Source organism: Thermobia domestica, chromosome 14, assembly GCF_964235325.1.
Source record: "Thermobia domestica chromosome 14, izTheDome1.hap1.1, whole genome shotgun sequence".
Taxonomy (NCBI): Eukaryota; Metazoa; Arthropoda; class Insecta; order Zygentoma; family Lepismatidae; genus Thermobia; species Thermobia domestica.
In genome coordinates, this window is record NC_137467.1 from 176765241 (window position 1) to 176837329 (window position 72089).

At 35.5% G+C, this 72089-nt stretch overlaps 1 long non-coding RNA gene across 1 annotated transcript; it reads left to right on the forward strand.

The window, feature by feature from the left end:
* The first annotated feature begins 26789 nt into the window (after nt 1–26789).
* On the forward strand, nt 26790–33728 carry LOC145670756 (uncharacterized). Its single transcript, XR_014128413.1, has 3 exons — nt 26790–27331; nt 29515–29695; nt 32703–33728. It is a non-coding gene; the product is annotated as an uncharacterized LOC145670756 (long non-coding RNA).
* Nucleotides 33729–72089: the final 38361 nt, after the last annotated feature.

Consider the following 72089-nt stretch of genomic DNA (forward strand, 5'->3'; position numbering starts at 1 on the left):
ATTGCTTTCTACTCTAAACGTTTAAAGGAGGCTGACGCTAATCGTACAATCTTTGAACTGGAACTGCTTAGTATCTTTAATGCAGTGATTAGATTTCAGCAGTTCTTGGGAAATGAATTTACTATCCTTACTGACAATATGAGATTGGTACATATGTTACGCAATCCTAAGAAAGTATCTCGTTATGGTAACATAATTCAAAGACTTTTTGAGTTCAATTTTAAAATTGAACATATTACCTCGGGACAGAATTTAATACCGGATTTTCTCACCCGTATATATGACACCAATTTGTATGATGTGTTAGATGAACCACTGGATGAAGATGTTTATGCTAAGAATTTTATATGTAGTTTGCGAGATTTGCCTCTAGCCTATGGCGATATTAGGAATTATCAAAAAACTGAATCTGATACGAAAGACTTATATCAACAAGTGGCTAATAATGGAAATAAGTTGGGTGATTATAGAATAGAAAATGGTATTCTTTATCAGCGAACTAAATCTCGTAATGTTCAGTATAAAATATTGTTACCTTTGTGTTTGAGAAATATGATCATGAGTTACTATCACGAATTTCAGCTAACGGGCAATCATATTGGTTATTTTAAAACTTTATGTAAAATTCGTAGGCTTTTCACTTGGCCTAATATGATGGCTGATATCAAGTCTTTTGTAACCACTTGCCATACTTGTCAAAGTTCGAAACCTAGACTAGCCAAACCTCAAGGGGAATTAATATCTAAATATAATAAGATTCCTAATGGGCATCTATTTGCCGATTTGGCTGGTCCTCTTCCAACTAGTTCTGGCTATTCTTATGTGTTGTTGGTACTTGATAACTGTACACGTTTTTTGCATTTAGTTCCATTGCGGAAGGCAAATAGCACTACTATTACACGCGAATTATATAACATTTTTTGTAAATTTGGGTTCGCGTTTTCTCTCACTACGGACAGGGCTTCTTATTTTACAAGTTATACCTTTAGGTCTTTCCTGCATGGTTTAGGTATTAAGCACATACGTAGTTCACCCTATTTTCCTGGTGGAAACGCCGTGGAACGATACGTGCAGGTTTTGAAAATGGCTATCAGAAGTTATTTTCATGACAAACAAGACAAGTGGTCGAGTGATTTGAAAGAATTGCAATTTGGCATTAATGCGGCAGTTCATTCAGAACTTAAATATAGCCCGTTTCGTTTGTATATGGGAAGAGAACCCATTGATCCCTTAATGGCTAGGTGGGATATTTCTGATAACGATATTGTAGCTCAAGATGCCAAGGATATTTGGTCTAAGGTATTTCACAATATGGAAAATGTATGGAATGAACGAAGACGTATTTATAATAAACGAGTAACTCCAGTAACATTTTCAGAAGGGGATAAAGTGCTGTATCGCTCTCATATTCTGTCGTCTAAGAAAGATGCGATTAATAAATCCTTGTCGCCCTTATGGGTTGGGCCCGTGGTTATTGAGTCGTTTTTCAGTAAAAATACAGCTTTGTTATTCAATGAATCTCAAAATAGGAAGTTTCCTTATCATGTATCGTTATTAAAACGCTACTTACCTCGGATGCATGTTAATGATCCTTAAGGTTTAAGAAGGTCTGGCATGACTACTAGATATATAAAATTTACATAAAAATGTGTTTCTCTGGTTTTGTTGTGTTAATTGCACTTTATAATTTGTTTTTGTGGCCACAAAAACGTCAAAATTATCTATATGTAATACTTATTTCCTTTGTGTATATTTGGTAGTTGTTTTATTTAGTATATATATATATATATATATATATATATATATATGTATGTATGTATGTATGTATGTATTTATGGTTTATATATTTTTAATGGTCTATTTTCTGAATAAGGTTGGTATCATTCTGGGCCTGAAAAAGTTCAGCCTCATCACCTGAACTTTTTCAGACGGAGGAGGGTGATATGTAATGTATTCAGAATCTAGTCATTTATAAAATGTTATTATTATTATTATTATTATTATTATTATTATTATTATTATTATTATGTTATTGTTCCCTTGCTTTGGTTATTATTTTTATTTCACGGCATTGTAGTTTTGTTTTTACGAATTTAATTTTTCACTTGTTATCTACTGGAGCATGCTGGGAGTTTTCTGGCTCGCCATGTAAAAATTCTCAGATGCTTCAGTTGACGTAATTGCCTGGTGAGTTAACTTCATTTTTTTATAGCTCATCAATTGTCTATAGTTTTGTGACAGTATAATCGAGTCTTGCCAGTAATATACGTATTGGAGATAAGTTTAAAATATATACATATATTTATGTGAATATTCCGAGTATTAGTTCATATATTTTTCATACATAATAATTATTATCTATTTGTCATTTTTTTAATCTTTTGGCTGGCGCCATTTTTGTAACAAGAAGAAGAAGGACTATTGTGTCCTCGTGGTTAAGGTAATTTTGAACAAAACTAAAAATATTACATATCCACAACTTAGAGTTGACAAACTAAATTGCGTTTAGTTTCTTGTTGAATATTTTTGATAATTAACCCTCCAGAAGTCGCGCTGAAAAAGTAACGCGAGTAGTCGCGCGCGGTCAAAAGGACCGCACGAACATAATGTGTTGCAAATATCGTTCTAAACATGTTTTCTTGTATTAGAAACGTAATTTTGTATATTTTCTGATTAAGAGGGATTAAAATATTTATTATTATAATAAGTTTTACAGTAGTAACTATTATTGGAACCTACTGTTAGACATGTACTGTTTTTTTTATTTCTTATTTAGAATAAAATGTTTTTTCGTTACATATTTCTTTAGATAGATAACTACGCACTGGTTTTATTGAAAATTTTAATTCTGATGACTATCCTTTATTTTTGTCAACTCTTTGGCTCGCCTAAAATTAGAAATGCAAGAGTAAATTACCAAAATAAATGCTATATACACATAACAATAAAACAAAGCTTCAAAGCGCATATTACATTCAATAATAGCTCACTCGTAGGTAAGCGGTTAGCATACACCCCTTTGGCGTGGAACTTCCGGGTTCGATTCTCGGTGGGAGCTCATGTGGTTCGGATCCCACGTTAAGCTGTAGGTCTACGTCTTACATAGCCTTGATGCTGAAAGGGGCGCTAAATTGAAATCAAATCAAATTTACATTGAATTATTTTACGATCCTATTATTTTGAAACCACCTATTCATTGAATTATTTTAAGTTATCTTGAAATTTACACTGTTTTACACTTCGTCGGCGCTTATTTCGTCCTCTGTTGTTCTGCCTACATTCGGGGAATCGCTGGTCATTTCTGGCTTTGAGATCTTCAGACTTGCTCGCAGACCCCTCACTTCAACTTTCGTGTCCACTCACTTCTACATTTTTTTTATGATCTTCCTCAGACAAAGCTTCCACTAGATGATCTCGGCTGATTTATCCCAATAGTACATTCCTAACATTTCCCTCCGTTCTTTTAAGCTGTTCATTTCTAATTTCCTCTTTTTCCAAACTTGAGATCAATTTTTTAAGTTTGTCGACCTCTCTTCCATCCATTAAAATAACATTTATACTTATAAAGCTCAAAACATCTCCAAAGCAAAGGTCACGTGCAGAGCGTAACACTGAGAAAAAACATTACACGGTTAGTCGCGCGCGGTGGAAAGCACCGCAGAGTCACTAAACAGTCACTAGTAGTTAAACTAAACAACGGATAAGGGAGTAATTGAGCAGGAATGTTCGGGAAGGTGAGGGGTAAGATTAGCTAGACGGTGGAGTCTGTCGGACAAACAAGGTGGACACACGATAAAGAATAATTTCCCTGCGGTCCTTTCGACGGCGGCGCGACTAATTGAGGGTTAAAGATTATATGTACAATTGTTAATTTTTGATTTTTTTAATATTTCTAAAAATCAGCAGTATAACCTCTATAGTATATAAAATTCATGTATGTATTTTGGCCAGAAACTAAATTAGATTCTCGGGAAGTTAAATAACTCATCCAGATGTGTGGCTGTTTTGTCTCTCTGGCCTTACAGCCTGCTTTCCAATACATGTTTGGATTTATTCAATTTTGTTTTGGGTTGGTTGTGAGGGTGGAGAGAGGAAATGGTTACAAAGTGTCAGATTACATCACCTTGTGCTTAATTTCAAAGCGTTGTGGCATGTATTGCCTTCCGTCTATGAGTCATAAAATTCAATAAGGTTACCTATCAGATTTTTGAAAACTCAAGGTTAATTCAACCACCACCAATGATCTTAGATTATGAGCTTAACTAAAGTTCAAGGTAATGTTTCAAATTTCTCGCCTCATACTAAAATTTTGTTTATTACAATTTCCGAACTTAAAGAATAGTCCTACGTACCTCTCTCGATATACCTAAGTCTTAGAATTAATCATATCAATATATGTTCAATAAGGTCAATAATGTCTGTCAATTGTCTATCTTAGCAGAACCAACTGTTTTCTAGAAGTGTGTACTCAAACTTAAGAAGTACCACAAAAAAGGAAATGAATCCCTGTACACTACCTCATGAAGGTCAATCACGTGGTACATCGTACTGTCTAAGTTTATATTTGGCGGGAATAATCAAAACCATTGACGTAATTTCATTTTGACAATTCTCAAATTATCCTACAAGGTTTCAATGTACCAATGTCTTGGACAATTAATCTCATCATAGGTCAATAACAGATCACGTGACCATACTCATATTTGACAATGATTTAGGAAAAAAAAGAGATACCACCCAATTCTAAGAACAATTACCAATTATTAATTTAACAATTAGATACGTACCCCTCCCAAAATTTAAGATTGGTACACAAATACACCTGTGTCCTTTGAAAAAGTAATAAATCCTGTATTCATTCAATAATAAAGCCATATCAAAAAAAGGTCAAATAGATCAATAACCTTTGAATTTGAATAGTTGGCCGTAAGAAGGACACCAACATTTACAATGGGTCTTAGAAAACGTTTACCGAATTTTTGTATTTGATAGTTCCCAAATTTAAAAGGAAACATAAACATATAAAGGTAATAAACCTCTGTACATATCCATATAACATCCTAAATCCTTATAAAAGGGGATCAATAACCTCCAAAGGATTTTTCGTAGTCCTTTACGCACGAAAGGGAACGAGGTGGACTATCCAAATTTATAGTGGTACATATTGAAGTCCTGTACTATGATACCAAATGCTTATATTAAACAATTTCTAAAACCGAGTGGATGAGCCAAAATACCCTTCCCGAACTTTTAAATGTTGTATCAATGTACCCATGTCTTATGGTAGGAAATAAACCCATATACATGACCATATAAATATATAAGGTAATAAGACCTCACGAAAGGGGATAAATTGGGCCAAAAACCGAACACGTGGTACAACATATTGCTTATGTTTGTATTTTGGAAATTTTTTATCCATGTAAGGGAACGAGATAGACCCCCAATACTATTAGAGGTACATACCATGGTCCTAGGCTGCCATACCAAATTTTTAGATTTGGCAATTTTCAAAATATAAGGGGAGTGGTCCTAGGTACCCCTGCCAAAATTTAGGGGTGGGCCAAGGTACCCATGGGAAAATCTAGAGAGGTTGGTCTTAAGTATCCCTAGGTCATCTCCCCCGGGCCAAGTTGATTGACCTTAGACCTATGACGTCACAAATGTCGGGCCAAAGTGAGATCAGGCGGGGCCAATAGTACTGATATATTAAGCTAACAACCGTAACATTTGTCATCAAATTGTATTTTTTTTAACTTTTAAAAAAATGCCTCTGTAGTCTGTTTATCAGAATATTCAACTCTGGATATTTACGTAGACCCAACAAAAGAAAAAGTGATATCGTTTAAAAGATCTATTTAATTTCTCAATAACTACTGGGATAACAATGCTCTATCCACAAGACTCATAAGAGAGAAGAGAAACGTATTTTAAAACATTCTACAGAGGTGTAAAATGTGTTGCAAAGTCACAATGTAATGAAGCAATTTCAGTTTTTATTTTAACACTTTACTTTAATTATTTAAAATCCTAATGCCCATGTCCAATAGAATCATCTCTTCCAAATATAAATTATAAATAGTCCGCGATTCCGCACCAGGATTTGAATGTACGATTTTGACTAAGTTTCACGTTTTTACCTATAGTAGAATGGCTGAATGATAAATATTCACTAAATATTAGGTGTTAAAGGTAAGTGTGGGATGCTTTATGAGATGATGTTCCTCCTTGCGTTCGACGTTTAATTAAGACATTGCTTCCGAATGTGAGTAAACATTATAATTACACTTATCTTATTCGTTCCAGTCAATAGTTCTATTTATTTACAATAGCTTTCAAATAACATTTTTTATTATTATAGGAATTAAAATAATAGTCATTCTTTTCGAACATACTTTGTTCATTCTCTTCGAACAAAATGCATATGATAAACGCATATGAATTCCAAGCATTTGAATTCTAAACTACGTAATCTATGCTATTAAAGCACGTAATTTGTCTCAGAAATTTGTGCTTGAAGCGATTCTATTATCAACATTATAACACAATCTCTTGTAAGTTGCGTCTGTGGTCAGGCGGGTTTATTACTGCTACTGACATTCTGAAACGAAGAGCGACGATTCGAACCTCCATGCGGAAAGTTACGGAAGTTACGGAAGAAGTGCTCTTTTCTCTTTTTTTTAAATATATGAGAACATTTTTATAAATATAAATTTCTACTGTGAAGTGATTGGAAATACATTATCCGACCAATTGTCACTTTTCATATCCTTGTCACATTTACTAACACGCCATGTCCATAATTCATGTAAGAAAACGCTAAAATGAGAAATGTGAACACAGTTGAATACCTAAAACCACACGTCCAAAATGAAATTTATTTCTATATATATTTCGGGGGGCTTTCCTAACATTCTACAAGATGTTTAATTTACTTTGCAATATTTTATTTGAATAAACATAAAATTTCAGGGGGATCAAGCCCGGAAGATCTCTAAAATACACCTATATATATATATATATATATATATATATATATATATATATATATATATATATATATATATATGCCTGTATTTCTTTTTGCATTACAAAAACTTACGTTACCTCAGAATCTGGATTCTTATAAAGCAATTTGAACAATTATTTGGAAAATATGTACTGCTTAAAATCGGATTATATCGCAATCCCAGTAATCTGTAATATTTTACATTTTTATTTATTTACATTGAATGTGTACTTGTTTTATACTGTATAGCATAAATGTTAGCTGTTACATAAGAAACAATTACTTATAATTGAATTTTAGAAAGAAATCGATATAGTTATTATAAGAAGAAGCTTGTGAAAATGAAGTGTATAATAATGGTTGTATCTGAAATAGATGATGCGTAATGGTGTAATTGGTTACCCCGCCAGCTTTGGAATACTGGACTCTTCGAACTGTCCATCCTTAAGGATGCGCAGAGTCGAGTCGAGACAGAATTTTCCTGACAAAATTTGAGTCGAGACACAGCTCTTCCAATAGAAAAATATACATTTTTCTAGTCCAGATATTACTTTTACAGCATATTGTGGAGACGAGAAGGCCCCAAATCTTGTCTCGTGCGCATCCCTATCCATCCTACCTAGAAAAAAAATCTATTTTGGATGCCAATATTCAATTTCTTTTAGCGACAATTGTAGTCTACGATAGAGATTGAAGTAAGATATTGGTTTGAACTGCTTTATTACCCACTTAACCTTTGTATACTGCAATTATATCTACTTTTGGCAAAATTATTTATTATTATTATAATGTAAACAATGAAGAAGATATATTAACACACAATGAGGAAGAGCTCAATGCTCGTAGTAATTAACAAATTGGTTGCAAGTTTATTTAAATTTAACTATCTTGAAATCTAAATCATCATTGGCAGAAAGAAAGCAAGTGAACCGTTTTGTTAGTTTGGACATATTATAAGAGATTGAGGAATGTGTATTTAATCGAAAATAATATATGAAACTAAATGGAATGGCATGTGGAACGTAACTTGAAAAAGGATAGGATGCGTAAATGCAAAATGAAAGAGAGCAATGGTTAACAGCAGTAGTCACTACTTAAATCAGATGAGCTAAATCTACCTCCCCCCAAAAGTTCAACAATTCTGAAAAATATGGGCGTCAGAATTTCTTCATTTCCTGACAAAATTGAAAAATGGATATTTCATATTTTTCGTCTATACCCCTTCAATATAGTTAGCTAAGAAACCAAGTACGGTCGACTGATTAGACGTCAAGTAAATGAAATTTATATACGAAATTTCGATACAGCGTTCACGGAAGTGATGCAGGCGTGGTGTTGAAGCTTCTGGTAGGTTCTATTTCGTAATGGATTTTAGATCAGTTATTTTAGATTTTAGATTTTGGATTTTAGATTTATACTTATCAGAATGTTCTTTAATTCCATACTGAAGGCGTGTCGTATGACTTATTCAAATCTTCAGGTATTCGGACAACCATGAGCCCAATTGGTTTTGCTTCACTGCTCACAAGTTTAACTTGAAATATATTCTTACTTTTCCACGGAAACACAAACTGTTTTAATGGTCATTTTATTATGGGTGAAATGTATAATTCTGCAAGTAATAAAAATGTTCATGCCCATCTCCGAGATTCGATCCCTTGTCCTTTGGCTCAGCAGTTCGACAAGTTGACAACTAGACTATTTGTCGTTGTGTAACAGCTTGTACACGTTGTATAAAAGCTTGCAGGAAAATCGGTTTGAACTTCACGAAGGAAATTGAGGGCATTGATTATAGCTGGTTTGAGGCAGCTACCATGTGCTCCCATGTATATATAATTTCGAAATGCTTTATCCTTAAGTATTACAATGATGAATTGTTTCTACAGTACAGTTAATAACGGATCTTTACATCTTATTATACTTAAAAGAGGAAAATACAGATTTACAGAATGTTTTCGATTGTGAACGTTGGATTGTGGGTTAGAACCTATCCTCTTTAGTTTACTGTTTCCCGAAGGTATTCGAAGTTGAACTTAGGAAATGATTCCTCAAACGACCAATATTACACAGTCCAAGTTCAAAAACTAGTTCTTACTGCAACTATAGTGATTTCCTAATTAAATTTAATTTAGAGTTACCCCGCGCCGTAAGCGTCGGTGGTCCATCGGTGAGTAACTAGAGACCTCTCGCCAAAAATTGATGGCCTCACTGCAACGATCTGCTGTGACCCTACTTCGGTTTTGAAAATTATTCTGCTACTGAGCCACGGGTGCCAGAGACGCGACGAAATGTCAATGAATTACCAAACTACTTCACCAAAATATGTTAAATAACCTATATGCATGATTCATTTAGAGTGAGATTAGTCTTACAATATATATTAACAAGTTCTCAAGAAATGGCGCGAAACAGCAACCTGGTGATGTAAAAGCATGGGCTACTCTTGACCGCGGAGCTCACTTTAAGAACATTCTTCAGGAAAAACAAATAAATAATAATAAACGCGATAAGTCGTTTCGGTCCCTTCGCCGATTCTCCGCGACGAATCGAAACACGGACCGAACAGACATCATCGCCGCTACGTGATGGTAACTGCAACACCCCTAACCTAGATGTCTGTTTCGACTCGACGAAACACTGCCAGGGACACACTAGCGGCATTCTTTCGATGTGACGCTCTATCGAGGATCGACATTTGCCGGCAAGTGTGACACTAAATATTGGCGACGTTAACGACATGGGATCAAGTTTCATCTCACAAATGTGATATATTCTATTTTTGTCATAAATTTTAACTCCTCTCGCCTTGTAATATAAATGGCGTGGCAACAAGCCAGTCAGCGCATGGCACCCTAATATGTTCTAGAAAGAGCTATCTTCATGGTTGCTATATATTATGTTTGGTATTTCTGTTTGTATACATTTCGTGAGTCAGAGGGCGGCCCACCCTGCCCCCTTCGGGTGCCCATGAGTCAGAGGTAGGTGAAAGTGTTAACTAATAAAAATCATTTCAAACAGTTAAGCCATTTTTTGTTCTGATAGACGACGTCTTTTTCACTTATATCCTATGTAGATAATTACAGATTAATCGCATTATTACTGTCTTATTATTTATTTCATTTTTACCATATACTTTTCTCAACGTTTAAGTAGTTTAGTGGAATGAAGACGGGTGATTCATGCAAATAAATTCTATTTCAAGTAAAATTTTACTGGACCCTTAACGGGAATTGAACCTGCGACTATCAGACGCAACAACGAACGCGCTAGGCATTAGATATTAAAAGAGAACTAATTTACCGAACGTTCCTCAGTAACTGATTCTTTTATTTTTAATTGTTTTACTCGGTCTTATAGTTTTAGCAGTATCTCTTTAACAACACGGTCACTAACACAGAATTATCACAGATAGGTAAAAACACAATCCTCTCCCAGCGGAAATAGAACCCGGTACAACTACACCAAAGGTACATGTGCTAGTCAATGGACTATCTGTGTAGAGTAAACAAAGGAACAGAAATAAATATATATTGCAGATTCAGACGATACGCAAACGTCCCAATGAAAGCAATATTAAAGGAAAAATGGAAAAACTTAGTGAGCTCTTGAAAGAGCTCGAAGATCACCTGGGTATGAAGACAAACCTTTATTCAGGTATTAATATCTGAATTTTTGCCGTTAGCTTCGATGACGCATCTTAATCTTCTTGGTTATGATTTAACCAAGCTAGCGACATATTGATGTCCCTATGCTATTCCTTCCCACGCGTCCGAAACAAGCTCCCAAAGTGCGTGAGCTCTCCTTGGTGCGGGATCAAGCCAATTTTCGTGTAGAGTTCTTGTAATGTCAATCCATAGATTTTCCATTGGGTTCAAGTCAGATCCTCTTGGAACCCAGTCGACTAGCTCAACATTGGATTCCTCTTGAAACAGGCTTGAACTAGATAGAAATTATGTATTGAACTATGATCTTGTTGAACTTCCACAATACCGTGTTCAAATAAATTTCTCGCAGCGGGGAGCAAGCCATACTGCAAAAAATGCAGATACTTCTGGCTATTCAATCGGCCTTCTATACGGTCTAATTCACCAACTGTATTCTTACACAGCCATCCCCAACAGTGAATAATAACATGCCCCATGCGTTCTGTGTATGTACTGTGGATCGTAACGTTTTCCTGTGGGTATATACGCAAGTCGCGCACCATCATTTGCTGAAGAGAATATCTTTTCGTCTGTGAAGATTACATGATCCCAGTTGCGACCAATATTTGCCTCAGAAATGCTAGTCGATCAAATTATGACTATCAGTCAATTGCTCCTTACAAGCGGCTCGATATGCGTGAAGCCCTGCATCTTTAAGGCTTCGCGGAGCTTTAAGGAAGGAGCCAGGAAAACGAGACGCTATCACTAACTGCCGGGATGACATGAAATGCTTGCGACGGCTTACATCAACTAGCCCCCGATCTCGTTGTGGGTTTGAAACCCTTTGAAGGCCAGTGTCAGGTTTTCTAGACACGTTACCTGATTCTGAGTATTTGTTCCACCAAATATATGCTGCAGAACAAGGAACACCAAGACGTTCGCTAGCTTGTCTCACACTAATCATCACATTCAACAAGAGCAGTAAGCTGCTCGCGAACATTCTGACCACGATGAGCCATGACTAATGAACCAATTGCAGCTGTTTGGCTGTACAGTAGGTGATTTCGTTACTCTTAGGGTTAAGTGGAAAAACTCGTCTGCTGCGACAAGGCATACGTCATGTTTTCGTAGTTCAGCATTTTTCACGAAAAAAGTGTTACAGAGTTGTGTGACACAGAACACACACACACACACACACACACACACTATATATATATATATATATATATATATATATATATATATCGGGAACATGGATAATTTAAATTTTTGACGCCTGTGTTAACGTTTTCATACATAAATAATGGAAATGGCTGGCTAGTAAATGTGACAGAGTTTTGAAAAGTGACAGTTCATCTGATTGTTTTTCCAAGGACTTCAAGTAGAAATTTATATTTATAACAATGTTCCAACATATTTAAAGGAAGGAAGAAATAAACACTAACTGTCCGCACGGAGTCTCGAACCGTCGCTTTTCGTTTCAGAAATGTCAATCAGCATTACTAAACCCGCTTGGGTACGGAAGCACTTAGAAGGAAAATCGTTATAATATTGATAATTCTATCGCTCCAAGCGGAGATTGACACTTGAAGTTTTAAATAGTCATTTTCGGTCTTTTTCAGTAATGTCTGCTTACGATATTGATTGTTTTTGCATATTGGAACTGTGCATGAAGTGTGCAATCAATATTAATCTCAGAAATAAGTAGTTTGATTTTGGTTTTACATTTTCACATCGCTCGGACGACAGTACGGTTTGCAGCTAGTGTCTATATAAAGAACGGAGGGAAAATGCAATTCCCTGTCTATAGATCGGCGGGAATTGTGGTGGATCTAGGCCTACTTTTTCGGACTTAGGTTCTGAACGAGTTTCCAGTTTTTTGCGAACAGATGTGTAACACATTCTTAACTTAACAGAATATCAAAAAGTATTTATCTCTCATATTTCTTAACTAAATGAAGTATGTTTCTGACTGTGTATCTATGTATTAAGGCTTAGCTATTCCTTTCATTATTTCCATTTGATTGGAATATATAAATATATACTCCAAAAGAGAGCAAAGAATGGTAAATGAACCTAGATATTTTCATGAACTTTACTCTCCTAGCGCAGGAAGTGATGAAGAATAGTACGAAGAAGGGTAAAAAGCCCTTCTAACACTTTTAATTATTAGAAATAATAATTTCCATCTTTCGTGGTTAACTGTAACTGTACTCTATCTCAATATTATATAGCTTTTGTGGTACAGACATATTTTTCGTATCTACAGTTGGATTTCACTCATCTCGAAGATTCTGTAAATATCATGCATAAGAAAGTAACATGATATCTTGTATCGATAAGTCAAAGAGCGTTTGGAAAAGATGTTTTGCTTTTATTACAAGAAACATAACATTTTTATTTTGGTTATCGTTGTGAAAAAAAACTTCTCCAACGTACGTATCCAGAACGCATGGATATGCAATTGTAAGTCAATTTAGAGGCTTCTACTTTTAGTAGAAATACTAAAGAAGTAGTATATATGTGAACTGGTTCAAAACAAGTTATGAGGAAGGAAGAAAAACAAGGCGTTAATAATGAAAATATATTTCTTAAAGATTTGTAAATTAATTTCTATAAAGTTTTCTTGTTCTGGTGATACATTGTTGTATTTATTAACATATTTGTTATGTTTGGTCTTTATGATTACAAGCTAAGCTTGCCGTATAATATGGTTTCAAGAGTATTTTATTTATTAATAGAGCGATACTATTTATTTTCTTTTTCAGGTACCTTGTTTAGGTCATCTGTGGAGTGTAGCAGTAGATATGCAACTATTTTTTCTATCAACAGCTGCATCGCACATATTCATAAAAAAATCAAAAATTGGATGGCTATTAGTTGTGACGGGAATTTGTATTAGCCTTATTATTCCCTATCATGTGATTTCTTTTGAGAATTTTCCCTTCGAAATAAGTGGACTACATAGGTGAGAACAATATAAAATATAACAATAAGCACGTTTCGGCCAGAGGAAAAATATATGAAGTATATCTCAAGAACAACACCCCACTGTCTGTTAGATGTGTTGATATTAAGTAACCGTTCGGAATGAGAGAAAGAGTCTACTGAGAAAATACTTAGTAACCATCATTTGGTATTTTTATATTTTACCTAGAATATATATATTTAACTACTAATATGTCCGTATACTTGATAGTTCCAGGTATCTAAATACTTATCCATATTTTTCTTTCGGTTAATTCGTCTCTTCTGAGTATCGAGGCAAACTCAAAGTGAAATTTTTCACATACAACCTGGAAAATACAATCTTAATTTCCGTTTGTGGCTATTACCATGCCCATAAATTTATATCTGTCCTTTCCATGGTACGTTGACAAATATTGTTGTATTCCTAGACTTCTTGTTGATGGGTGAATGTCTCTTCATAGAAGTAATAATAGATCGATTTCTTACTTTTATCACTTTCCTCTGATCTAGTGAAGCTGTAATGTCTTAGGTACATTGGATACTGAGTTCTAGATTTACAGGGAACTTACAAATGTGCACACATTATACTTAATTCTACCTTAGCCTTCAGCTACATACTTCATATTGACCTGAGTTCGCGCTACATCCAAATCTCTTCTTTTCCTGCTCATTTCTTAGTTTCATTCTAAAAAGTACTAATAGTTAGTGTTAATAGTCAGTTAGTACTAAGAGTCAGTACTAATAGTTACTGACATATTTAATTCTAAAACTTATAATTACTCAAAGGGAAAAGATTAAAAGTTGTATATAACACAACATTTAAAAACCTTCCCTTGCATCTTTTTCTTTTCATTTAAATAAATCTAGTGACGAAGATATTGCGCGATTTGCTCACTGTTACGGCCAATATAGAATACGTTAATAAAGCAGAATGAAAAGAGAAAAGATGAACTGAACAGAAAATACGCCAGTGTCAACCTTCAGTCCCAACAGACGAATGCCGGGATACTAAATATATCAACTGCCCTGCTCTTGCCGTCAACAAGTGGTTATGCATAATTTATTTAGCTTAATGAAATTATATTAAGAAAGGAACAAAATTAATACAAAAAAATAATCATGGGCGTTGTCAGATGTTTTCCAGGGAAAAGGTCGAAATGAAGTTGCTGTATTTCTTTACAGTATAAGAAGCTGTAGGCACGCAAATATTAAATGTTTAAAATGTTAACGACTGTGGACGGCCATAGCAAAAATAACCCTTTGATTAAACATGAAACTGTTCATTAACACCACGATGTTAACGCAAAGGAAAAAGGAAATATTTGAACTTGTTCTACTCACCACTAGAAAGCAGAAAACTGTATTGGGCAGAAACATCCTCATAACAACTGCGTTCAAGACTCTAAATGTAATCGACAAATGTTTCACTAACACTGCACTGTTATGGTGTGAACACAAAATGAACATGAGCGTTTCACTTCTGTTGTCTACCACACATGAGACAAAATGTCTTTCACTGTCTACACACATGCCATGATCGTGATTTTACTTCCAAATTGTTCTCAACAAAATTAGAAAATATCATTGTTAACGTTAATATACTGTATAGTGAGTTATATACTGTTTTTGACATAATGAAACTGTTGTTAACAGATACATTAAAAAATATAACAGTGGACATAGTACCAGGAACTGTTTCAAAAAAATAAAAAAATACTAAAAAGACACACGTTCAGTCTGAAGCGGATGAGACTGCTCTTTCAAAAATTTATTTGAATTCCTCTTTATAGAAATAAAGTGGCTGCACGGGCAGTTGATGATTTAGTATCCCTGCATTCTCCTGGTGGTGCTCAGGGTGGAAATTGGAGCATTTTCTGTTAAGCTCATCTTTTCTGCTTTCATTCTACTTTATTTTATTTCTTCTGCTTTGACCGCAACGGCTACTAAAGGCTCCGTTCCATCAATAAGAGATTGACATTCCATACTTCTCTTGAACAGTAGGGCACATTATTTCTGATACCGAACGTCTGCGAAACGAATGCTTCCACACGCTATTTTCTATTTCCATTATTTACTAAAATACTACACCAAATTAGGTGCAATTATCTTTGAGTGACATCGAGCCCTTCCTTCGTGAGAATCCTAATTCAGGGAGGCAATATACTGTGTCTAATGAGTGAATATCGCTTTAATATCCTATTAAGTCATTGATGGATGTCGTTTTGTATTATAGAATATCATGCCAATTTTTTTGATTTAGTCTTTTTTAACTTTGTTTTCAGTGCGGAAAGTTTGGCGAGGATATCGCAATATGCTTACACACCTACTCACATGAGGGCAACACCGTATTTATTTGGAATAGCCCTTGCATTCGTTTTGTACGAGAATCATCTCAAATCTGTACGCATACTAAAGGTAGAATTTTCACCTTCATAATTGAAGAAATGATTAATATACATATATATTTTTTATTATTCGTAGTAGTTGTGGTAAGAAATGAAATAATTAAAAGTAATAATATTAATATACTTAATATTAATAAATTCTACTATTATTAGTAACAGCATATGCACGGCGTTGTCAATAATTATATATATGATATTTGAAAATCTTTGAGTTTTACGTCCCACGGTTATGCCGGTTAGGCTAAAGGAGACGGTGATAATGAGAGATGAGTGAAATGGTGGAATGAAGAAAGTGGGAGGAAACGGGAGTACCCCGAGAAAACCCACGAGCACGGTGTTTGTCCACCAGAAAGTTCACTTGGCGGGGGCTGGGATCGAACCCGGGACCCCAAGCACCAGAGGTGAACGCTCTTACCACTGAGCCACCGCGCCCCCCTATATGATATTTGACTTACTGTAATATTTGTAATTCTTAAAAAATGTTCCGGTATGGCAACACTGTGTACTGTGTAGCCTGATAACGGAGGTAATGGTCACTGTGCTCGGATCATTAGTGTACGCCCGACAGGATGGCGGAACGATTGTATCTGGAACACTCTGTGCCTTGTGTAAGTTTGAATTATGTAATATAAAATTATGCGAAGGCTCGATCTCCCGATTTGACACTACCTGTCTTTTTTCTTATTGGGTGTGTGAAAGTGCAAAACGTACCAATATCAGATACGCAATTTGGCAGAACTACGGGAAGCTATTACAGAAGGGTTCCACATATTAACAGTACGGTAAGAGAGTAATATGATTTCGTTCAACTTTATGTTCAAGTCATGTTTCAATTTTCTTTACCGCAATATTTGTAAGATTATATATATATATATATATATATATATATATATATATATATATATATACAATGTATAGGTGTATGTGTAAGTGTATATATAGGGTGGATAATTTAAGTAACAACGACGCTTATAACTGATGAAGTAATAGATACAAAACGCTCAAACATATTTTACCATGCAAATGTCATACTGGTAGACATAGACCAATAAAAATAGATTTAAAGGGGGAAATTTTGAATAAGGAAGCTGAAAATTTCAGCATTAAATCTACTATATCTATATATGCACATACTAAATGTCTCAAGGAATCCCACTTGAGGAAACGTAGATATGACATCATCAACATGGCTTCCAATCGAACTCGTTTTCCAAATTTCAAACTATTAAAGTAATATACAATATTAAGATAAGAACTTAGGTTTTGCGCCATCTATGGGAGAACACATTGGAAATTGTTTCCTAGGATAAAATGGTTTTATTTGTTGCCGAAATTTTGAAATATGGAAGTGAAAAAAATGGAATATTATCAATTGTCTTTTTGATGCTTAAGGTCAAACGTCTTTATATCGTAACCATTACGAATATGACAAAAAAGAATAAGTATTGGGTACTTCAAGAGCTTTCTAATGAAATAAAATCTTTGAGTTTTACGTTCCATGGTTATGCCGGTTAGGCTAAAGGAGACGGTGATGATGAGTAATGAATGAAATGGTGGAATGAAGAAAGTGGGAGGAAACGGGAGAACCCCGAGAAAACACACGCACACGGTGTTTGTCCACCACAATGTTGCTTTCTAATGAAGTATGTATCATTGATATATCTTTAAAACTTACACAGCTAACAAATTTTATATAATGGAGGATGTAATCCTTAATTTTCATTACAATAGAGTCAGATTTAATAATTTACTAATTTCCAGGAATGTGCAGCAATATTATTAATAGATTCTATAATAGTTATGACAAGATTTTATACTTACAACTCTGTTACAGTAAAAATGACAGTTTAATTATAGTTGTAATGCAGTAGTGGAATCCTATATCTTCAGTAAGCATTGTATTTTAAACATTTACACATCAATAAGAAGTTATGCTTAGTTAACGGTACAGTTTATTCTTAAATTACAAATATCGATAGGTAGTCACTTCCCCAATAATTAGTAAACCTTTTTGAAATAGAAATTCTAAATTCTTTCATTGTGAAAAAAGGGACCAACTTTATCGAAGCTCTGGAGTTTTTAGGAAAGAGGTGTGTGCATCATTCAATTTTGCGACGGCGATAAGATGGTTCAGCAGTCTCATTTTCATTTGGTCTTTAACATTGGAAGACGAAACATTAGTTAGGTCTTCCTTTTCAACAACATCACGATTACTGCATCCATAGGCAGTACAATGACCATAGAAGTTGCTGTATATAAGCTGATGTCTCAGGCATGTGCATCTGCAGTTGTAATCTTCTTTACAAATACATGATGTCAATTCAAGAGAACATCAGGCGCTAGTATTTAGCTGAAAAGGAACAGATTGAAGATAATTTCCTTCTTTCTTTCAACTCGATTCAGTTGGATATAATTTCACATCCCTCCAGTCTTTCATCCGCTAATAAGCCCTGAACGAATGTTTCCTTGTGATAGCTGATGTTGGAGAGAGCTAAACAAGATTGAAATCGGCAAGATTGAAATCGTCCTATAAGTCTTATACAAATTAAATATCCCTTTTTATTTAATGTGTCATTATAATTTGCTGGGTACATTGAAGATAAAAATTCCCCTCCTGAGAAGCAATTAATTCATGACAGGCAACCGGACTCTTGAAAATCTCCATTGTTCTTTGTAATGAAAATATTTCTGTCAATTTCTTGAAAGGTTTTCTTCTCCCCAACTTGTAAGACGCAGAAATCGTATCACAACCAGCGATCCCATGATGGAAAAAGAATATACTGGTGAACTGTCCTTAATTCTTTTTGCGGGAGTTTGGAACTAAAGATCTTTTTTCAGATTAAATTTGATCCAAGTACTATACAGGAAAACTATTTAGATATGAGACCAATAAGAAGTATCAGGAGATGTGTATCTTGGCCAACGACTACCGACCAGCCTCCGCTTTTGCTGTTTTCATAATTAATATGTCTGTGTCACCATTACCGTGATAAATAGCTACTTCACGTTCTTGTAAGCATGTGCGAGCAGATTTACAAGACCTGTCTTGTTACAGGTATTTGTAAGATACATTCTAGGTGTTACAACACATTTATTTCCTTTTCAACTACAATATCTGGACCTGCTCCTTTGCCTGAACGACGAATGTGTTCCACGTAGTTTGTTGAGGAATCTATATACCTATCAAACCCCACTGCTGAATTAGTTTTTACAAATCTCATCAACTGTATCTGTTCCTGCCCAAGGTAATTATGAAGCTGGTATACATCTTCGATTATGTAGATTGGATTTGAAAGCAACTCAGTGTCTGGCTGGGAAATTTCTAGTAAGATAATTTGAAAATTCTTAATTGTTTCTGACAACGCAAATCATGGCATGGAATAGTTCGTTTGAGTTAACTGTTTCTATCGAGTTTACAATAAATAAACCATTCTTTGCACTAGTAAGTGACACAATTTCGTTTTTCCATGATAAAAGTACATCACTGCAAGGTTTTCCCTCCACTAAAGCGACATATCTTTTGCCTTATTCTAAGGCATTATCATGATCTACGTTTTCATTTGCTATGACGCCACTAATTAGAAATACAAGGAGTACGACATTCCTTTGGAAAGGGTTGTATAGCCAAGACGAATCAACAAATGGTTAAGTATATTTGATATATTTAATTTGGACTTCCTTAATTCAAGTAGTCCTGACCAAAACAAAGAAACATCTGCAAACTTCTCCACTGCATGTGCAACATCGGCAGTCGATGTGGTGAACTGCACCCATTATCCTAGAGTCGAATTTGCCATCCTTTTGCTTATCCTTTCCCATGGACAAGTCCATCATTTATCTTGATATCTCATACGAGACTTTGTTCAATGCACATGTTACTCCAAAAGTTATTGCTACGCCCTATACTGATATAGCCTTGTTGGAGAAATTTTTCCAGTTCTTCAGAGGGAAACTGTTCCTTCAACTCTTTTATTTGCTGTAGATATAACGCCACAAAGTTCCCAAAATTGAATCGGTTTTTGTTAAAAAGGCGTATGTGCAATAGTAAAAGTTGCTGGGAAATGACAAAAAATGTTTTGTACTAGGCGGTTTAGTTTATAAAAAAAACGCCTTATATTTGTAATACGTTTCAAGAAATATACGTTCTTTTAATACAAATTGTTAGATCTACTGCTAAAGTATTCATTTCTTTGAAAATGTTGTAAATGTGAAAAATGTCACATACACCCTTTTAACAGAAGGCTATTCAATTAATATATCCAGAAGAATACAAATATGGATGCATCTCTCGGTTCTTATAGAAAGAAAAAAGGAAATAAAAACTTCAAGTTTTGCTTCCCACGACAACAAGGGTAACAAGATTTATGCTAACAAGGGTAAAGGAGACGATGAGAATGAGAAATGAATGAAATACTGGAATGAAGAAAGTGGGAGGAAGCGGAAGAAACGCGAGAAAACCCGCGTATACATAATTTGTTCATCATAAAGATGACTTGGTGCGAGCTGAGATCGAACCAAGGACTCCATACACCAGAGTTAAATGCTCAGCACTAAAGCACTGCGATCCCCTCTTATAGAAAGAGGATTGTAACTACTAACTTGAAACATTGAGCGAAAAGTTTTCCTATGCGTATAGCTTTACTTGGTTCATCCAGTCTTGTATGCAATGCAGATAAGAACTCTGTAAGAACTGTAGATTTCACGGCAGTTCGGATCTTGAAATAAAACAATGACGTATTTAAGGGGGCTTCCGAGCTTAAGCCCCCGTAATTGTATTTACTATATTAAAGTAAATGAAACATTTTATAGAATTTTTACAGTTCCAGGAACAAAATTATCCAAGCTTCGCCGAAACAAAACCATAAATACGCCACTGAAATAAAATATTTCAATTTAAGGTCCCAGGTAAGCTCCTTAGTGTAAGGAAATGGACGATTAAGGTAAGTGAATGATGATGGAAGAGCTGCTGGAATGAGAATTAATCCGAGAAACTATGTTGTTTATCACAAACTTACGAGAGTTATGTGCTCTACAACAGAGCCAGCATATCCTCTACGCACAGGAGTTCGACTATCAGATTCTTCACTCACTGAAAACTTATTCATTCTCTTACCCTTTATAGCATAACAAAAGTGAAATCATTGAATTATATGTTATAGCCGTCTGTGTAAGAAAATAAATACGAAGAGCACGGGAAAAGCCGTAACCTGTTTTCATATATGAGAAAGTGCATTTTGCATACATTGAACACCGAAATTCTTCTAGCCCACTTCAATCTATTATGGTTTATATAACTCCAAGATTGATATAGCTTCATTTATTTCAACTCAATGTAATATACCTAGGTACTACTTTTATTATGAGTTCACCTTAACTATACATAGCTACTGGAAGGTAGAGGCTTTCATTACTCTGTTCATAATAATGTATCTCAAGCTGTAATTAGGAAAACTTGTCATAGCTCAAAATATTACAGAATCTATCCAGAATATTGCTGCAATTACCACGAAATTTGTAAATTATTAAATCTGATGCTACGACTATTCTTGGTGTAATGGAAAATAAAGCTTTACAAATCTTATAAAAGATAAAATATATTAGCTACGTTACTTCTAAAGATTCATCAATGATACCTACCACACTAGAAAGCTCTTGACATACCCAATAATTTTTGTCTGGGATTGTTTATCAATACTTGTTGTGGTTACGAAGATATTTCAACGTAAATTCAAAAACAGAATTGAGAATATTCCATTTTCTCCCTTCATGGCGCCATATTTCAAAATGGCTGCAACAAATTAAAACACTTTATCTTAGAAAACATTTGGAATGTGTTTTCTCATAAATGGCGGAAAAGTAAAATTCATATTCTAAAATTACCTATAGTTATAATAGTTTGAAATTAGAGAAACGAGTTTGGCTGGCAGCTACATTTATGACGTCATATTTCAGTTTCCTTAAAAGAGATGCCTTGGGACTTTTATTATGTTCATATATATATATAGTAGAAATGATGCTGAAAATTTCAGCTTGTTGTTCCAAATTTCCACCTTTAACCCAATTTGGAGCTAATTTTACTGGACTAACAACAAAGTTGCTTATTCAGCATAAAGTTATTTTCATAAAACCACCATGTAAGGTTATTACACATTTCAAATCTCCTTATCAACCGAAAACATACGATGGCACTTTTATTATCCAGTGGAGAAAATAAACAACATAAAAGATTTACAAATATCCAAGTTTTGGTAACCTCTACTGAGGTGATAAAACAAGTGAGGCGTATGGGTCAAAGCACAGGTAAAGTAATTTAATGTTAAATCTTAAATAACTTAAACTAGAAAATACAAATCTCTGAATAATAAATATGTGACAGTTTCGTACACTAACAAATGGTAAAATTGATAGGGAACGCTGAGATATATGATTTGATATGCAGAACTTAAAATTGACGAACAATGGGGCAGATTATCTGAAAATCTTAATTTGTTGCTTACTTTTCTTCCGCACCTGGGAGTGAAAGGGATTTATGGTGACTAGTTTCAATTTTGCGAATTTCTATTATGATTGGCTGAGTTTTTTCTGACCAGTCAGTCAGCGTTCGGAATTAGTTTCTAGGATATTTTTATATTCATACGCAACTTTCTCTTGTTTTTATTACCGAATCTGATCAAAACAATATGTTCAGTTAGTTGGCCTAACTGTTACATATTAACTATTTTTAAATAAGATTGCTTTTTCCAGTGATTTGCACTTCTAGATTTAGTTACTTTAGTGTCTAATTCTATCGTATTGATGAGATGGGTTTCGAATGAATAGGAATCAGGTTACAAGGATCTGAAAATTTAACTTTTCTGAAAATCCTTTTTTTTTTTTTTTCAAGAAAGACTGTTAAGTTAATTGCATCATCCAATTACAGGGACACTATTGAATATACCGGTGTTTAAAGATCATAATGCAATTTACAGAATTAGCAGGTCGAACACAATGAATGGTGGAAACACTGAGTTTCCTAGGAAAGTGGGAAATCAAATTCGTCCTCAATATATAGGAGTGAACCTGGGTATGAGGCGAGTTCATTCTACGGAACTCATTCCTTCCTTTTCACAATCTTGACATACATCTAATAACAGGTCGTGGTAGCTATAATAATTACAATTTGTAGTATAGACAACTTGGTTGCAAAGTGCACTAACTCCAAAAGTACTAACTCCAAAAATGAGGTCAAAAATGGCTCACGTTTTGATTCACTTTTATAGTTCGGAATCTTTACTAAAACTTTTTCTAAACAGTAACTTATAAAGCCTTACACTACATGGTTATAGCTTCGGTCGTAAGGAATACAGATATATCAGTTGTTTGCGGGATATTAAACTTAAAATTTTACTTCTGGAATATTTTTCAGTTTGGCTATTTTGCGTTGAAGTGATATCGATAACATTAAATACTTGTGGCAAACATTTTTATGTACAGTAATAGTTAATTTATCCCATATTTCGCAACTTATACCCCTAGTATTGTATGTTCAATTCTCGTATATGATATTGTGATTACAGAACTAACAATCAGACTAGAAACTACCTGCAAATATGAGAGTGAGTGTGGATGAAAATATATATTTTTATTTATTTATTTATTTTTGCCTCGATGGGATGTGACTGTTTACGTACTCAAATATTTGAAAGGGAATGCATGTCAAGTACGTATTGTCTTTGCAGAATATTTTTTCTTTCAATAGACTAATAATTTCGGTATATCTTTCTTTCAGTTGCGTGCTACTTTGATTTCAATATTCTCCATTGCCAGTATCACAACAGTTGTATTATATGGCAGCTTTTTCATGATATATAAAAACAGGGATAATTCTCTGGAACCTGCAGTTTTCATGGTAATGTACAAATTAGTTATGAGTCTAACACTATGCTGGATAATATTTGGTTGTGCTTCAGGACATTTAAGTAAGTTAATTTACCATATTAACATTATATTATTTGTAAAGTATAAGGTATAGCAGCAATTACTAAGGAAAATGAATGTTTTACAAGTGTGTTTTATCTATCAATAGTATATTATACATCTTCAATCTTTCATGTAGCTTCTACATAAACAGACATAAAAGGCATAAGTGTAGGTACGGAATGAATGTTTGGCATACTATGCAGTGTAACCAGCTTAACATTGTTTTCTAATTAAAGAGATATTTTTAAATATTAACAAAATTTCAACTATAATAAGTTTAAAGATAAGGTCATAATGAGTTGGTAACACAGTTAATTTGATAATATTATACAGCATGGAAACAAGTTCCCATGTAGACACATTTAATCCTTCTAGATAATCCATCTTTTTCTAGATAATCCATCTTTTTCTTTTCTCTTTCTCTCTCTCCCTTACCCTCTCTAAGTCTCTTCATCACAGAGTTAGTACTCTAAACAACTCTCAAGAAAAGTATGTTTGCAGCAATTTTCATCTACATGAAATATTCACATGTAAATGCAGATGGGCCGAAAATGGGTTGCTCAAGAAGATAGGTATGTGAGAGAAGAGATTTGACTTTGACAGCTTCGAAAGAGGGAAAAAATCTGGGAATAAGGAAATACTCTTTTATTTTGAAGGGAACATGATACTAGTATTTATATGGGTTGATGGAATTTCCTACTCTTTGATTATCTGGGAGTGTCGTCCAATCACAGGCCAGTATTTGGTCATATCTGAGTGGGCGTCAGCGTTTTGGCCCTCTAAAAGATGTTCTCCATATTCCTATTCTGAAAATCTCTGCATTCTCTCTTGATCTTTCCGTAGGTATATTCTTTACTTGCAAACTCACTTATCTCGATGTTATTTTCTGGAACAGAGTGTATATTTCTTACCTTATATGTAAAAGTATAGACCCTACTGAGAAGTAGGAGATAGTATATATTGATGTTTGTCTTCCCTTAACTGTGACAACATTACTAATATTGATACACAGCCAGAACTGAAACGCAGACATTTCTAACAGTGACAGACAGTGCTAACAGTGATACAAAGTCTGAACTGAGACACACATATTTCTAACAGTGACACACAGTCAGAACTGAGACAAAGGTATTTCTAACAGTGACAGACAGTACTAACAATGATAGATAGTTTGAATTGAAACAAAGATACTTCTAATATTGACTGACAGTACTAACAGTGATACAAAGTCTGAAATAAGACACACATGCTTCTAACAGTGATGCACAGTCTCAACTGAGACACAGATACGCAGTCAGAACAGGGACACAAATACTTATGACAGTGACACACAGTACTAAAAATGATACAAGTCTAAACTAAGACACAAATACTTCTAACAGTGACAGACAGTACTAACGTTCATACACAGTCTGAAATGAGGCGCACATGCTTCTAACAGTGATACACATTCTGAACTGAGACACAGATACTTCTGACAGTGACAGACAGTACTAACAATGATACATAATTAGAACAGAGACACATACCTCTGACAGTGACAGACAGTACTAACAATGATTCACAATCAGAACAGAGACACATACACTTCTGACAGTGATAGACAGTACTAACAATGATACAAGTCTAAACTGAGACACAGATACTATTAACAGTGACAGACAGTATTAACAGTGATATACAGTCTGAAGTAAGACTCGCATACTTCTAACAGCGACAAACAGTACTAACTCTCATACACAGTCTGAAATGAGACACAGATACTCCTAACAGTAATAAACAGTATTAACAGTGGTACACAATCTGAAATGAGACACATACTTCTAACAGTGACACTCAGCCTCAAATGAGATACAGACATTTTAACAGCGACAACCAATACTAACAATGATACACAGTCTCAACTGAGACAAATATACATCCAACAGTGACAAACAGTACAAACAGTGATACACAGTCGGAACTGATACACACATACTCCTAACAGTGCCACACATAATCCTGACACTGACACACGTAGTGCTAAAAATTTCCTTTTAAAATAACCAATATTCTGATTAACATATGATTATGTATTGTCATCATCAAAATCATAAATACCGTCAGGTAACTTTCCGAAACAAAGAAGCTTCCATGTTTCACAGTTTTCGTCTTCATGTTCGATTTTTATATTTTGATACCTTGCATCAATATAGCCTCCAGCACCCTCTCTCTCCCTCTTTCCTGCCACGTATAGCATGTCCGTTAGGATACAGTCTTTCGCAGCAAATGTCTGAACTCGTTCGGTTCTACTTTGCGACAATATCTAAAGATGTTCTATTGTTCCCCACCATTTTTAACACTCACTCATTCATTTTCCGCTCCGATAGGCTAATTTCCTCCATTGTTCCCTACATTTAAATACTGGAAGAATTCCAGCCGCTTTCTAGTGATTTGCTTGTTTCTGCTCAACATAGTACATGACACCGCACGAAGCACCGTGTGAGTCTCTTTCTCATGTCTTTATTTACGGACTCAAAAAATTGAATTTACTTCCACCTAAAGGCTTCTGTCGGCATCCCTATCCTTGATTTTATTTCACGTTTACATTTCATATGATGGCTTAGTATTAACACCCAGGTATTCAACACTAGTCACCTGTTATATTAACTTCCCTTCAACTTTTATACTTGCCATCAACTCTTAGATATATGCATTGTAGGAGACAATATTTCCTTATACAAAAAATAAGTTTCAAATAAACTGCCAGAGTGAGTGTTGCTGTGCTGAGCTTTCGTTACCGTACAGTGGCAACATCTTCAGAGCTATGTTGGTCGTACTGATTGTATAGTGGTCTTTAAGAATCGCTGTGTTCCTATTGGTTGTTTTTGTTGGCCAATGGCATGCTCTGACAGACCACTATATAATCTGTACGACCAGCACACTTCAACACATAGCTCTGAAGATGTTGCCGCTGTATGGTAACGAAAGCTCAGCACAGCAACACACACTCTGGCAGTAATCCCGAGAACATTGGATTAATAGTAGACGCCAGCAAAGCTCCAAGATCATATTCAAATACACTACTTTTAAGTGATAACCAAGCTACTTTTTGAAAATATTAATTTATATGTTACCTTTTTCTTTTTTTAAAAAATAATATTAACCAATAGTTAAGTTAAATAATTAATAGTGACATTTGCTTCCTTTTTTATAATTTAGAATTCCTCAATAATTTTCTCAATTGGCGAGGATTTTTGTTTCTGCACTCTATATCTTACTCTGTTTACGTGGTGCATATACCAATAATCATACAGAGAATACGAAGATTTAATTCTACGCACAATTTTACTTTAAATTTCCTGGTAAGTGTTTATTTTCTATATAAATTGACATAAATGTTTTTCTTATAACACCAGTGTTCACAAAGTGTTTTGTAAACAACCAATTACGAGAAATTATTTAAGTTAATTTATGTTATTTTTAATTTTATCATTTTATTTTATTTGTCAAAATGATGTCTATACTCCATTGAAATCGACTTTTAAACAGTTTTACTTATAATCGAGGCGTCTAGTATGAAAAGCAGCCAAATCTGTTTTTTAACCTACATTTTTAGTTATACATTGTTTGTTATATGTTTGATCTAAAGGAATTCTATGGAAACAGTATTTTATTTAAAAGCGTAATATTTCACATTAAAAAGTGTTCAAACATAGAACTTTGTGTTTGTACATATAAGGAGATTCACTGTACGTTTTGCAAGATTACTCAAACTAAGCTAAATGGGTGTGGCGAATTTTCATACTAGGTGCATCATGTATTGGTCAACATTCTCAAACTCATTCTTGCTCATTGTTCTACTAGTAGATATTCTATAATGTTTGTGACACTTTCGAAATTTACGTTGTCCTAACTACTCTAAAATGCAAAGTTTAATTAGAAAATGTGTGGCAAAACAGGGAAAATGACATAGTAGCGTTCTAACAATTTGGTCTCCATTCACATTTGTTCTTGAATGCACATTTTTTAGTGGTTATCCACTATGTAATAAAATCTGTAAAGAGATATTTATTTTGAGTGTAACCAGTGATTTACGAAACCCATAAATGCTCTGCAGCAGTATCCCTATGGCAGAGAAGAGCTGATAGGTTCAATGTACTGCGTCTGGTGAACGAGGAGATGCTAAATCAATTCAAAGACATATACATGCAGTGATGGAATGTCTGCGAGCAGTGTTGTTAGACATATTATCATGAAGAGAAGAAATACATAATTTCAGCGAGTCATGCTCCTTCAACTCAATCCGTGGTCGTAGGTGATGCAACAGATTTGAGCAATATTCTAAATTAATGTTCCATTTTTTGGGCACGAAAACGAGTAGCACTACACTATGTTCTATCCAGAACATTGACAGTATACTTTTCAGTGCAGTGGAACTACTGAAAAGGATTCTCAAAGCATTTTGTCTCACTGGATACATTCTTAAATAGTCACGTACGTGTTCTGTTATATAAAATTACAGATTTATAGGCAAGTAACATTGCTTATTTGAAATAACAATGCCCTTAACGACCCGTGACACGGAAGGAACATTTTCGATGTACAATAATGTGTTGACTGACAAATGCAGGCATTTGCCAGAAAATACCGAAAACTATATAGTTGTCTATTGTAGCAGGAATGCATCATAATTGTAAACCAACTATATGAAATTCAAGTAATACAACTTTTTTCTCTAAAGATAATAAAATTTCTCGCTAACTTTAGCTTTTGATTGCTACATATTAATTCATTTTATTGCATATTTGCATATCTTCAGTGTATTTTTTGTGATTTTTTAGCTCATATTTGCATGCATATTTTGCAGTTTTTAGTGCATATACATCCGAAGTCTACTCATAACCGTCAAAACATTTGCTTGAATCAACGCAAGATTCTCAAACCGCTTCCCCTTTAGTGTGTATTTGAGCTTAGGGAAGAGCATGAAGTCCACTGGTACAAAATCAGGCGAATACGGAGTGTTCTAGCACTGTGATCCTTCTATTTACAGAACATTGGTGCTCAAGAATCACAGCAGTTAAAGAGTATTGAATAGAATTTCAGCGGATGACTTTCCTAGCTAGTTCCACAACCTCTCTGTCCGACATCGTTAAACATTTCATTTTAAAGAAGTCTCTTAACTTATTGAATACACTGTGTAAGAGACATGAAATTGTATTTAACGTGTAATTTTTACGACAGGAATTACCAGAGGGAATTAAAAGTTTTATTTATTTAAAAATATCCAAATCTGATAGCTGTAACTAATTACTGATAAGGGAATCCTCAAAGCTACAATACAAAATGTATAACAGTAAGACGTACTGTCCGTACTCCATTTACTTTAATTACTAATGATAACCATAGAATTTAGTATTCAAAATTATCACGAATCGTCCATATTTAACTGTATTAAAATTTAAAAACTTAAATTTTTGTTCTTGTTCCTTTTTACTCGGAACATATACCGAAGTTGTTTACGTTCAAGATATTCCTTTGCTTTTAGGATACAAACACCATTTGGGATTTAACGTACGTAATGCTTATAGGAATAATACTTCATCTTACTGTGGAAGCCCCATTTATTGAGGTGGCGAAAATTATTACAAAGAAACCAGCACAATCTTCTTCATCTGAGAATGGATTTCAGCAGAAGGACATTTATATGGAACATCAAGAAAATAAAAGTAAGCTATGTTTATGATTAATATTAATTTTACTGTTCTGGTTCAATCGAATAACATAATACATTTTTTTAAAGTTTCACATTATGACGTTGAAAATATAGAAATGACAATTTTTGTCTTGTGGTTTCTACTGGCTAATCTTCTTGTCTTCTTGTTCACCTCAACCATAAGTTGATGGGCAACATGGAAATTTTAAAACTTTTCTCTCGCTTGTGAGAGCTGTTTTATACTTTGATAAGGCCTCTTCTTCGTAACTGCACCTAGATATTATATCCTTGGTCTTCCTCTTGCTGGTTCTCCTTCTGCCTTTCCCTCTATAAGCACGGTGATCCAATCTGAGTGCCGAATAAGTTGGCCAAGCGTGGTGTTTCTTCGTTTTCCTACTATCTTCATGATCTGCCGTCCTTCATTAGCTTCCTTTAGTACGCCTTCATTCCTTTTTCTTTCGATCTATGATATACGGAGCGTTCTGCACCAACACCATATTTCAATTCTTCCAGCTTGGATATTTCAGCTTTTCTCAATGTCCACGTCTCTGATGAGTAAATCGCCACGCTCCATATCAGTGTCTTGACAAATCGTTTACGTACGATCAGCGACACATTTCTTGATGTTAGTAGTCCTCTTTTCCTATAGAATGCTTGTTAAGCCTGCGCTATTCAAGAACTTACGTCTTTCTTACTTCTTCCGTTCGAGGATATTAGACTTCCTAAATAGGGGAAAGTCTTAACATCTTCGATTTTCTCTGCATCCAGTCATACGTTTGCCTCTTCCTGTCATGCTCTTGTGTACATTATCCCTTTGGTTTTCTTCCTATTTGTCTTTATTTTTCATATTTTTTCCAGTTGGTGGTTCAAATCTGAAAGTGCTTCCTGCAAGTCCTCATCGTTCTCCGCTATCAATGCTATATCATCAGCAAACCTTATTGTGCTGAAAACCTGACAATTTACTTTTACGCCTTTCTCGTTTTTATCAAAGAATTCTTTCATAGTCTTTTCCGTATAGACGTTGAACAGGAGAGGTAAAAGTCCATATCCTTTACTTATGAACCTAACTCCTTTACTTATAGTTGATTCCTTTTGATCTCTTCCAATAACAGCTGTCTGATTCCTATAAAGTTTGTATATGATTCTTCTGTCTCCATAATCCACTTTCAGGTTCTTCAACGCCCTGAACATGAAATTCCAATCTACGTTGTCAAAAGCTTTCTCTTTATATACAAACGCTATTACAATTGCTTTGTTTATTCTAATGTGCTGTTTCATGATCAACCGTATACTCAGTATTGCTTCCCTTCCCCCTTTTTCTTCTGAACCCAAACTGGTCCTCCGATAGCCGTTCTTCAATTTTCCCTTCTATTCGTTGTGCGATAATTATGCACATATTTTTGATGCTTGGAATAGCAAATCTAACGTTCGCTTTTCCGTGCGCCTTTCCTCTTCGGGATAGGTAACAATATGCTTTCTCGAAGTCTCTTGGTATTTTTCCTGACATGTACATTTCATTAATAAGATTAAATAGTTTCTCCTTTGTTGCTCTTCCAAGATTCTTACTGGCTAATAAATATATAATATGCTAATTAGAAATCAGGTCTCTCTTTATTGGATAGCTAGAAATAAATAAATTGTACTGGGAATACCAATAAAATAATTTTAATAAGGTTTCGGGTACTCAATGTTATAACTTACATACTTAAAACATAAAAATATATGATAATTTAAACAGTGTAGTATCTTTGTGTCTAATCTGTCACATCTATTAGATATGAAATACAGTAATAGTAATTTTGAATATCTTTTCGAAAATCCTTGTGTCTAATCAATCACTTCTGTTAGATATGAGATACAGTATTAGTAAGTTCGAATATCTTTTTGCAAATCCTATGTTTAATCAGTCACTCTTATTTGATATGAGATACAGCATTACTAAGTTCCTGTATCTTTTCAGAAAACTTTGTATCTAATTAGTCTCTTCTACTAGATATGAAATATGGAATTAGTAAGTTAGAATATTATTAATTAATTACTAAATTATTAACTGAATTCTGTTGATTTTTCCTAAAATATTCTTCATATACTTCTGATCAGAATACTGCATTACCACTCTAAACAATTTGAACTTAAATATGACGATTGTTTTTGTATGACAAGTAATTGTGTCACATGTGAAAACCATGAAAGAACTTGTTTTATATGACGGGATACTTTCTCAATTAAAATGAACACCAGAGATGAAGCTAGATTTATATTACTTCCGGGTTTAGTAAGGAGATTAGAGTACAGATGGAATATAATTTGCGGTGATTAATTAATTGTAGAAAGCCATTCATCCCAAAATTTGCTGCTTTTCTACACAAAGGTAAACACCGTTAAAGACTGTAATATTTGATTTATCCTACTTGCGGTTTCACTAAAGAGATTCGAGTAATGCTGCAATATAATTTTCATCATTAAATAGGTTTGCAATTATAAATTCAACAATTTTTGACATATCAAAGCAACATATGATTGTAATTGCCTTCAACAAGATTAGGATGCATCAGATAAGCGGTGTTAAAATAACTTACTACAAAGAAATAACAATAAATGTAAAATTACTAATTGTACCAAAATTGGAAGCCACTGTAATTTGAATTGTCAGTAAATGAAATTGAACTACTCGTTGTGAGAACCATAAGTAATGTATATATGTAATTTGCGTTAGAGGTTCTAGAGATCTTGTTTTACTTATATTTTCGCCATTTATTTCAGATCATAATTTACATCCATTCAGCTTAGAAATATTATAATAAATATTTATCTTTGTCCATTAAAGAATACTTTAGGTTAGAATGTAATCATGTTTCGCAGTTAGTTTTTCCTTAAACCACTTTATAGAAAAAAAAGTTTGTTAAATAACGCATCGTTCATTATAACGTGTTAATTAACACACGTTTAGTACTACCTGCACGATTTTAGAAATAAAAATCATTAGATGTTCTTTACTAAACATCTTTCTTTCCTTGCAGAAGATAAATAGCAAGATCTTAATGAAGTAACCGGATCTCGTTGCGAAACGGAAAGCAGCAGAGTCACTGAGAATATTCATGTCTGTTAAAACTTTTAATTACGTTTTAAATTTAGTTTTCATTAATGTATTACTAAAGTGTCACTTATATATTAATATTTACTCGCATATATTACTTGTATAAGCTTATGACATAGGTGTATTCAATTGATTGTAGTGATCCCTAGTTCCTGCTACCAGTAATACCTAAATGGCTATATAACAAGTTGCACTTTTGTATGTTAGTATATATATATATATATAAGTAAACACATCATGAATTTCAAAAAAGCAAATATAATTTTTGCTTTCGGTTCACTCCTCTTTTAGCTAAAACTGCCCCAAAATCATAAGATCTACATTATTGTGTTTTGTTTCAACAAACACATACATTAGGGAATTTGTGGGATATTTTACCAGAAACTTACATTGTCTGTTTTGCAATGAGCATAATTTGTAAATTGACAGATTTTTCTCCGAACACATTTATATATTTCGTTTCTATACATTCATTTTTGCGAACACATATCTAAATATTACGATGCTGATCATAAAGAAAATAATGATTTGTGTATTCGTACTGCTACTACATTATCAGTAACAGGTAATAAACGAAAGTTTTGTAGTGTTCATTAATTTTTTAAGGGTTTAGGGTAAAAACGGGAAAGAATCAGTGTTCTTTCAAACACTATTCTCTTTTACCTGTATCCCGTATAATATTCGTTTCGATTTTAGTAGAGAATAGCGTAGAACATAGACATGTTGTCTTCAATTACTACGTTTTGTTTGTTGCGAAATTTGGGGAATATTTATTTCCAAAATAATATTCATAGTATTCAACTAATTGGGAATTCATTCTTATATATCAGATTATTACTATGCACAGATTGTTTTCTAATTCTGTTTACCCAATAGTTTGTTCTTTTATATTTTGTTAATTACAGAGTGCGTTAACTAATGTCAGTGTATATGATGTTAATTAATATTAGTGGTGGTTTCAATGTATTGTTAAGTTTTGCAAATAAATGAATTCACAAATTTAGAAATAGTGTTTATTTTGGTTGTAAAATACAATACTAAGGTATGGAGTAATAACGATATGATTGGTTACTTTATTTTGTGCGCATAGATTTGCAGCAAGAAAGACATCGATTTGTTAAAAGGTTCTAATAGAGTGTTAAAAATACAACTATAACCAACCTCAGTTTGAAAATTTAATCATGCAAAATATTGTGTTCTCACTAACTAAATATCACCAGCGATATCAGCAGAAAAAGAAGGCAATTTTTACAGTAACATAATTGCCTATAATGCAATAATAGTACAGTTGTGTCTAAGTATAGTACTATCTTTACTTTAAAATAACTCCCTAAGTATACTAGATCAACCAAAATATTTATACAAATTTGCTACTTGAATCAATTTCGAACATTATCTTAGCTTAATCTGGGAATATATGAACATTTGTCACTTATAGAATATAGCTCATAAAATAGATTTCAATCCATAACATTTTAAATCTTACAAATATTACGTTTAGCCGTAAATGATGTTCTGTTTAGACACGAATTTATCAGTAAATGGCAGAAATTTCGTAAGAATCACTGAATTGCCATACTTAATGAAACAACTATACTTTTTTCTTCTCTTTCTGTTTAATTTTATGTACCGAATATAGAAAATAGCTGTAAAATAGCTGTAAAATAGCTGTCCCTTAGGAAATCTTGTGTATGCTTTTTCTTTTCGTTTCCTCTCCTGTTGTTAGAAATTCTTCAATCTCTTTTAACAGTTGCAACGTATAATTTAAATAATTTTTACCAATGTTTCTGTCCTTCTTGTTAATGCTGTTAGTGATGAGAAGAAAATGACTTTAAAGGTAAAGAATTGATAGCGCTATGTGTTTATTTTTCATGAAAGAAATATGCAGATTATGTATATTGTTATATATGATGTTTTGTTGTTCTGAGATTGGCGTAGCAATTGTGTACACTTTCTTTTGTGAAATCGTAATTGAGATCACTTCTTCACTCTCCACCCAGTATTATAAAGTTGGTTCGGAGTCCAACTCCCTTTAGCCTCGGTCTCGAAAAACGTCTTTAGCTTACTGGTTCGAAGATGATGAGAAAGTGCACTATCAGTGGTAGAGCTTGGTACTAGAAATCGAAACCCAGGTAACATATGAAGACTGTGAGCTGAATCTAATTAGGTGGGATTAGCTTGACTAAATCAAAGAGACCATTCCACTTGACTGTTTATTGAAAAAAAAACAAAAATAAGAATACAGGTGAATTTTACAAAATCGGATACTTGGAATGACAACTTGAAAGTTATACTACATCATCTAAGTGGGAGCACAACCCCTATAATACTCAATGGGTGCTAGAAGGTTTTTATACTAAATATGAACTACGTATATCGCAACTTGCATTGGCCCGAAGAGAAAAATGTTAATTCTCGAAGAGGGAATTTGGTCTCGGATTGAAGGGACTTCGTATTCGTCACGAAACATTCACAAGGTGCTACTACAAATCTCCAAAGTACTCATCCCGAGTGAAAGGGGGAACTTAGAAAAAATAATCACATACCTGTTGTTCTACTAAGCGTCCGGGTCTAGGGAGCACACACACTCGTCGACGTTCTACTGAAGAATCAACCGGAGCGGCGAGCAGGCCTCGCTTATAAAGACGTTACGTCCCACGCATTTCTGCCATTTCTGACGTAGCTCGAAGGCGACGTCACGAGCCTCATCGAGCATGGGAGAGACTTCTTCACGCGCATGCTCATTAGTGGTTAAGACTTCTAGGTTTTCTATGATTTTTTCTCTATCACGCCGGGATGGAAATTTCTATTTTACAATTATTTTTACCGTTTATATTTTACACCTAGTTTTAACTACCTAATAGATTTCATGTCTTTATTGCTTTCGTGGTATTCCCTAAATATTGCATTTAGGACCCAGCCCTGTGATCTGAGTAAAATCAAAGCTAGGGTCATACCACTAATACATGCGTGTGGATTGGTGTCAATGAGGCATCAGGTCGCTAATTCGATCTGAACCTCAACCGACTCCGTTTTCCCTATCTCTCTTTTCCTTACTACACACACAATTTGAAAAGCGCGGGCGTCTCGCCCCATAATTTGGAGTCCGGCTTAGGACTTCGAGGCACAACTGTGTAACAGTTATCCGCCGACCTCGGTAAAAAAAATAAACAAAAAAATGTCGAAAGTTATCTTTCTGGCATCTATATTCAATTACAGAAACGGTTGTCCAAGGCAAGTTGCTGGGAGTTAAAGGGTTAATATAGAACTGGCCTTACACAAGGCGCTAGGAACTAACAACAAACTTTCTTGAGGAATTGGAGATTATGCACGACTAAACTGCAAGAGAGCGTGATTGTAAGATTTCGTGTGTCATAACTAACTATAGTACGTTTAAATGTTACTCAATTCCATTAGCAAAATAGTAGGTTAAAATATGTAAAATGAAACCTTACAATCTTGGAATCCTTCTAGCGTATAATTATCAAAAGGTTTCGTGTGAACTCACAATAGTACATTTTTTTTTGTAAACCAATTCTTAACCATATTATTAAGCATGACTTTGAACCGATTATGAGTACAGCTTCTAATAGTATAAAGAAAAGTAAGATTTTGTGAATCCAATGATTTGTTAATTACAATTGTATTTACGGTACTGAGTACAATTATAGTTATACGTGTTAAGGGTGATTGTCGCAGGCTACTAAGTTTATTCAACTAGAAGTGAAAGAAGTTTTAACATTATATACACTCAAACAAAAAAAAATAGTGTGAAGCGCTTTTAAAGTTTGACTGAGAAGGACGATAAATTACAAGAGAATTTTCCATTGGTTATAGTATAAGTCAAATGGGAAAAACATGCAATGAACATTTTTTTTCTCTTTTTTTTTAAATTATGGCGGGGTTGTGCTTTACAGTTTGTGAACAACATTTCTTATGTTGTTTCTATATACCAGTTATACTTTATAAATCATAGGCTATACTCTACTTTCCAGAATCATGTGAATATTTTATAACCTGTAATGTATTTAAATTATTTTGAGTACTCCATTACATATGTAAAATAACTTGAGTAATTAACAACTAGCGATTAAAACAGTTGCTGAATGCTTAATAAATGTTATAAATGCGTCTAGACGCATTTTATATTAAAATCATCCTATTGTTATCAAAAATGCATCTCACATTATTAGTTATTGCTCTTTATATTGATAATGCAATCAAAATATAATATATTTCAAACTTACTGTATAGCTCTGTTCTATACAGGGTAATCATAGTGTGTACCTGTGTTTTTCTAAACTTCTACTCAGCTAGATTGCTATTTCGACCTCGATTTGGTTTCTCTCAACCTGTGTGGTATACAATACACTATACACATTGATTATTTTTACGTATACTGACAATATACAGACATTACAACTGATTGGTGCGATTTAGCGCACCTAGAGATTTATATGCCATTACTTTAGCTTTCTTTTTCCATGAGTGGTTCTGTTAGCAAAGGGGGAGTCTGAATGGTTAAAATACTGACCCTATGGTTAGTGTGTTAGCTTATGCCCTAGTGGCCTATAGTAATAACAGATACAAAGTTTAATAGTCGGGGATGCAGTTACATTTGCTATACCAGAGTATATGTTATTGCAGGGGACTACATAGCATTTCTCTATAATAATGGGGGAATGTTAGGGGGGGGGTTATAGGTTAGTATTGTTAGTATTCCTATTCTTCTTCTTATTAATAATATTAACATATTTTATGTCTCCTTTTCTTTTTTAATATACACACCGAAATCGAGAGGGATTTCTTTGCGGTTACAAAGGAAAGTTTACGAAGTAAAATTACATCATGTTTCATCATGTTAGTGAATCTTGTTGATTTATAGGATAGATTTTAAACGCAAAAGTTAACCACAACATAAGCCATGGTTGATATGTTTTTAAAGCACACCGGAAGTATGTTCCGTTCTTTCTTTTACGTCAACTAGTCTTGACTGATAACAACCATAGATTTCCGTTGTGATGAACTTTTCTATTTTTTTTTTAAATCTTAAATACATAGTGTAAGGTGATTTAGTTATGCGGAGAATAATTCTATATGGTGACGTCATGGTGACCTTGTTGTTGATCCACAGTGAATTACAATGTGCAATGGGTAATTTAATAAATTACTTCCTTGTCTTTTTCGCTTCGGTGTTTGCCAAAACATAACTATACAGAGGGTTCCAAAACTTACGGTCTTTAACATGGTGGAATGAAAATGTGTAAACTCGATTACTATACTCACATATAGGCTTCTTTAAATGACCAACAATAGAAATTTAATTTTAAATTTACACAATAACTTTCCATGGTTTTTTTTTGGTACGTTAGATCGTGGTTATTACAATGAAAGTGAGTTGTTCCATATATTGAGAAAGTTTTAAAGTCTCTTGACATTGCTTACAATCTTCTTATGATTTTTCACAACGCTGATTTGAAGGAGTTTTTATTCCTTTTAATTTTGAGTCTTATCACTTGTCCAAATTTTGTTTTTGTACTGCTACGAGAAGAGTTTTTCACCTGTAAGCAAAGAACTGAGGTAAGTCAATGGAAGTCTGTCCGTAGATAAAAGAGATTTTCTTGTCACAGTAGGAGTTTATAATTCTTACGGCACAGAGAAAGTTCTGTATCCGGATGGAAGTCTAGGTGTGTGGTCACTGTTGTCCACTAGTAACAGTGATGGATTGAACAATAATAATAATAATCAATTTCCATATCGTCCCTCTGGATCAGCCCTGCAGGGGGCTGACAGGCTGCAATCTGGATCCTTGGGTACCTCCAGATACCAGGGGGGGCCTTACTCTAGACATCACAATGGGTAGGCAATGGATATGGATCTGCAATCAGAGAGACTATTAGACTACATAATCATTAATGCGTTACATAATATCCTTGTCTTATGCGAAGTACTTGTTTACATAGGAAGTCCACCGAATTCCTTTTTTAATTGTTTATTATGTATATTTATTCAACGGGGCTGACCACACATCAAATCTAAAAAAGATATAGTAATCAATGGAACCTGCAGGGGTTACCCAAAAATGAGGCTATTCGAAGGTGAGATTCGAATACAGAATGTTTTTCAGTTAGATGTCCTGAATGTGCTGACCACACATCGTCAGAATATAGGTATAGAAACCTGTTTAAATATTGTATGTGATTGTAGTAATATCACAAGAATCAATTTTGTATCATTGAACAACTAAACCGGAAGCCTAGAATTAAGTGTAGGTGCGCTGACCACACATTATTGTTAGGATGCCTCTTATAACGACTCTATAGAAAAGCGTCGTTAACCTGGTCCGTCTAGTAAAATATAAGTTACGAAACGATAATTACTTTTCTTTATGCAAGAATCAACTCAGATATCCAAAGTTCATTAGTCTCACCTTTATTGCTTGATATGTCTTAAATATTCCCTTTTAAAACCATAAAATACATAAATTCACTTGACTAGGTCAACACATAACATGTACATAGCCACAACTATCCCATAATAATCTCTTACACATATTAAAAACATTCTTCTTTTCTGTTAATTTAAAATGAACATTCTACTAAGTATATTACATATTTATGAGCACTTTTTGCCCACGGTACAGGTAAATATTATACAAATTAAAGTATTTCGTTATAGAAAATGTCGCCCGACAAAGGGACTGAATATAAAAGTCATGAGTAGACTTGGCTTTTATATTCAAGAACCATTGGTCTGATTAGATTAATGTTCGTACATTACATATGTTCTTTATATTTTGATCACACCTCGTATATATCTTCATTACTTTTTGGTTAACCCTCATATATATATAAAATATTAGTTATTATCATTCACATAAATACATTTACAATAAATCTTTGATTTCATTAATATTTTTCTTTTATTACATTATTATTTATTCTTTATCATTAAAAACATCGTCGCTTAGAAATATAATTAACGAGGGTGAAACACAAATTATCAGGATTACTAGTTTCGATCATTATTACAAACGATGATGTGACAAATAATATTTGTTCTTTTCGGGCGCATTGTATAACAAATAAGTTAGATGTTGCAATTGTAAGGTATACATAGTAGTACTAAGATGTCCAAAATAAAGAAGAATTTCACTCAAGGTAGTCATTAAATAATTGATTTTATAGAATGGATCTTATTCTTAACATAATCTTTGATAATTAAACACAAATCAATCTGATATAAAATAATTTTTGCCTTTAACTAATTATAAATTGAATTATGATTCTTCACATTAATAAGAAAGAATAAAAATTAAACATAACCTACGTTTGAATAATCAAATAGAAGTAAATAAATTTATTTTACAGAAACAAAAGACACCTTTTTGTTATTAAATAAACACATTTTTCATTATTATGGTTATTTTTCATTCTTATTTATTTGATCAAGAATGTTGGGTGCTACTAACTCTTTAACTAGATGCATGTCAAATGTTTATAACCATCGTTTTCATTATTAATATTAACACAAACTTTAAAACGAAAATTCATAAGAATCTATAACCAACATGGGTTTAACCTAATTTCGTTAACGTTAATCATGTTACATTCGCACTGGCATATGAATCTAATAAAGTGCACTGTACTGCACAATCGTGATTATGTTCTACATTAGGTTGTACATGTCTTTCATCGTGATTTGAATTTTGATACGAAGTACCATCTCGTGAACACTGATTATGTCTATACATAGGATTGGTAGCATCTCTAGGATTTCGACATGTATTTCTATTATTTTTGTGTCTACTTCGGTTGATTAGGTTAGGCGGATTCCCTACATAGCCTTGTCTATTTTGTTGATTTTGATTGCTAGAGTAGACTCGTCTTAGGTTCGGTCCATTATTATTCACACTTCGGATATTCAAATTCCGAACAGGGACCAAATGATCTGTATTATTCTTATTTTTACCCATTCCTGGTTGTGTTAGATTCATAGCATGATATTGAGTTTCGTAGCATTGTACCAGCATTAATAAATGACTGAAACTCATACACTGTGTGGAAAATAAGATCTGCTGTAATTTAAATGGAAGCAAATTGCGAATCGATGCAATTATTCTTGATTCCGATTGCAAGGGATTAACGACCTTTAATTCATTATAGACATTTACAACAAACTCTACAATAGATTTGTGCAATCGAGGATTGAAATGTTGATTTCTAAGAGTGGCATCTCGGTTTGCCAGCAAAAAGTCATTTTCGTAATTCGCGATCAATGCCGCTTTAAATTCCTCATATGTACTAATGTGATCACGTATTGCCTTAAACCATAAGGAACAAGGTGGGAGTAATACATGGGGTATTAATTTCATGTATTGTGATCGGTCGATAGACATTATATTACATTCGTCTTGGAATTTCTCTAAGAAAGAACTAGCATTTTCATTGCACTTACCACTAAATTTACTCATGGCTTTGATTTCGCTCATCTTGACACTTAACTTTACCTTTCTTTTCTCACTCCTTGTTCTTGTGGTGTGATTGTTCCGGTCCGTAGCATGCTGTGTCATGATACCCTTTATATTTCGTTCATCAGTGATCTTCGGACAATTTTCCTCTAATATAATATCCTCCTCAGATTCCGGCGAAGGCGTATTTATATCCGGTGATTGGGGAAACTCGAAGCGATCACTGCCCAGATTATTGCGATAAATGTTATCTCTAGCCTGTAACGTTTTAATTTCTTCCTGCATAGTAGCCAACTGAATCTTTTGATGTTTAACGGAAGATTCTATTAATGTTAAATCCCTTTTTATAGCACAGATTTCATGATCTTGTTGATCGTGCTTTTCTTGACACTCATCGGCTAACCTTTTTAACTTCTCTTCAAACTGCGAGGATATGTCGTTCATCACCTGGACGATTGTTTGTTTCGTATCGTCTGATTTCAGTTCTATCCGTTCTATTCGTTTACTTAATTCTTCATACTGCTTGCTAGCTTCGTTGAATTTCAATTCTATCTTCTGTTCCATGGTCTGGTTAGCTTCATAGAACTTCTGTTCCATGTTTGTGTTAGATTCATTGAGCTTCTGTTCCATGGTTTTGTTAGCTTCATAGAACTTCTGTTCCATGGTTTTGTTAGATTCATTGAGCTTCTGTTCCATGGTTTTGTTAGCTTCATAGAACTTCTGTTCCATGGTTTTGTTAGCTTCATAGAACTTCTGTTCCATGGTTTTGTTAGCTTCATAGAACTTCTGTTCCATGTTTGTGTTAGATTCATTGAGCTTCTGTTCCATGGTTTGTTTTATCTCAGTCGTCATTTGCATAATTTGTCGCTGCACAGCTAACAAAAGTCGATCCTCAGATGACAAACTTGGTGTTGCACTAATTTCACCTGGATTACTGGTATTTGATTCCTGTTGCACAATTTCACTATCCATTATTCTTTTGATGACCTTACCGCTTCGTAATACGGTTAAGTTTGTATTCATAAATGGTAATATCAAAGTAAATTCAGCCCTACTTTCCTTCTTCGGGAACTGAATTTTCAAAAGTCCCGGGTTTGGTAAACCAAATTTTTATAACGACTCTATAGAAAAGCGTCGTTAACCTGGTCCGTCTAGTAAAATATAAGTTACGAAACGATAATTACTTTTCTTTATGCAAGAATCAACTCAGATATCCAAAGTTCATTAGTCTCACCTTTATTGCTTGATATGTCTTAAATATTCCCTTTTAAAACCATAAAATACATAAATTCACTTGACTAGGTCAACACATAACATGTACATAGCCACAACTATCCCATAATAATCTCTTACACATATTAAAAACATTCTTCTTTTCTGTTAATTTAAAATGAACATTCTACTAAGTATATTACATATTTATGAGCACTTTTTGCCCACGGTACAGGTAAATATTATACAAATTAAAGTATTTCGTTATACTCTTGTGTTCAAGCTGTGACTGTGGATGAAGATCGAACAATGTCCTGGTAAGACAAGTTCTTCTCAAATTGATTGATGTACCTAACTCGGCTTGTTTCGTTGTGAGTGGAATGATAATGATGGAGGAAACTGAGTTATTAAATATTCTTTCCACTTACTGTAATGATTAATGGGTGATGAATCATATGGTGAGTAAATCCAAGGTACTTTACAAAAGGGGCAATACCTGGTTTGTTATGAAAACGTCAGGACGTAATGGCCATATTGACATACATTGGCCGTATATTTTGTTTTCAGATGTAGTCAGGTTGAGGACTAGAGTGTTAAAAGGAAGTTTGAATTTAGCCAGCGTGACGGAAATGAGTTAATTATACAGCTTGGTATAATGATAAGTGGCTCGTAAACTATCAGCTCAGCTGACGAATGTTCGGAGAGAGAGGGGAAGAAGGGGGTTTTGCATTTCAACTGAGAGAATTCATCTAGTATACTGTTACAGACGCCGGCTTCCGACCAGGGACTTCTTAACATTGTCAGATAAGTATTTTTGCATTGTTTTCCTCATTTAGAAAATAAGAAGTGGTCAGTCGTTCAGATTTTCATGCATGAGTACAAGAAGTCTATTGTATACAATCTTTTATACCTTGAGATGTTAATATTATCTACCTTTTTTTAAATTAAACTCTAACAAAGATTGTGAGATTCGAATTTAGGTTACTTCGTAAACCATAGAACTAATAAATAGAGTTGAGATTCAACAAGATTTACTTAAATCTAATTATACTTTTACAAATACGCCAGTTAACATAGTTAGTTCCAAAGTATCTTCAAAATTTATATCAATCAATCTTAACTAAAAATTTAACACAAACTCAAGCAAACGAGTATCAATTTTTATAGTTGTTTCATAATTGAAATTCATGGCTAGTTTTACACTTATTGAGAATTTTCAACCACATCAATCAGACTGATATGACTGACTGGTTTGTATTTTTACACATTATTACAACTGTGTGTACCCATAGTGTTCAAGATAAGACGTATCTCACAATAGGGCAATCCAGCACTTGAGAAATTCTCGGTTAACGTGCATGTTATCTTGATTGTTAGAGATTTCCTGAAATAATATTGTAGGGTTTTGAGCTCTATAAAGCTAATTAATATAACTAAGACCCTCAGAGAAGGCAGTCTTATCTTGCGCACAATGTGATTTGTTCATTATATTTGCAACCCTTTGTAGGTAGCATAGTAAGAATAACAAAGAAAATTGTCAAATTCCCTTGTCAAAGTGACTTGACACTCAAGTGATTAAAATATCTATCTTTTAACAAAAATATAAAAAGGAAAACGAATACTCAGTTATTTCCAAGGCGTAGGTCCTTTCACTGCTTTTACCTGGGCAGGTTCTGCTACTTCGGCTTCTGTAAGGACAAACCTGAAACGAAAAATGCTCACACACACACATAGTATTATAGGCTGGACGCGGGGACCTGAAGTTGAGTGTAGCGTCCCGGCTAATTATTAGTCGAATTTGACGAACTTGGTAGTTAACGCATGACTGGATTTAGATAGTAGAGTTATCTTATTAAGTATGATGCTAATTAGTGCACTGTGTTAATTATTAAGTATGATAACCAACGAGTTTAATTAAGATCTTAACTTTGTGGTTCATATTTTTCAGCTTGTTGGAGTATACGTATTATCTGTTGCTCGGGGAACACAAAGGAAGGAGAAGGAAGGACTTACGTCTCCAGGAACACTAAGGGGAGGTTTCTTGTTATGGGGTAAGTACTATCTTCCTGATTTGTTAGTGTATTATTTTTGAAACATGCGTTTTTAATTTCTTCACGTCAAGCTACCAATTGGTTTTACTAGTGAGTGTTAACATAGTTGATTGCTAACCCGAGTACAACGAATTCACAGTTCATATCCTGGGAGCATCCCATACTAATTTTTATTACTACTGAATTATTTCAGAAAAACAAAAAATCATAATGAAAGAGAGTGACCAAAGTTACAATGTAACAGTGATTATCAGAAGTGCGTGCTTTACTTGTGATTTTAGTAAGTGATTCCCTAAGGTGAAACAAAAACGTTGTTTAGTGGGTGTCCCTCATACAGAAAGTGCGTGTGTCGGGACTCGATTTCCGACTTATCTGTTTCGTTAGCTACAATTGTTGCAACGATATTAATTTTGACTGGAATATTTCGGGTCTCAAACTTAGGACCCCTAGTGTAGATAGTGATGATTCTAACCTACTTTTACATAACCAATTCAAATACAAACTTGCGCTCGTGAGGGCGCTAATTAAGATATAGGATAAAAGAAATGGTCTATCGGGGGGGATCGAACCCGGAATCGTCAAGAATCAAGTGCTTAACAGAAACTATGGTGTACTCCAATCGTGATGATTTAATGGCAACATTATTATTATTATTCATTTCATTGTAATGTCCTTTCCCTATTTTCGCTTTATTTATCTATTTTCCTGTTATAAATGCTGGTGTGTTCTTTGCTGTTGGCTTTTCGCGCAACCATCATTCTGAGTCGGATGCACTTCCGTCACCTGATAAGAGTTGATTTCCTTTTTAGTTTTAACGATGACTGAGAGACGGGTTTTGAACAATTTAAAATAGAAGTATCCGCGAACAAGTTAAAAAACAATTCGTAAAGCACAATGATATTCGATTAACTTTTAAGTTTCAAGGAGTACACTTTTGTTTGTTTATTTTGACATATTATGTCGCTTAAAATTATAATTACCGTCACATTATATCCTAACAGTCTTGTGCGCCATGCGCGGTTGTGAAGCAGTAATATCCACTTTGAAACAGGGCCGCTTATGGAGGGGGCCACCAAATTTTGAAAGTCGCATGACTTGTAGTTCTAACTCATTTGACGGGTATACTCATAAGTGTTATTCTAAATAGATTTAAGTAAGTTATACTAGATTCATTATAAACAAGTTGACAGAGCTAGAGTGTCCTTAATATGTGCCATGTAAAGTATGAAGGATCCTATTACTCGAGTATTGATTTCAATACGACCTGATATGCAAGTAATGGTTGTCCTTCATCGATTTTCCGTCCGGGAGTTATTATTATTATGATTGTTATTATTATTGTTAATAATATTTTTATACGAGTGCTAGCGTGATTTATATATAGTAACTTATAATATTCTGCGGTATATTAACCGCGTTATGTGTCTGTTAAGGGCACAGACCTGGACTTATGGGAAGGATTTGAAAAACGGTCATAACCGCGACAAATGCACAACTCATCTTTAGAGTCGTTAGAAATAATAAGCTCGATCGATACCGATCAATCAAGAGCAATGTTGTGTGAATGTTTCAGGGCCTACCCAAGTTCTACTTGCTCGCAATTTAACTGCCAAAGGAGTGATAAATATCACGACCAAGGTTGTCATTCAAATGGACTGTAAAATCGGCTGAGCTCCTGGGGCCGGAGAGTTCCCTTTAGGGGGTCTGATGGTGGTTGGATGCGATGTGTGCCACGATACCTCATCTAAAGAGATATCGTATGGTACCCTTGTTGCTTTGTTAGACATGTAGTCGTTACGTCTCTGTCGTATCTCCTTACATCAATGGAGAAGAATTATCGAACCAACTGCCGGTTAATTCATTGAAGGCAGTTTCCTTGGATGAGAGCAGAAACACTACTCAAAGTTCATTTGAGGCAAACCAAAGCACTATTCGAGGTTCTCTGGGGGAGAGCATCCCCATCTAGAAGTGGCACTCACAAGAGCGCAGTCGCAGTTTCCAACAGAAGAACATTAATGGCGAAAAGTGGTGATAAGTCTACTTTGAGTTCATACTATTTCACCCATAAGGGTAGCAGAAAACGTACGAAACATATATATGATTTCAAGGTCCACAGCAGCAGCAAGCATGACGGAGATGAAGGCGTATTTCTCCATTTTTTTGATATTTATTTTTTTTTATTATTTGTTTTATTTTTATTTATATTTTTTTTTAAACTTTAATCACTACACTTCCCGCCCCAACCACGCGAAAAAAAAATATATATATATAAAGATGGCGAGAATGGAGAACGAAGCTCGAAGCCAAAACGGGGCAGGCACGCGTGGAGTACGCAAAGACGGAAGCTAAACATAAGCGTATGTCAGGAGAGAGACGGAAGAGTGCCTCTGGCAAAGTGCATGTGGGGTGAAGCAAGGGGCAGAAGGAGGCTGGCCATCCCCATCGGAGTACCAGTTGGGTACGTCCACCCTTCCACGGACAACATTCCGGGGTTGACACCTGCGTCCATGTGTCACATTCTCTCTGGGTTATGGACTGAGTTTTCCACGGAGCAGCGTAACAGAGGGGGCTGCTATGGCGCCCCGCCTCCGACCTGTTATCAAACAGTGGGGTTGTACCCATCTGGTGTGCAAGTGGTTCCGGGTGCAGATGATACATCAGACTGAGGAGGATTAGACATCAGAAGCCCCCGAGTCCGGGTCCCAGTTACTGGGATTCGGGGAGGGCAGATTCCAATTTAAATAACTGTGGTACATACTCTCCAAAATGCCGTGGCTACACCGGGTTCGATCAATCCCATGGTGAGTCGCCACTGGGCAGGAGAAGTCAAGCCCCAACTCCGGATGGGCAAGCCAATGATGCCACGGGTTAGGACACACCACCGCCAGGTCCATAAATGGGCGCCTTGGGAGCTTAACTTGGAGAAGCTCGGTGGCGGCCTTCCCGAATGTGTAAATGACTGTCCCATAAGGGACATGGGTCATCCATCTCCCCAGGACGTCTTCCAAATGATGGTGGCCAGCATTGAAGGGGGTCTGGGTGGATGCTTCGTGTATAGCAACACGAAGTTGGTTAGCATAGGTTAGATCCGTGACAGAAGAAAAAGGGGAAGCAAGAAGATAGTTATCTATATCATGGACGACAGGGCCGTCCAGGGGGGGCTTCGTTGGTTATGAGAAAAGAAACCTCAGTAGTAATAAACAGATTGGGGTCCAGAGTGAACCCAGCGACAGAAAGGAAATAAGCGGTGGCAACAGAGTTCACATTACCAAGGGGTAAGTGATGCTCATCAGGGTGCCCTTGTGCCATTGCCATCGTTACTCACAGTAGTCAGATGAGATTCTGGAAAGGAACAACGGGCATAATTAAAACGCCTATATAGCCTAATAGTGGGGAGAATCAAAGTTCCCTTTTTTTTAAAATTGTATAACCCAGAGCAAAGCAAGTGACACGTGACCTTAACGCGTGTATCATAATTAAGAATAAGTTTTTTTTGTGGCTTTGCTACAAAAACAAGCGATATTGACATTGCTTTTATTTTCCAGGTTAACGCATTCCTAGACACGAGGAGGGAGAGCGGCGAGTTCTTGCTTTCAGAGGAAAACAGGAAGTAAAATAATCAGGCGGCGGTAGCGGATGGAATCCTATAAGGTGAATGAGGAGTTTAGTATACCATTCAGGTACACTTGTGCATACAAATGTTTGTGATCACTAACGACATTTTCTTTTTTCAGCTACGTCGACACCGGTGTTTCTTATAGGTTTTCCGTGTTTGACAGCATATTGGGAGTCGTATAGAAGAGGAAGAAGAGTAACTCATTCGTTGCCGGCAACATTCACACAAAGAAAAAAAATCATATTTGCCCCAATATGTTGGCAAAAGATTCCTTTAGGTATCAACTCGACATAACTTTTACCGCGGTATAGTAGTTATGATAGGGCCCTGATTCCAAAAATGACTTATTTGCTCCTCGATTCAAGTTTAGCGCCGCCGACTAAGATGAGTGCCTATTCCCATAGTAGGCCATGGGTATCTAATGCCTTTTACAGCATCGAAGGGGGAAGAGGGAATGGATCCCAGGAAGTAATCTTTAGTTTCTGCCTGTCGAAGAGTTTATGAAAATAGGTTTTTTTTTTTACAATTTCACAACGCAGATTGGCTCTATCTATAGCCCTGTATGCAAGTGTTCCGGTATGCCAGAGGCCATATGTGACTACATGTACTCCACTTTTTTTTTTTTGTGTGTGGTCTATAAGCTTTAGGAGACATTCTCTGCTATCTGAGACATTCTATACACGCACTAGTGACTATACGTCACGTTTTTCCTCTTGTTTTTTTTAAATACGTCTCAATTGAGGCGACCAGGTCTCATGAGCGACCTATATATTACACTTAACATTCATCGTCCTCACTATCGCTAGAATCTTCCGGCTCGCGTAAGTTGTCTCGGGGGAAATACTTCTTTAATTTTTCAATAGTTACAATCTGAGTGTGGTTAGGGTTTGCTACTAATTCGATTTTACAAGCATTTGTGGGGGAAATACTCCTTAGGTAATACGGTCCCATAAACTTGGGTGTCAATTTTGGAGAAATATCCTTCTTAGGTAAATAATCTCTACACAATACTAAGTCACCAACCTTTAATTTAATAGGCTGCCTAGTGCGATCAACGCGTAATTTAGTCTGCTGCTGTGCATGTGTCATAGCCTTCTGAGCTAGTTTACGGATTGACTTTAGTTGTTTCTGATGTTCCTGTATTTTCGTGAATTGATACTGGGTGTCCAACTGAGTGGGAAACCTGGCCTTTTGACCAAAGACAATCTCATATGGGGAATATTTCCTAATAGGGGATGTTGATATATTATAAGCATATGCACACAAACGGACATATTCCGCCCACTTAGTAGGCTGTTTAGCCGTGTACTTAGTTAGGAAACTTGCAATGACAGAGTTGAATTGCTCACACAGTCCGTTCGTTGACGGTTTAAAGGCTGCAGTTCGAACATGTTTAATGTCAAATAAGTCATTCAGTTCGGCCATTATCGTTGATAAAAAATTACTTCCTCTATCCGTCAGTACCTCTTTAGGGGGGCCAAAACGCGTGATTAACTCGTCCAACATGGCTCTAGCCACTGTCGGGGCTTTAATATTTCGTAGCGGTACTAATATTGCGAAATGGCTAAGATATTCTATCATGACTAGGATATAACTGTAGCCTGCGCTACTATGTAGCGGGCCAAAAATATCCAAACTCCAACGGGAAAATAATTCCTCTTTTACAGGTAAAGGGTGAAGAAAACCTTGTTTCTTTTCTCTAGGGATGTTCACCCTCTGACATTCGTCACAAGAGCGGACGTACTCCTTAACTATTTTCCCCATGTTAGGAAAATAGTAACGTTCGTTCACTTTAGAGTAAGTGCGAGAAAATCCCGTATGGCCTCCACACAGCGGAGACGAATGGGCCTCTCGTAATATATCGGGGATAGCCTTTTCTGGTATCACTAGTTTCTTATCTTTGTTCATAACTCGATATAACACATCGTCAACTACAACATAGGGTTTTAGAGCACGATCAGTGGGGTTATCTTTCTTCTTTTGTATTAGTTCTCTAATTTTATCATCCTCTTTTTGCATTGTTTTGATATCTATTTTAGGACATAACACTAAGTTGCACACGTCTGCACAATCTTCTTCTTGACCAAATTTGGAGGGTAATTCATCCTTTAGCGGACATCTTGACAAAAAGTCGGCGGTCACGTTATTGCGGCCTTTGACGTGTTGAATCGTAAATTGATAGGGTTGCAAACGAATTGCCCAACGCAAGAAACGAGAATTTAGCATCTTATTGTTTCTGAGGTAACATATACCATGAGCATCGGTCCGCACAATAAAGGGACGGTCTGCCAATAGAAAGTGGAAATGCAAAATTGTCTTGGTAACTCCTAGCGCTTCAAGCTCAACCGTGGAGTAGTTGAGCTCCGCTGGAGACAATGATTTCGAAAAATAAGCTATTGGGTGTTCCTTGTTATCTTCTTTAATTTGTGCGACATATCCACCTATTCCGTCTCGACAAGCATCCGAATAAACTATGGCGTCCTGATTCGGATCAAAGTGGGCAAGGACCGGAGCAGAGATAAGACAAGATTTCAAAGTATCCCAGGCTTGTTTCTCAGTTTCTCCAAATTCGAATTTGGCATTCTTTTTAGTCAACGAAATGAGTGGTTTGGCAATAGTAGAAAACCCTTGAACAAAAGCTCTGTAGAAAGAACAAAGTCCAATAAAACTACGTATTTCTTTGACTGTAGTAGGGTAGGTACCTTTGCTATAGCTTCCGTTTTTGCAGGATCTACACAAATTCCTCGTCTACCGACGATGTGACCAAGCACAGAGGCTTCTTCGTAACCAAAGTAACATTTCTTAGGGTTGAGTTTTAAGTTAGCCTCCCGGAGTCGAGATAAAATAATTCTCGTTCTTTCTATTAAATCTGGGAAAGAAGGACTAGGACAAACCAAATCGTCTAAATAACAAATTACATATTTCCACATAATGTCACCAAATATAACATTCATCATATTTTGAAAAAGGGCCAGGGCCGTGCTTAGGCCGAATGGTAGTCTCAAAAATTCGAATTTTCCACGGCTGCAGATGAATGCAGTCTTCTCTATATCACACGGACGGATTAATAATTGGTTGTAACCGTTTTGCATATCCAGCGTATTTATGTATTTGGTACCATTCAGAAACGCTAGTATCTCATCTATACGCGGCACTGGCGTGTAATTGGGCCTTAAGATCCTATTTAGACCTCTAAAATCTGTACATATGCGCGGGGAGCCATCTTTTTTAGTTACTATCACAATTGGTGCAGAACATGGGCTTTGACTTTCTCGGATAATATTGCTGTCTAACATTCTTTGGATCTCTGCCGCGACTATCTCTTTCTGTTTTGGTGTCTCTCTATATGGTGGGTGAGAAACAGGTATATCTGTAATGACCTCTAAGGGACACATAAATTTATCGGTAGCCGCAGTCAGACGAGACTTGTCCCAGGCTACAACATCCCTAAATTCCATCAATAAGTCCAGTAATTGGTTTCTTTCTTCTGGGTTTAAGTTTGGGCCAATATTTAGTACTTGAGCTAATTCTTCCTTTGTTTGGGGAACTTTCTGGGGTTGTTCAGGGACTTCCACGTCCTCTGTTTCATCTTTGTTAGTAAGTTGTATGATCTGATTAACGGTCTGTACATTATTATCCGTCTTGTCATTTAAGGACTCGACCTGTGGAACAAGTTTCCCTAGATAAAGATTTTTAGACAAAGATCTGGTGCGATCTGAACTATTAAAAATGGTCAGAGTAATATTTCCATTGTCAGTAAAAACTGGACCTCTTGGGATCAAACAGGAGTGCCAGTATCGAATTCCTTTGGACGGTAAGAATTCCCAAATATGCACGTTCCCGGTTGGTGCGGTAATTTCTATGTCATACGAAGCCTTGGGCGGTACGCGGACATTTGCTGGCAGGTGTACTTTATAGGTAGTGTCCGGATAGATATCAAAAAGTTCGTCGTTCAGCCCCAAGGGGTTTGGCACGACCTTTTTCTGACTATGATCCTGAGCAGAACTCTCTAGATCAGGGAGGGTTGCGGGATCATTTACACTTCCTTGCGTTATCAAACATTTTTCTAATGTTTCTAACTGTCCTCTATTTGATTGGCCCTCTACAGACTCATAAGGCGCCTGGGAGGCCAGGGGTGACTTTACAGAGTGTTGGTTCTTTTTGTTATATCTTGTCACATAAGGCGCATTCTCTTTCTTTCTCGGTATAATCTCTGTATCCGAACTATCTGTAGAACTAACTGCCAAAGTTCCACTAGGGCCTGGTTGAGGGTCAAGACTGCATAGATTCTTTTCCTCTCTCTCTAAGTCAGGCGATTTGGTAAGTTCCAGCTCAGGAGCACTGAAAGACACCTGGTTTTCTTAGTTCGTTTACGTCTTGCCTTTCTACATCTATTGGCTTTTCCATTTGTTCTATTCGTAGGCTCCGAGGGAAATTTTGTAGTTTCCCTGGAACACACGAATACACGAGATGTAATTTCCTTAACAGGGAGTTGTTGTCTCTTTTCAGGTACACTAACAACGGGGTTTATGTGATTTCCGGTGACCAATTCTGGAGACGGATCCTTCCTCCTGTATGGGAGGTTCCGTTTCCTATAAATTGGTTTGTTTCTATGAGGGAGGAAAGAGAAAGCCGTTTGTCTAGCCTTATCGTTCTGTCTTGATTGGAACTCATTAAACGATCTTTTTCCTAGTGATGGTGGGTACCGTTTAACATGTTTTAAGTCTAAGGTATGAATCACACCTTGACGAGTCCCATATGTACATTTTGGGATTGTAAACCATAGATCTTCGACATGATTCCCGTCTTTATCTGCTAGTTCCATATATTTGGAATGAATGGTTGTGACATACTTGTGCAAAAAATCTATCCCCAAAATAACGTCATAGGCGCAAAACTGTGGGTCAACTATAGCTACGTCTAGAAATCTTCGTTTGGTTGTTTTCAAGTGATCCTTGAAGCAACACGCTATTCTCACCACAGGAATGTAATCTGTAGGTTGGGCCCCTACGCCGCGAAGCTTCACATAACCCTTCAATCTTTCCGTTAGTGGAAATTTTGGAGGTAAGAGGGTTTTCGAAGCTATCGAAATTTCAGAGCCAGAATCTATAACAGCTTGCGCCCAGCGGTCTCCTATTTTTATCTTGACTGTACAAAGCTGCGCCTGCCCATGGCCAAGGCCATAGGTATTTTGGTGATTGTTCCTATACGTTTTGTAACCCGGTTCTGCTACTACTTCGTCTGTGTAACAAGAACTAATCTGTACAAATCCTGGTTGGTGTTGTTCTTTAATGCATGACCAGTCCGAGCGGTCATTTTCCCATATTACGTCATAACCATTTCTCTGACTAACTAATCGTTGTGCCGTGTGAAATTTTCTAAGGTATTGTAGGCACTGTTCGAGATTATCGCAATCAGCTACCTCAAGCATCAGTTTATTTAGGATATCAGGTAACAAACTCATTCTAAGTTTACTCATCAATTCACTTTCATTAACCCAACCTCGTAAAAATTTCAAATCCTTTATTAACTTATAAATGAATGCTAAAGTACTTTCATGGGGTTGTTGTTTTCTTGTATCAACGTCATATTCTAATCTTGCAGTATACTCAATACTAGGGAAAGCCTTTTTAAGTTTTTCCTTCATCTCGTTATAATTTAAAGGTAAAGTATTTGCTAGGTCTACTAAATAGAAGGAGAAAGCTTCCCCTTTTAGACAGTAAGGAAGGTAATTTACTAGCTCTAGGGTTGACCATTCGTATATGCTAGCCACTAATTCATATTCTTGCAGGAAAAGTTCCACACACTCGTGTCTATTACCAGAGAAGGAGGTAATTTCAACATTTGGATAGATCTTGAATGCTTGTGGTCTAGCACCAATAGTAGAATTTTGATTGTCACCCTCGGGAGGAGGGTTGCTAACTTTGCCTGTTACTACTGTATCCGTAAATTTAGGTTTCTCAAAACTATATGGTATAGATGGCTCGGTAACCGGACTAGTTTTTATTTCTTGCTCAGATTTTAAATTTATCCGAGGCTTATCCTCAGAATCTACTTTTAAAAAGGACGAAAAATTTGATTTTTGCTTATTAGAGGTCTTATCTTCACTGGATGAGTGTGAGACGGGCTCATCTTTCAGATCTAAGGACCTGTCTAACGAAACCGAGGTGTTGAAATTTTCAGAGACGGACCTATAGTCGGTATCAGTTACACTTCAATTTTCTAACTCGGAGGGTTGTTCTGAACTATATTCTGATGTATAAGATCTATCTTTTTCGCTAAATACTGATTTTTCTGTCTTTTCCCCTTCGCTAAACTCTAATTTCTCCATGGGGGCCATTGGTGTAACTACGCTAATAGGTGGCGAAATAAACACTATCTGTAAGGGATCTAACTTTTCCTCTTGTTGGTACTTTTTCATTTCTTTAGTCGCAGGTGATTCACTAGGTTCATTATAGGAACTAAATTTAGAACTAGTACTAGCTGAAGGTTGTAAACCACTATTCTTAACACTATCAGTTTGTTTGTTAGATTCACTTTGGGTTGGAGAGGTTGAGGGATCGTCTCTATTTTCTACTTCATCTAAACAAATTACAGACGCACCAAACTCCGCGAAATCAAAGATTTTACCAATATTTTCGTTTATTCTACTTTCAGACCAGGAATCGCTATTTTCTTTTTCTTCTTTCTCAATTTGCTTCTGGTGGTCGGAGCAAACTGAGGGAAAAACATCATCACTTTCCTTCTCTTCGCCTAACCTCCTCTCAACTGGAGCAGGGGCGACTAGGTCATTTCTCTGGTCAGTGTACTCTGTGGGAGGGTCTTGGTTCGCTGCTCGGGGAGTAGAGACCGTGGGAGGATCCCAATGGTCATATCGGAGTTCTTCTTCGGAGTTCCACGAAGGTTTTGACTCATCCTCCAGGGATGACGCAGGAGAAGACTCCGGGTTGTCGTCTTGTAATTTCGCTATTTCTTCGTTTTGTAATTTCTGTAGTTCGTAACCTAACCAATCGTCTTTCAACGATTCACCCCCATCTGATTCTGCACTACTAATATCTCCGTTTGACCACCTAACTTTACTAACTACACTGAGTATGTTATCTATACTTTCCAAATATTGCAGTTTCTCTTGGAGGGTAAGGCTACCTTCAAACATGACAGGGTTAGTTTGGGTAGCTGTTGTCCGAAGAACCTTGAGTTCACGGTCTGTATCAATCCGGATCATTTTAGGAAACTTATATTCGGTCTGAACACTAACCTCTTTCTTTTGAAAAACGTCATATCAAAATCCATATCAAAATTTCCAACTACATTTTCCTCAGGTAATAAATCTTCAAAGGGGGCTGACGGGTCCGCTTGAAATAAAATACCTAATTTCTCTTCTTCGTCACCTTGGCGACGAACAACTGTGACCTGTACTTTCTTGTTCCGAAGTTGTTTAGTTAAAGGTCGAATTAAGTTTCCTACTGCTGGAGACAGTTCTGTTTGTAATGAATGCTTAATCTGGTCTATTAACGCTTTATCGTTAGATTGTGACAAAGAGCGCGATTCATTTTCATTATTCTCGTCAGGGTTCTCAATTTTCGTTTCCCTTGGTTCGGTTCCTATATTTCCATAAATTGGCTCTTTATTCGTGATTGCCTTAGGTTCGAGACCCAATATTTTCGTAGATTGGCTCTTTACTCACTGAGGTTCGTGATTCAGTATCTAAGTTAGCATACATAGTCCTAGGACCGATCTCAGCATAAACAGTTTCATCACTACTACCAGCATAAAAAGATTGAAAGGTGGGTCTTTGCATTTCTAACGGCGTTCTAGGATCTGACAGTTCGTATTTTATAAGAAAATATAGCGCTACTAGGCTATCTGGTCCCTTCGATACACCAATATCTTTATTTTCTGCACTTAACACTAAATTACTTAATCTATTTTCCTTATCAGCTAACTTATTATTATCTAAGGGACTTTGGTTCGAGGGGACATCAGGTATTACACCTGCTGTTGTCTCTATCTCAATTGTTGCCTGAGGCCATTCCTGACCTGCAGTTATTAGTTCGGATACCTCTAGTTCGTCTTTTAAATTTATTTCATTCACTAGAGTTTTTGGATCTACCCCCGGTGGGGTCTCATCCGTATCTGAATTCACATATATCGTCCTAGGTGCTGGCATTGGTTTTTCACTTGAACCAGCACTTTGTATTTCTATATCATTTCTAGTCGGAATAGGGCTAGACGCGGCCAGCGGCGTTAAATCGCAACCACTCGCTGGTGCTTCTGGGGTTTGCGGGCTCGCGGTCGTTGGTTCACGATATCTTGGCTGACTCCACGTATCCAAGTATCTCGGTAATGGATTCTTTTTCCAACGGCCAAATTCAGGAGGAGAATGCCCGTGGACTTTTATTTTATTGCACTCAATACAATAATAATTATTCCACCGATCTAAAATATAACGGTGTTTGCCCGTGGGCGTCTTAGGACAATGCGATTGCCCTAAATCTAATAGCTTTTCTTTTATTTTCTGCGCGAAACTCATTTTTGATAATGAATCTGTTTTTCACAAGTCAGTGGCCTCTTAAACCAGGGCAGTGGGCAATCAACCTATTTCCTCTGATATAGTAAGAATTTATTCACTGATAGCTACTTCCTTCGGAAATACTACGTCAAAATTTATTACGTATTTTTGCGACTTATTATTATTTCATTATCTTTATTTAGCTTCCTTTGAACTTGAAATACTCAACTTCCCTTTCTTTATAAATTTTGCTTTACTTTTTAGAACGGGAAACGGAAAGTGACTAGACAGCTGTTTATAACAGATAATGCCTATTTGTTCACTTATGAGGAGTTTTACTTTTTACTTCTATTCTTTAACTTGTTTTTTTTTAAACAATCCCCAAACAACATTGTGTTAAACTATTTTGTTTTTAAATTCACAAGGGGGATTTCAATCATCCAACCATTGGTTCATGTACTTGCATTTTTGATTTTAGGTATTGCATTTGCATAATGGTGAGTTTTAGGCAGTTATTCCCAGGCAGCCGTCGGGCATGCACCCCTATTACAGAGGGGCCCTGCTGGACCAAAAGAATAAGATACCTGTGACCCCCAAGCTTTGCATGGGAAAGGATTTTAGACACTTATCGCCGGACAGACTAGTCGAACTTTCATCCCGTAATACGGGCGGTTCTACTGTCTAGAGATAAACTGCCTGTGATCCTCCCCAAATAAGTGGTAAAGGTATTAGCCACTTATCGCCGGACAAACTAGTCGAACTTTCATCCCGTAAAACGGGAGGTTCTGTTGACCAGAGATAAAACTGACTGTGACCTTACCAAAGCGAGCAGACTTAGGGTTTTGCAAGTACATGAGACAAGAGCTGGATTCTGTATTAACACTCGCGTCCCGGTTTTTCATTTCCATTACTACACAAGAAAAACGTCGTGAGGTGAACTGAGTCTTGTTCTGCGGAAAATAGCAACTATTCCGCTGACTTATAACAACTTAAAGCGAGAGAAGTTGAGAATAAAAAATTTTTCGTCGCCACTTTACTACTTGTGAAACGCACTATTTAGAGCAGAAAAAATTATATTTGTATATCAGAGTCATAGGCTGAACACCGCCTAGGCTAAGTACGCCACTGAACTTTACTGACTTTACATAGTATCGATTCACCACTTGACTAAGCAAAAGAAACACTTCGCGTACACTTTTCACTTTTATCTAGTGAAAGCTCTTCGGTAAAAAAAAAAATCACTCCCGATTTGCTAAAATCGCGTTTTAGAACAACTGAGATAGTTGGTTCCCCTATAAAGTGAATGAGCACCAGAGATTTGTTTAGTGATTCAAGAACACACAGTTGGTTACCCGGCGAACACCGAACACCATAAAATTGTTATATGATGTTTTGGTTCTGGGATTGGCGTAGCAATTGTGTACACTTTCTTTTGTGAAATCGTAATTGAGATCACTTCTTCACTCTCCACCCAGTATTATAAAGTTGGTTCGGAGTCCAACTCCCTTTAGCCTCGGTCTCGAAAAACGTCTTTAGCTTACTGGTTCGAAGATGATGAGAAAGTGCACTATCAGTGGTAGAGCTTGGTACTAGAAATCGAAACCCAGGTAACATATGAAGACTGTGAGCTGAATCTAATTAGGTGGGATTAGCTTGACTAAATCAAAGAGACCATTCCACTTGACTGTTTATTGAAAAAAAATAAAAATAAGAATACAGGTGAATTTTACAAAATCGGATACTTGGAATAACAACTTGAAAGTTATACTACATCATCTAAGTGGGAGCACAACCCCTATAATACTCAATGGGTGCTAGAAGGTTTTTATACTAAATATGAACTTCGTATATCGCAACTTGCATTGGCCCGAAGGGAAAAATGTTAATTCTCGAGAGGGAATTTGGTCTCGGATTGAAGGGACTTCGTATTCGTCACGAAACATTCACAAGGTGCTACTACAAATCTCCAAAGTACTCATCCCGAGTGAAAGGGGGAACTTAGAAAAAATAATCACATACCTGTTGTTCTACTAAGCGTCCGGGTCTAGGGAGCACACACACTCGTCGACGTTCTACTGAAGAATCAACCGGAGCGGCGAGCAGGCCTCGCTTATAAAGACGTTACGTCCCACGCATTTCTGCCATTTCTGACGTAGCTCGAAGGCGACGTCACGAGCCTCATCGAGCATGGGAGAGACTTCTTCACGCGCATGCTCATTAGTGGTTAAGACTTCTAGGTTTTCTATGATTTTTTCTCTATCACGCCGGGATGGAAATTTCTATTTTACAATTATTTTTACCGTTTATATTTTACACCTAGTTTTAACTACCTAATAGATTTCATGTATTTATTGCTTTCGTGGTATTCCCTAAATATTGCATTTAGGACCCAGCCCTGTGATCTGAGTAAAATCAAAGCTAGGGTCATACCACTAATACATGCGTGTGGATTGGTGTCAATGAGGCATCAGGTCGCTAATTCGATCTGAACCTCAACCGACTCCGTTTTCCCTATCTCTTTTCCTTACTACACACACAATTTGAAAAGCGCGGGCGTCTCGCCCCATAATTTGGAGTCCGGCTTAGGACTTCGAGGCACAACTGTGTAACAATATATACACTCTACTCGACTTTTATATGTAATATATAGTTCTTAAAAATACGATAAGATTAACATTACGCCTCACACATAACAAATGAACGAACTACTACTACTGCTCATCCATGACAAACATTCTCTGAAGCCATAAGAATTTCACAACAGTCCTCAACTCCAATAATGTTAAATTTCCTCATTCCTCCTCAATCTCCTTTGTATCTGCAATGACATATGTTGTAAAATTAGTATTCAATTTAACACTGTTACATATTAAGATATAAAGTTTTCAAATGGCAACAATTTTAGTCTCCTTCTTCAATTTATATGAAAAAAAGCAAGAACGTAATTTTATGGTAAAATATGTTTGATGGTGTGTATATGTCATTTCGAGCTTCGGATTAACAGAACTAGGATGGTCTTGATTGCTGCTATGTGCATATGATTATCGTTTGTAGATTCAAGGAGAAACCTGAACAAACCCTGATCATTTAACGGCCTCTGGTAAAGTTGGTTGTTGTGATGAAGAATCTAGTTTGTTTGTTAATGCACAGTTACCAAAATCTCTACGTTTATACTGCCAAGGACGCGAACGTAATTTTGTAATATGTTCTTTTTGAAGTTGCCTGATCACGGGATACTTCTGTATTAAAAGAGTGGTCCTCAAGGCAACGAATATAAGAACAAAGAGAACAAACATTTCGTTTACGGTTCTTCTCCTATATTATTTTATGGTTGTATAGGTATATGCTAGCAGTTATAAGCGTACGGTAAAAGCGATCTTGTTCTAAAGTCACACAAAATGTGGAACAAGGCTGTGGTAAATCGATTTGTGTTAGTGAAAAAGAAAATCCAGAGACGGGAAAAACCTTGATAGCAAACTTTGTGTACTTATGGGGGTATAGGGGTACTGGCAACACAACACGTTGTGGATAATGAAACGAAATATGGAGGGGAGTTCGATGAAAATATGCAAAGAATCGCAGTTAAACATATACCACAATGTGACATTACACTCGATAATACTCTGACAAGAGAGGGCAGAGGCGTAGCACGTAATGGCAGAGGAGGGGTCAGGTAAGCTCAAGAATAATTGAAGAAAACGGAGAAGAAAAACGTCGGGGGAATGGTATAGTAATAATACATGGTCAAGTAATCAATCACAAACTATAGATAGCCTGTAGACAATGCCGTGAAGCTAAATAGAAGGAAGAGAGCTATTGAGTGGATTATCCGTAGGGTCCGGTTCTCCAGCCCTCGTAAAGTCCGATGTGTATAGAAAGTTCTATACACGTAGGCGTTCATTTACATATGTTTGTCTCACGTGATACTGTCTAAGTATCCCCTCGTCTTCCCTCCCCCTAAAGTCTTGACTTGTTACGTGCCTGGTTCGAAGTATACGTTGAATATGAATAAGAATGATCGAGAAGTATAACTAAAAATATAGAGTATAAAGAAATGTAGTGCATAATTATGGACTGACCACGATAGATGGTTCTGGAAAAGTATTGAAGAGACCTTCAACGAGCAGCGCAATATACCACTATACATTGAAAGATCAGTCCAGGGAAGTGAGGGGCATTGGCCCACTCGCCTTTCTACTCTCAACCCATGTACCTGACCATGTCCTTACTACGCTGTTTACCTCAATTCCGGTTCGTAAGTGTTCATATCTTTTATAGAACCTTTCCCTGCATTATACTCCACGCTTACCCACCTCTCTGTTCTGTCGTTACGTGCTACGCCTCTGCCCTTACTTGTCCGAGTATTGTCGAATGTAATGTCGCATTGTAGTATATGTTTAACTGCGCCACTCTACAGAGTTTCATCGAACTCGCTGCCTATTTCGTCTCATTATCCACAATGTGTTGTGATGCTAGTGCCCTTACCCCACTATAAGAATGGAAAGGTTGCGATCCAGGGTTTTCCCCGTACTCTGAACTTTCTGAACTCTGAACCGGGACTAATCGGCCACAAATGCGATAAGTCTGCCGACTCACTCAGAAGGACTCTTGAAAAAAATATATTGTACTAATCTTGACATACTTGTTAATATAACTGTCAAGAGTTATTTCAGAAGGAAAACGATAATCAGTTGCACAAGTGAAACCATTATATAGAATTACATATGGACAATATCAAAATACTGCAGAGTACAGAAGAACTAATTTAATCCAAGTTAGTTCACTACGACTTTTATCAGTCCAACTTAAAGAAATACAATGACTTAATTTGCATATCAATGAGAAAAATGAATAAAGATACAAATTATTTGAGTCCACTTCGACTCTGACCCATTTCAGTGTATTTTACCAATAGTAAAGATTATTAAAATGAAACAGTATTTAGAATTCCTTTGATTGCAGTTGCATAACAATCATAACAAACTATTAAAAAGTCACAAAAGAAACATTCATAAACTTATATATTAAAAAAAGTTGCTTTTTGGAGTATAATCTCTTTGAATAATGAATGAGGAATTTAGGTCTGAGTATAATACGAACAATATACGGGGGTGAAACGTGATATCCCACAAATGTGTGTTAATCAAGATGTTAAGAACACTTACACTTTTACGAAATACGTTGTACTAATTACATACTTGTTAATATAACTGTCAATAGTCATTTCAGAAGGAAAAAGTTAATCAGTTGCACAAATGAAACCATTATACAATTTCAAAGTACTGTAGAGTACAGAAGAACTAATTTAGTACAAGTTAATTCACTACGACTTTTTTTACTTTACTTTTACTTTTACTTACACTTTCATGAAAATTTTTCGTTTTTTCTTTTCTTTTTGTTTAAACCACCTGGATTAAACCACCTTGGTTTAAACCAGCCAACCCTGTCTAGGATCATGCTTTGTACATTATTCTCTTCAGAATAAATCAAATTTTCAAACGGTACCCTTTAAATGTCTCCATCATGTATCTGGGATAAATCAAGAAAAAAGAATTCTTTGTAAATATATATCCTTTACCTAAGATTCTGTTTTATACTTTAATCTGGGGTATTTGTGGAATATAATTTTTCGCTGGCTTACTTTTGCACCTACAAGATTAAAATTTTGCACATTTACTCTGTGCATCCCTCAGTATTTTTCAGATTTGTTTAAGATTTCTGCCTTAAAACAGGGGGAGGAGGGCCACAGAGGTAAAAATTTAAATATATATCTTGTAGGTGCAAAAGTAAGCCAGCGAAAAATTATATTCCACAAATACCCCAGATTAAAGTATAAAACAGAATTTCAGGTAGCAGTTTCCTGAGATATCCCTATTTAACCTAGGAGCATAGAACGTACATCATTTTCTTCAGAATAGAACAGGCTTTCAAACGGTACCATTCATATTTTTCCATCTGAGGCGGAAAAATTACGAAAAATAGCAATTTTTTTTTGCTAAAAATACCCTTTTTTTTACACATGTTTGCCCTCTGGACCCCGCTTTTTCCACGCAGAGATCTGAAAACATCTGAAAATTATTAAGGGGTGCACTGAACGAGTGTGCAAAATTTCAGTCTTCTGAATGCAAAATGTAACAAGCCAAACAATAATAATAATATGCATAGCAAAAAAATTCTTTTTAAATTTATGACGTTATCACATACTATGTCTCAATGCAGAAAGGCGTGAAAGCATTTGTAACGTGTTCTAAAATGCCTCCAGTTTTGACGGAAACGAAATAAAAAACCTTATTGGTACATTTTTAATCAAATAATGAAGATAGGTGATATATCTTACCCTATCTCCTAAAAATAGGTGATATAATTTAAAAGGTTAAGCATTAAGGAAAAGATGCAGCAACATTTATGAAAGTGGCACTTTTTTTCACAATCGCTACAGATATTTGGAAGGGGCCTATTTTTAAAAACTCTGAACTAGCTTGCGGCATGAAATACATAAATTTCGCCTAAAGTTATAAAACTAACAAAAAAAATGGAGAGGGGATAAGAACCCTCTAAATACACCCTATTGTCTGGGAACAAACAAAAAGACACACACAAAAAATTTCCTCTTAAATGTCGATGGTAATTTCCGCGTTGGAATAGTTAACGATTTTAAAACCCAAACCCAATGTTACGATAAGAAGAAAGCAGGATTGCTCCGTTACCTCTTCAAAACGTGATTTATCCCTAATCATCCTCTGCATGACACTTGTTTTCATACTATACTGTACATTTGAGTCTCATTGTTTTATGATTATTAAATTCCATAATCGAAATAAAAGAACAGAAACGGAATTTTTCTTATTTTCATTTTAAATGAATTTATTTCTTAGTTCGATTTAAATCAACGAATTTTATTTTTAAAAATCAAGTGATTTAAATCTTGATTTAATTCGTGATTTTAATCAGAGTGATTTAAATCAATCCACCCTGGTTCTAATTGATTTAAATCAATCCACCCTGGTTCTAATTAATAAGTGTGAGAGAAAATGGTATTTATTCGTTGAATGCCAGATTGATTCCAAGAATGCATTGTTTGCTATTTCTTCTCGTTCTCGATTTATGAAGATCTATATTGAAACCAAAAATTATTGTGGGTTTCTAATTCTTATGATTTGCGTAGAGATTTAAAGATATAAACAAATGTACCGTTGCAGCGTTTAATTGACTGGAGGAAATTGCTTCTTCTTATCTATTACGATTTTTATTCTGTAACCATCAACGTTAAAACTGAATGTACAATTTCAACAACTTCCGCACAGTAGTCTGAAATTGCAAAAAAGGGGGTCAAAATATGAAAAAGCTGTTCAATGTGCATGATATTATGAATACATATTTCTTCAAAACTGATAACGATTATGAGGTCAAAAATCAGAATTTCGAAGTAGTGGATCCTATTTGGTGGGGAAAACGTTTTAAAGATTGCCTAAATAGACGGAAAAGTAGTTTCTTAATATTTATGAAGTCCCTGACAACGATTATGAAATCAAAATTCAAAACTTCAAAACGATGGATCCAACATGGTGAACAAAATATTTTAAAAATTGTCCACATCGGTTGAAAACAAAATTTATATTTTTGAGGATGTTGATAACGATCATAAAGTCAGAATTTGAAGATTCAAAATAGTTATGGAGGAAACTGAAATTTAATAAAATACACATTTTTATTATTACTACACATTAAAATTACTATTAAATGTTGAAAATTGACATTTTTGACTCAATTGAGAAAGACGTGCATAAATAATGCAAGGGCACTTATGGGTAGCTGTTTTTCTCATTTCGTGAATTACGTTAACTTGTAGTACTGCGTGTGTCATAAAATCAACATGTCGAGAAATTCAAAAATGTTTTATTTTTCTGCATTTACCTACTTATTGATCAGATTTTTCTTTACCTTTTCCGTTAAAACTTTGCCTGCTCCGAAAGTATAACAAAAGCATGAATGTTTTATAGCAATGTAATACTTCAAACAAACTCCGAAACCACCCAAGACAAAAATTCTCAAACTGAGAATTGTATATTTGACTTTTGCCCAGATTTTAGGGATTTCAGCCCACAGTTTTCATGTATGAATATTATCTCTCTAAAATTATCAATTACGCCTACTAACTTTCTATCCTCTACATGTTGGTAAAAAATTAATGGTGGTCTAACAACTAGTCCTTTGTTTTCTTTGACTACCAGACGGAGAGACAAGCACATGGTTAGGGTGAATAAATAAGGTTGTTTTTGTAAACATTCTAGTAATAGGGAATTAGATCTAATTACTCCCTCTAGTGGCCACAGTCGACAAGTACGTAATGGTATTTAGGTAGTAATGGTACAGCCTGTGGTAATGGTACTAAAGCCCTGTGGCCCCGCGTGGTGTAGTCACTACGGCTCTCGCCTTTCGTTTGAGCGGTCCCTGGTTCGATTCCCGGTGGGGACACTCGGTCGAAAAAAATGTAACAGCATTTTCAGACCGTCAATCGAGAGAGAGATTCTTCTCGAGTTTCACTACAGGCAAATGGCGTGATTGTACACATTATAATTGTCTCAGATCGCTTTCTTGTTTCTACAATCCTCCCTTCCTTCCTTTTCATTGAGTAGTGTGTTCACCAAGGAACGTCATATACAGGATGGACTACATGGCCTTAGATGCCGACAACACAGAAATCTCATTCCTAATCGTTCTGTTAATTAAAGCCTGAAATTAATTATTACGATTAGAAAAGCAGTCAAGTGGGGTGAAGCTATCAGTTGCACAGAGATCCCAAAATAGAAGTAAAATAATTTATTAATGCTGAATATAGAATTTTGTACCTACATAAATTACCAAAAAATTTACTTTACTTCTAGTTCCCTACCGTATATGGAAAACAATGCAAACTGTTTGAAGAATGAAAGCTTTCATTAAAAAACTAAAGTGCCATGAAAATGTACATTTGGAGTACTGAGTTACACATTGCATTTTGTAATGCGTTGACTACTTGTACACTTCTTGTTTCGTCACAATGTGTGCCGTTTCATTACATGACTTTGCTTATTATACGGAAGGTTCTAGTTGTTTAAGTAACGAATATTAATAGTTATTTTAAAAGTTAATGTCATTGTTTCCTTTACATTATTCTTCTTCTTACACTTATATATTTTCCTTTTTATAGATATTCCACTTAAAATTGGTCTATTTCCTGTCCTTGACATTTAGTATTATGCATGCAATTGAACTCATTATAATTTTGTTTGCTCAGAGTTTTTGAAGGACATGCATGCAACTTATTACGTAAGAAGATGTATTTATTTCGTACAAGGAAAACCATTTCTATTACAATATTTATACTTACATTATAGTAAGCTCCAAAATTAGACTTTTATACACCTCTGCTGATCGTTAACAATGGTGAATGTTTTACGGAATACTCTGCTGATTTTAGCTATCTTAGAAGGATGTGTAACTCACAGAGATTCAATTTTGCAACCAAATGTAACTATGCTCAACTTTACGAATTCGGCGAATGATCTGTTATCATTAGCATTACTACCTTTGATACCGATAATACATCCAAATGAAATGTGTGCGCTGGACGGAAACATTACAGTATGTCCAGGATTTGTACAGGACGAAAGTACCTGCTCACTCAAAAGTAAGCACACTTTATTATTTTCTAGTTTAAAAGTCTATAGTTAAACTCATTTTAATGGTCTCTAGGAGTTGTAAGGACAAAGTAGCAATATAACAAAATTTATATTGTTTTTCCATTTTCATACCTTCAAAGCAACGTTCAATTTAATGAAGATTGGAACAAGAGGATTTCATATGTACTAAATATAATACTTGAATGTTATTATTTAAATCAGTTTTCGAAAACGCCATGCTCCAAGTGTTGGCCAAAATTACATATATGACACTTGGTGAAGGTAAATTTTGAAATTAGATGCTCAAAATGCGCTTAACTGAAATAGATGAAGTTTGTGGTGTCCATTATTATCTTAAAGAAACTAACGTTCTGGACATAATATATCATCTACAACACATTTCTGACACAATTGCAATATCTTGCAGCGAACGTAAAAATGATTTTTTAAGGATAACCTTTATATACGTCATCTTTATTTGTATTTGCAACTACAGTGATCACATGGTCAACATTTCCCCTCAAACATACTAACAATAGCAAATATGTCGGCTCAGGGTCACTGAGAGTCACCCTAGTTCATACCGAAACAAGAATGACCTGGAAGAATAGTACGTAGCCGATATTTTAAATCCCTTAAGGACATGTCACCAGTTATCTCCTTGGGTTTGTAATTTTATTATTCCTTTGTACTTATTATGAAAGAATCCACATATCCATCCTGAATGAGGTTTTCTTCTTTCACACCAAGCAAATGCCGGAGTGGTACCTAACATATAATTGGTAGGCTTGTTCCTTCTTTTCCCATTCCTTTCTTTCTTCCCTTTCCCCGGATAGTGTGCTCGCCGAGGAACGTCATCCCTCAAACGAGACGGAATAATTCGCCATATATGCCAAAAGCCGAGAAATCTAAACAATATTCGGCCTAAGCTCTAAACTGCGATAAACAAAGCCACGTGAAAGTAAATCTTGCTGATTTGCTGTTGGTCTACCGACGCTTGTACTCCTCCGCAAAATAGCTCATATGATTTGATTATTAATTTCACTATCAAGCTCCATATAAAGCTGCTAGATTATTATAAATGACAGAAATGTAATGCGGATTATCTAGTAAGACTGCAATCGAATGTGGTTAAAGAAATAATAGAAAGAAACACTAAGCATGCGCAGTAATTATGGCGCCAATTTAACTATGGAGGCGTGTTCTACTTTTAAGTCTGAAAGATGACTGACATGAGTCCCGGTTCCGCGAGTGTTGTGGTGAAACACCAACAACGGAAACGTGCTCAAAATAACATTAAAAAATGTGTTACAGATGACCTTGCTGAAGAGGCAGGTCATGTTGTAGTTCGTTTGCCTCCATATCATTGCAATCTAAACCCTATTGAGCTTATATGAAGTCAAAGGGTTTCGTAGCCAGGCACAACAGAACATCAAAGTTACGTGACGTAAACATTCTCGTTGAGTCTGCCGTGTCTGGCATTACTCGAGAAGACTGGACAAAGTGCATTCAGCAACTATTAAAGAAGAAAAGAAAATGTGGGACTTGGATGACCATGTGGTAATAATAATAATAATAATAATAATAATAATAATGTATTTTTCATATAACAAAAATGTGAATGACTTTCTCTTTCCTACCGTTATTATTATTATTATTATTATTATTATTATTATTATTATTATTATTATTATTATTATTATTATTATTATTATTATTATTCAACCAGCCCATTTACTTTATTGATCAAGCCGAACTGTTCGTTTGTATTATATTTTGCAAACTTTGCAGTTCATACAATTGTCTCGAGTGCTCTCGGCCCAGCTGCAACAGTTGCTTACTAGCGAAATTCAAATCTGTTTTTAATCTTTCGACTTTTTCCTTTCTTTTTTTCTACTGCTGCTCTAAGTACCTGGACAACACGAGCCTCTATTGTCAAAACTCACGTGTATGATTTGCTTCTCTCGTGGGGACTGGGTGTGATACAATACTACCCAATCGTATTTCTGAGAAGCGGAAGGATACAAATATTTTGTTTATCGGAGTTTAGAGCTTAGGGTGATCTGATCCCACTTTTGAACATTACTTACTTCTAAACTGTACAAGATAGAAAAAAATAAACAAATTTCACCACTAAATTCCTGAGCTCAAGTTAGTGTTATTTGATGTGTCATACACTCCCCTTCTCATTTAAAAAATGACTTGAATCCAAAATGGCGGATTTCAAGATGGCGGCCATGAATGACATACACTTCAAAAGTTGCAGCCCCTCAACAAACCTCTGTTTCCATAATCACTTTTTACTTTTCCCGTCGATTTTCAAACTTATGCAGGTGTCCAAGAACTTTTGACTCACCCTGTATTAGTCTTGCATTTTGTCTTCTTGAAGACTCACCTTGCCCCTCTTGCTCGTAACTTTTTATACGAGAGGTGGCCTCATTTTTATTGCTGGTTACTGCAGAGACTAGATAGGGTTTACTATATTAATTAGTATAATTAACTCTAGGAACACAAGGGGGCTTCTGAAGCCCACACCACCTGGCTTTCAACCCAAAATACTTTGGTGTTCCTGGGGTTGAATATTCTAATTTGCAAAACACAATGAGATTGGGCTCTCACACTTCAATTGAATAATCTGGACGTGCCAATGTGCTATGAAAGTTTTACTCCTCCCGCCATTTTTGGTTATTTCAAACACAAACACAAAGTTACAGTACTAATTAAGTTAAGAAGGTTGTTATTATCTCGTATAATAAGCACTAATTTTGACAAGCTTATTTTCTATCTCAACGACTCATACAATGCCGTCTTGTGGTTATTTCAAAGGAAAATTCAGGTGTTACAGGGTCGCGGTGGCTTAGTGGTAGAACATTCACCTCAGGTGTCTGACGTCCTTGATTCCAGCTCGAGCCAAGCGAAGTTTGTGGTGGACAAATTTCATTTGCGTGGGTTTTCTCGGAGTTTTCCCGTTTCCAACCACTTTCTTTATTCCATCATATTCTTCAATTCTCATCATTACCGTCTCCTTTAGCCTAAGCTGCATAAGAGATGGACGTACGCTTTGAAGATTTCATTTCATTTTCAGATATTACAATGTTACTTAATTGATTTACTAGTACCTGTTACATGAAATTTAGTTTGTGTTGTTGGGTTTTCTGTACAACAGAAGGTTTACGGTGTTAAAGTTAGAGCGATTAACAGAAATTTAATGTAGAAGTGTGTATGCATCTTGTAAAAGATAATACAGAATTGTTCTTAATTAGTACTCCTAATTAGACAAGTTTAGACAATCAATGTCTTTGAAATTACTGGAAATTGAGATGAAAGCAGTAATACTGTAGCTTTCTAACTAACTGATGGACCCACCAAATGTTAAATAGAAACCATGATTACTCCTTATAGGTTAAATTGAATAACGCTAATAAAACTATAACAGCTGATATTGTCTTCGATGAAAGAGGCAGTAGTCAACAAGGAATAAGACTTTTGTATAGTAGGGGAGAGCAGGGAAGAGAGGAAACAAATTTATCATCTAAGAGATAATGTAAAGTCACATTAATTTATATTGCAACATCTGTCTTTAAACAACTATAAACTGGGATTATAATTTACAAATAAACTTTTAACACTTTCCAAATAAATGTTAGTACACAAAGCTATCTTAATCTGGAGAAGGAACATGGATCTTAAAAGATGACCTAGAGTGATATCATTCTACAATCCACTACGCTTCTTTTCTTTCAAGTTATCAGAGGCTAACAAACGTCAAGCATACAGATAGATCGTGAAGGGGCAAGATAAATGCGTCCCGGCACGCGAAATTGTATAAATGTCGTAACCTAATGAATATCATAACATATGAGTGTTTTGAAGTGACCAAAAAGCAAAGAAGGAGTAACAAAATTCCAGGAAAATATTAACACTCTTGGACTAACTTTGCGAATACGAGACTATCTTTCAAATTATTAGGAATTTTATCCGTTTGATGAGAAGTTTTCTTTTCTCTTTCTGATATGTAACGTAAGTTATATAATATTTATCGAGATTATAATTAAATTAAGAGCAGGCACAGCAGATAAAAACCAAAGGTATTCAATTTGTATCCTAAGTGACAAGAACATATCACAAGTTTTACATACATTTGAAAGTCATGTTATAAACAAGAATTAGACTAACTTTAAAAGGATTATTTATTTTTCGGATCTAACTTGCAGTTAGTACTTGTATAAGGACGTAAATGCAATGTCCATCAATATTTGGAATCATCAGCAGATTTTTTACTACAAGTTAAATAGTAATTGGTTTTACTTCCCTATGCCAAGAATTCCCTTGTTGGAATAGGAGATACAACAAAGCGTTAATTAATTACAGTTAGGTCGCAAATAACAAATCGATAGTGTATAGAAAATGTACGATTTCTGCAAAGAAAACATAAAAACTATTTTCAGGCCGCACAAGAAAAAAATGTCATTATTATTGAAAGACAAACCAGAAATGAAAATTGTAGGCGAATCAAAAAATAAGAAAATATCATAATTCTCATGATTTAGCAATATTCTTAATTTGATTCTATGGAACATCAGAAACGAATTGTCACCGGCCTAAAGCTCATTTTTTTTTGGATTTAAAAGAGATATTGGAAAAATAGACTTAATCTGAACTTTATTAACCAAGCCTCATATATTCCAAACACTCTAGAAACTCTTCTCTCATCGCTTTGGTATGCCTTTTTGTCTGTGTTGGTAAGCCTCTGTCAGATTTCATGGCCAAATATGGACATATGATGTAGAAACAACGACTCCTTTGTGAACGTTCTCTCTGAGTCCGGAAAAACGGGACAATTACAAGAACACTTACTTCTTGTCATCGCCCAACGCTGATTCGATTATTTAAAATATCCAAACTTCTTCAGCCAAAGAGTGCGAACTTGACATTATACGTCATAAGAGGGAAAATCCCGTCTCAAGCATTCATACGAAGAAGCTAACTAGGAAAAGCTTCAGTGGTCCGGTACCCCTGGAAGGACCATCTCCACGTCACTTTTTACTCCTGCGCTCGCCGTACTTTATCGAAAGCAGCGTTCATGCTGCCTACAATTATAGCACTACTACATAGTTACGCCCATATAAACATTCTTTTTTAATACATCGAGTGTCAAGTCAGAATTAGTGAAGTTTTGTATATGTGAAAAGGGATAGTTCCTATTTTCTCGCAGTAACCTTTACATAAGTGAACTTGTATGATAAAGCGTCGTCGACAACCTCATGGACAAGGAATTATAATCGTAACACCAGTTTGAGATACTCATCGAGGAAGCAGCAGTCGGGACCCAAACACAAAACATTAATTCCAGGAGCAGCATCTGTGATTGAACCCAGGACATCGATGGAGTAATATGCAGGCTAGCCGAAGAAATATGTGAGTTGTCTTTTAGTTAAGCAACGCCACCTTGATATAGACATTTTCATGAAAAGTTGTTGGGTATAGTTGTATTTTGAGTTCAAATGCATGTAATGTTTACGTTTATTAAGTAATATTACACTTTTACTATTTAAATGTGATTTTATCATTTATTGTATATTCAATGTTTAATTCCATCATACTCGTAGCCTAACAAATATATTTACATTGTCTGCATTTTCGTCTGTTGTGTTTCCAGCCACCGCATGGCGAAGCTGTAGGCATGGGCATTGACCATAGTCGTCGTGAGATAGCTGGAAAATAAAAAGGAGAAAATGGCAAGGTATGAGACTAAAAGATTAATCCGAACCACGACGTACACATTGG